Source organism: Gekko japonicus, unplaced genomic scaffold, assembly GCF_001447785.1.
Source record: "Gekko japonicus isolate JY-2015 unplaced genomic scaffold, Gekko_japonicus_V1.1 scaffold437, whole genome shotgun sequence".
In the NCBI taxonomy this organism is placed as follows: Eukaryota; Metazoa; Chordata; class Lepidosauria; order Squamata; family Gekkonidae; genus Gekko; species Gekko japonicus.
The window spans coordinates 887,845-959,933 of NW_015160223.1; the positions used below are offsets into that span (position 1 = coordinate 887,845).

At 42.7% G+C, this 72,089-nt stretch overlaps 1 protein-coding gene across 1 annotated transcript; it reads right to left on the minus strand.

Moving 5' to 3' along the window:
- Window positions 1-9,931: 9,931 nt before the first annotated feature.
- Window positions 9,932-40,017, minus strand: LRIG2 (leucine-rich repeats and immunoglobulin-like domains 2). The gene is made up of 13 exons (XM_015411423.1): window positions 39,996-40,017; window positions 39,508-39,649; window positions 39,140-39,283; window positions 35,487-35,567; window positions 34,789-34,860; window positions 34,604-34,672; window positions 33,862-34,025; window positions 32,135-32,455; window positions 25,308-25,589; window positions 18,045-18,494; window positions 17,181-17,330; window positions 12,782-13,066; window positions 9,932-11,704 (listed from the first exon to the last, which is right to left on the minus strand). The coding sequence occupies exons 1-13, from the start codon at window positions 40,015-40,017 to the stop codon at window positions 11,475-11,477; spliced, it is 2,412 nt and encodes an 803-aa protein (XP_015266909.1). The 3' UTR covers window positions 9,932-11,474.
- Window positions 40,018-72,089: the final 32,072 nt, after the last annotated feature.

Below are 72,089 nucleotides of genomic sequence, written 5' to 3' on the forward strand. Positions count from 1 at the left end.
TTTGTCCCAATTTGCTTCACCTTACACTTATCAACATTAAACTTCATTTGCCACATTGTGAGCCACGCACCCAGTTTGTGGAGGTCCTCTTAAACTTTCATGAGTTAGAACAGCTTCTGATGAAGTGAGTTCTGACTCACAAAAACTTATACTCGAATAAATTTTGTTACTAAAGAGCCACTTGTCTCTTGTTTAATTGTGCTGCTATAGACTAATACAATGTACTCATCAGGAATTAACAATGACAGTGTGTCCCTGTTGATTCTCCTGGACGTCTCACTGGCTTCTGGTACCATTGATCATGGTATCCTTCTGAACTACCTGGCTGGAATAGGCTTGGGAGGCAACTGTGTTGGAAGGATAGGTACCAGCAGCTGGAAATCCAACTGAACCTGAACTCTAGCCCAAAAGCTGGTGCGGAGAGGTCCCCCCCCCCCATAAATCAGAACTGAATCCAAATCTAAAACTTCTTGAGTGCCTTGAAATAGAACCAAATCTCTAAACAGAAAATATAGGGCTCAGAATGGGTTCAGGGTCAAGTCAACACAGAGAGTGTAGGTTCAAGTTCAGTCCTGGTTCAAAGTGGGGGGCTCTCTAACCCAGTTTTGTGCTAGGGTTCAACTTTGTTTTCCCTCCCTATCCAGAAGCTGGTGGTAGAAGATTGCATTATCCCTTTGGCCACTGGTTGATGGGGTTCTACAGAGTTCCAGTTTTTCTCCCATGGTATTGCACATCCACATGAAACTTCTAGGAAAGACCATGACACCCATATGCAGATGATACCCAACTCTAGTCAGCTGCCTTGGGTCTTTTCAAATGATAAGTGGTAGAAGCTCTGAACTGGAAGACTCAGTATGGGGAAATAAACTGAAGTTTAATCCAGATGAGATAGATGTGTTGTAGATTAAAAGTAAAACTAACTCAGGAATAAGTGGTCTGTGGTGGTTAAGGTAGCACTTCCCTTTAAAGAGTAGGATCATGATCTGGGTGGTGCTCCTCGATTCTTCAGTATCTCTCTGGATAAACAGGTGATGGTAACCTAGAATAGTTTTACCAGTTCAGCAGAGGCTGTTCTTGGAAAAAAGCAAACCTGACCATAGATGTACATATGTTGGTAGCACATAGCCTGACTACTGCCATGTGCAAAGCATGAACATAGCAGCACAACTAACAGAGAAACACTGGACTCAAATATGGGATACACATAATAAATTGTCTAAATCTTTGTATGTACAAGAAGCCAACTTAAAGGTCATCTTACGCTGGTATATGACCCCGGCCAAACTAACTCATATGATTCCACAGCTTTCTCCCTATTGTTGGAAAGGATGTAACGAAAAAGCCACTTTTTATCACTGCTGGTGGAAGTGCAAGTACATAAACAATTTTTGGGTTCAAGTAGCAAAAAAAATTAAAACGCTAACGGATTGGGAACCGCCAGTAGAACCAACTTTGATGTTATTAAATCTATGGCCAGATGTGGCTATATCTAACTCTAAGAAAAAGTTAATTAATTTGTTATTTACGGCGGCAAAAATCCTTATAGCCAAGTTTTGGAAGAATAAAAACCCTCCTCCTTTACAAGATTGGCTATTTAAAGTATGGGACATTTTTCTTTTGGAGAATTTTAATACTCTTCACTCTGAAATTCAGAAGGAATGTGAGTTAATGAATCCTTTAAACATATGGTACCCCATTTTAGAAAAAATCAACATTGATAAGTTTGATTGGGAGACAGTTAAAAATGTTAAGTTTCAGTTGATATTATATAACTAAGGTGTACCCAAAGAGTGGGGTTAATTGATATTATAACTATTTTTATATGTTTATAGGGTTAAGATGTGTTCCTGAATTTTATGGATATATATCTTGATGTATGTGGATGTATCCTACTCTTTTGTCCTTTTTGAATGCTGTACAACTTCCTGAAGTTTTAGTTCTATTTGTGTTATATTAAAAATATAATAAAAAAATATTTTTTAAAAAAATGTGCAAAGCATGACATTGCCCTTCATTTGGTGCAACTTGCAGCAGCTAGGATGTTAACTGAAAACTACCATAGCAAACATAGGAGTCCAGTGCTTTACCAACTGCACTGGCATCCAGTTTGTTTTTGGGTACTAATGGTACTAATGAATGGTACTAATTTTAACCACCAGTGTCATAATGGTTTGGCTCAAAATCTCTATTATGTGTTGAGACACTTTGATTTTTTTAAATTATGTTCTTTATGTAAGCATCTATATCCCAGCAAAAATGCTGCAAATGGGTCAAAAGAACTTTGACCATATTCTGCTTCAACCAGGTGAACAGAGTATAATAATGACGGTGTTGAGATACACAGGTCAGGCATTCCTTGCCAAGTCAACAACTGGCCTGCAAGGGCTACATCACAGTCATGGGTCTTGTCGAAATTTTGCTAGGATATTACTATACATATTGAAGTATATTTATGGTCAAAAGGAGAATGTATAAAATAATAGTGTTTTGGGGTATATACCATTGACATTTTAAATCAATTTTCACCTTATATAAATATATACATTGAGATATTTAACCAATTCACACCTTATATAAATATTAATAAGCATAACATTTCATTTGAGCTGTGAAATCATTGTTATAGACCAGTCAAGATGGAATTATAACTGAACAAAGGTTACCTCACATTTTGATAGGGCTGCCAAGTCCCCCCGGGGGGTGGGGAAACCCCCGCCCCTGAGGCCTGTTCCCTGCCGCCGGTGGATCGAGCCCCGGAGGGAACTCCACCCCGGCGTGCGCGTCACCAGGAAGTGACGTTATGATGCCGGGCACGCTGGGGGCGGGGCAACAACCATCTGAGGGGAAATTCTATGGTTTCCCCTCGGATGGTCGTGGCCCCGCCCCCAGCGTGCCTGGCATCATAACGTCACTTCCTGGTGATGTGCGCGCGGCATGCACGCACTCCGGTATCTACTGAGGAGTCCCCCACTGCTGAGGTAAGTTTCACTTGGCAACCCTACATTTTGACAATTCCCCTCGCTTTTCATAGCACTTGTAGGGCCTAGAAACATGTGACTTCCAGTTCCTAGGGGAAGGAACTTTAAGAAAAGGTGTAGAACATTATTGTTTCACAAATAACTCATATAACCTACATTTCATAGTTGTTCTGCCACTATTATCTTTCATACATTTAAAGGTTTTCATGTACAGTTGACTTGCCATCCTGTGTTTTGATCATTCTCATTTCATTCTTTTTATTAGTCATTTTTGCTTGATTGATGGTTTTGACTGGTCAGCTGCCTTGGGTCTTTTCAAATAGAAAGGCATGGTAAAAAAATGTCTCTTGAATAATTAATGAAAGCAGTCCTGCAACAGAAGGCCAGTATTATTATCTTATCTGAGAGAGGGGCCTACTAAGTGAATTTGTTACAGAGGTGAGAATTGAAAGGCAGTGTGTGTGTGTGTGTGTGTGTGTGGGGTCACAGTTGTATCAGCTCCTAAAGATAAAACCCATTTTCACATTTTTCTAAATCACATCAAACAAATACACTCCCCGAGTTCCCTATAGTTCAGTATAACTGAGATCTATTTTGCTAGTGAACTTCAGAAATAACAGCAAAACACAGGGACAACAGCTATCTACTGATAAATGTAGATACTTTTGTTTCAATCTGCTTAAGGTGGCTTTTCTAACAGCAATATCTGATTCATTTGTGTATTTTGTAATGAGAATTAGATCACAATTCAGACATGGAGGAATTTCACATTACCCTTTTTAACCCGTTTTGAAGCTGTTTTTGATCCGTCATGGAGTAAACCGGTATAGGGCTGCCATTTCACACATGGCTTTCCCCATCCGGTAAAGAGCTGGATCTGAAGCAGTTTGCCTTTTCAGACTGCACCGCTTTTTCCCACCTTTTCCCCGCCGTTTTTCGCCTGTGCGGGCGATCTCCGGCTTTTTTTTTAACGTTCGCTTTATAGCATTATAGCGCTATAGCACTATAACAAAACACTCCAGACATTCCAATGGCGTTAATATACTGCTGTTCCGTTATAGCGCTATAACGCTATAAAGCAAACTTTTTAAAAAAAAGCTGGAGATCGCCCGCGCTGGGGGGAAAACGGCGGGGAAAAGCACATCGGAACCGGTAGAGCAAACTGAAGACTACTTGGAAGCGGTTGACAGGTAAAATGCTTCAGCCCCGTTTCCTAAACAGGACAGAAGCATTTGTGTCTGAAATTACAAATATATTCCGGTAGGGAACCGGTTCTAAAACGGTTCTGTCTGAAATGACAGACCAGAAACCGTTTGGGAACCGTTCTCCTCTTCCGGATATCATCTGTCTGAAATTCCTCATGGTGATTGTGTGTTCCAAATGCTGCCTGCCTGAAAAGAGGACCCTTTTTTTAACTGAGAAAGGCTCAGGTGCAGCAGGTGAGCCCTGTGTGGCTCCAGTTTCAAATACACTTTGGGTTTGGTCCCTGTTGGTTTCCACATGGCTAAAGCACATTGAGACTGTCAGGATGCTGCCTGTCTGCCAAAAGCTCTTAGCAAGTGAGGCTGCAGCCAGTTCCTAGTGAAGGGAGGTTGGTGCGACATCTGGCAGCAAAGCAGAAGCCTATGCCCTGCGGGAAAAGTACAGTTCTGGTCCCGGCCATCTGACAATGCGTACTGCTGCAAAACTGTTCCATGGGTGGCCTCCAGACGCAGCTCTGCCAGAGCAGCAGAAAGCAGGGGAAATATTCCCAGATGCTCCTTCTCTTCTTTACAAGCAGCACCAGGCCAAGCGAGTGGCAAACTCACACACAAACCATTGCTCCCTGCAGCTGTGCTGCCCTGCATTTCCATAGCTTGTACAGAAGCCATAACCGGCTACTTTATAAGATAAGAAAGATGGGATTTTACTCTAGGGTTAGGACCAAAAAAGATAGTTCACAGCTGTAGATTAGAACATTAACATAGAGTGTTCATAATGAATTCTAAACCACTGCAGTCCTGCTGTCATGGGGCAGATAACATCTTTTACGTCTGCTGTAGTAAAATACTGAGGACTCACTTGTTCAAAGAACCTCATATCATTTATATCCCACCCATCCTCCAAAAGCATTCAGGGTGGCCTACATGGATTATGGAGGATTATGGGTTATCTGCTGGAAACCGCAAGGAATGTGCCTGGGGAACTCTACACTATCACTGGATGACCTTAAAATATAATTTAAAAATTTAGACAAGTTCTTAGTAAATAAGCAGATTAATTCTATCCTATTGACAGCCTCAGTTCAGAAGGTGGTCTACATGTGTGTACAGCTCAGGAACATCTGATGCTTTGAACCAATGTATGTGAACAGAACATGAAGACCAGGGCTGTAGGGGCTGCACTTGTTAGTCTAAGGTATTTACTGTCTCTGTAGATAAGCGTTCTTACTGTTCTAAACTGAAAAGATCCCAAATATTATCACTCCCTAGACGTAAAGGCACAACCATTTAAAAAAATGAGTGAATGGTGTATCAGCTTGAATTTGATGGAAAGCAATTTGTTGTTCCAGATGGGATACGGAGGCTGGAATGAAGCTGTAGTAAATAAATACTCAGTTATCAAATTCTGAATGCCTGCCACAGTGCATGCATTAGCATAAATCCTCAGAAATGGGATCATTATACTTCAAATTGTGAAGCATCCTCCCAATACTAACCCAGAACTCTTTTTATTTTCCTTTATGAAAATGGTAACCCCAAGTACATCTTTGAAACTTGATATGCTTTCTGCACAGATCTCGTTGCTGGCTATTACTGGAGCCCCACAGCAATGCTGCCTTGTCCATGCCTCCTCACACTCGTCTCAGTAAAACCCCAGGACCTTTCCAATGACTGGGGTGGTGGTGGTAATGATCTCTACTGTTACTAGCGGCAGGGTTTGGATAAAAAAGGTGTCCACAGCTCCACCTTGTCCTTTTCAGGACCCAGGACAGCAGTCTGAGTTGGCTTTGGTGAAGACAAGGCACTAGAGCAGAAAGTTCACCTTTTCCTTGCTTCCCGGAGGTAGAACTGCTGAGGGGTCTGCATGTGCTCAGTAGCAGCAACTTATTCCAGGTAAAAAGCAAAGATGTTTATTTGGGTATAAAAAGGAATGGAGGACAGGTGTGTGTATGTTGGAATAAGTAGCGATCTAATTAGGAAGTCAAAAAGTACTCAAAACCCAAAAAGGCAAAAACGAAAGCTTAAAGTTACTTGGACACATTCCCTAGCTATGTAAAATACCTTGCTGCTAGTCAATGAACACTAGGATCCAGCTCCTCCTTGCACTGCCAGTATGGTTAGCAACAGGAAAAGAACAATTGTTTCAAGTCTCTCTTTACAGATCCAAGAACTGGCATCCACTCACCCATTGGCATAACTCTCAAACTAGTGGGAGGTCTTCCCTTCACCTGGTTAGGTAAGGATTTGGGGACCAGTCTAAAGGTGTGGTAGAAACCATTCACAGGTCATTCTGGTAGCTCACCAGTTATTTGTACAAGCAGACCCATCAGACTTCAGGACATCTGTAACCCTCTTCCCTGGCTGTCATATGTGCATCCCCACGGAATGCTCTTGCCAGATGGCAGCAACACTCTGGGCCAGTTTCATTTTAGATACGGAGGAAATGGGGGATTTAGGGAGGGGTGACAGGTTAGTCATCTCAGATATTTTGCTTCTGTCTTACAGCACAGGTGGTCTCTCCCTTGATATAACTGCTATCGTTTAATATGGAGAAAAAGGGTACCTCAGTATTCAGGAATTAAGGACTATTTTGGGAACTTCAGATTCATTCACCTTGTGAGATGCATCAAGAATTTTAGCTAGGGGCTGCAAGGCGATCATTCTGCAGCAAATGGTGAATAAGCAACGAACTCACACCCATTTTAACAAGTGGTCAAATTTGGTAATCAAGTTTAGTGGACAATGGTTGAAGTCATGCTAAGCTATCAAAATAAACACAAAGCAGACGCTACTTGTGAAGCACCATTCTGCTATACCTGTTTCAGCTGCAAGGCAGTCTGCTTCTTCCCTGCACGCCTGCTCCACTTGAATAGGAAATTCAGCATAGAATATGACCTTCCACGTGACATCTATAGTGGTGGCTGCTTTCTTGATATTGAGAGTTTCACAGCACTGCACAGGACATTACAGCAACTATGTGCTGTAAGCCATTACATTAACAGTCATCCAGTTGGCAGGATCCATACAACAGCATTACAGCAAAGAGAAGCCTTTGCCATAGACTCCAACACTCAAATAAAGAGGTCCTAGATGTAAAGTTGTTTGCCTAGATGCACTTGTTTGCCTATCATGCAGATTATGAAGTCAGATGCTAATGATGGGAAATGACCTTATTTAGAACAGTAACCAGAATTCAGCACTCACTTACACATCTGCAGAAGCACATGTGGACTATTCCTCTCTGCATATGCCAGAACTTCAGATAGATGAGTAAACTACTCTCATCATTCTAATATAAATGCAAGGCTGCAATATCAGTGATCAATACACAAGGGTTCTGTTGTTTTTACCTGGAGGCAGCTCACTGTCAGGCCCAGAAGAGAACAACAGGAAGGATAAGAATCCTTCATGTTCAGTCTCTTTCCAATTACTCAGGCAAACTGAAGGCAGCCACTTAACACTAATCCCAAGGAATTGAAGGAAAGGGTGATAGTGTTATGCATATTCATGGTGGACTTAGCTAATGATAGCTGTATAGCAAGAGAACCTGAGCTACATATCCCCCCCCTCACCTTTAGAAGACTCCCAGTCAATGTATATCACAAAAAACAACAACAAGAAGTTGACTGTGTGTAATTTTATTGACTGGAGGCATATTACAGTAGACCAACATATTAGACATGCTATACAAAATATACATTCTGATAACTGAGAAAATATAAAAACATATAAGGTAAAGACAGCTGCAAGCAAGGAACCATTGATTTGCACTGCCCTAGAAATGTCCAACTACGATTGCTTTGGCATTGTCAAAAAGAGGAACATCTGTGAAATAACTTTCCTTCCTACAAGCTAAGACACAGATCCCTTGGAGAAGAGAGAGTGATGAAGTATATTTCAAAATAAGTGTTCTTGCTCCAATTACAAAGAAAAGTCCTTACAGAACCTTTCGTTTGGGAGGAAGCACTCACCTACTAAACCAAGGTGGCTTTCCAATTAACATCTGAATGCTACATTTCATAGTCCTGAAATTCTTTCCTCTGCAACTCACATGCTCATGATCATGAATGTAACCTCAATCCCACAAACCATCTAAAGAGCCAGCCATATTGACAAATTCATTTCCTTCTCTAAACCTGTGAATTATTTCACAGGATGACCCTCCCAGCTTTACCTGTGAGCCAAAACACCACAACAGGGATTTGGGCTGGCAAATTACTCTTTCCATCTCTGTATTATTCCAGTTTCTAGAGTGAGCATTCCACCACACTTCATGCAATGGGCGCTCTCTGCATCCTGACATAGTTCACTCTAGAACTGCACACAGATTCAGGATAAAACTCTCCCTTTGCATAACAGATTTTACCTGGGTAGCTCTTTGAGGTTTTTTTCTCCACCAAGAACTCATTTACAAGAACAGCTTTATGTTAGGTAGTAGAGAAATGTTTTCACTGTCCTAGAGGCATGCACTGCTGAACATGCAGAATCAGCAACATGAGATTAGCACTGCAGAGCTGCCCTCCCTTGCTGTATGAATTCTAACCACAGAATGGCATTCTTTTCACTTCGATTACAAAATACTGATTCATACCACATTGCTTTCATTCCAAAGATGTTAGGCAGGTCAGTTTTAGTTACTGCCTAACTTCCATCCTCAAAGCACTTAGTATTTCACAACAGACACCTTAAATAGCACACTTCTCCTGCAGCTCCATCACCTTAAGTCAGACATCTGGGGCTGAAATGCCTGTGCTATCTGGATGACAGGTTGGTTCTTCCCTCTCCTCCCCAATACTGCATATTCAGTATTTTTTACATCAGATACAGGCTGTCACATAAAATACAGCAGCAAGCAGCTGGGAGGGAAGGCAGTGAGCAGCAAGAATACATTCAGTGCTTTGAAGCTAGCACCTGACAGAGATGAAGGACGAAACCTAACCCCTCCCTACTCCCTGAAAAGAAGAACTTAGGCTTCTTGTGGACAACAAGGTGGTTTTGCTTTGGAAGTTTCAGATACTCCTGAAGGCCTCTGCTTGAAATGGGGAAGAAACCTGTAAGACTTTCGGCTCCAATATCTAACAGGACTAAGCAGCATGCATGTTGGCGTTTTCCACTGCTCCCCCTTCCCCAAGGCAATGGGAAACCACAAAGAGAGTTTTCATCTGTATAGCTTTGGTACCAGCCTGGCTGCTCAGAGTAACTGGGACGAGTCCGCTGGGAAATTGAGCATTCATAGGTAAACACACACACACACACACACTATTGTTTCCAGCCAGACCTTTCAGCTTCATGTAACAAGACACATACAGCCATAAGAGAACACCCAGCTCTAAAAGGAAACTTGCCACTACAATTAGTCAAGCCTGACTGAGTCAACTGTATGCAAATTCCTCCAAATGACTCTGGGATCACAAGTTTCCTGGCAGGTCCTTCTGTGTCCAAATCATCTTAGTGTAAAATGATATGATTCAGATAATGTTCATACTGGACCGTGTGGAAAAACATCTGCGCTACAAAGAACTCAGGCTGTGGCTAGTTTGCATATACACACATAGATAAGACAGTTTACACACATTTTTCTGGATGATATGGTAAAGGTTCCCTTGCTTGAAAGCCAGTCGAATCCGACTCTAGGGTTGCAGAGCAGTGTTTCAAAGCTGAAGAGCCAGCACTGTCCGAAGACATTTCCGTGGTCATGTGGCCAGCATGACTAAACACCAAGGCGCACGGAACGCTGTTACCTTCCCACCGAAGTGGTACGTATTTATCTACTTGCAATTTCTTGCTTTCAAACTGCTAGGTTGGCAGGAGTTTCTGGATGATAGCAAATGGCTAATATAATTGCCTGTGATGTCATATTTACAGCTTCTGGGATGTCTTCATGCTGCTGTCCAGAACACTGAATTGTCACATCAGCAACATCTTGCCTCTCCTCTTTAACCTGAGATTAGTCTTCCTTCATCTGCTGCAATTTCCCTGCATACTCACTTTGGTTAGGATTTTGTGCCATGGCTGACATTTCTCTTTGGGACACAACAGCATTTTATGAAGTGTGACAAATTCCATTCTGCTGCTGCTGTGCCACCTGGGAGGATCAAGAGATCCTCTGTGGTTAATCTCAGATGTTCAGCCTATCAATCCTTAGGACCATTTCAGGCATACTTACTTGTCCCTTGATTTCTCAGAGCTGCATGTGCAAAACAGACTATATTCAAAAGCGCTGTGTTTGAGGCAACTGCAACTGTCAACCTGTGATGGCTCATACTCACCACACATGTAGATCTTCATTTCAACAAGTAAAGAACATGCCTGTGCGGATCAGCATTAGTCACAATACAAACTGCAGGCTTGAGCCTCAAAGACAGTGCTGTCACCCTGCAACTGGGACATTTAGAAAATGACTTCCTCAGATTGCCAGTGAGCCCTACAGGTAACCTCCTAAGCCACATGTGGCCCCCCAGGTGCCATACACTTAACCATGCTTAGACCCGAAGGGCTGAGGAGTCCTATGCAACCTCCTTTTCCCATTTACAGTTTCTGTCCGTACTCATGAGACTAACCATGTGCAGAGACCCACAAAGAGTACTGAATAGGATATTGTGATAATGGTAATCACCGTATGAAAAACATGATGGTATGGACTGGCCTTCAATCCTGGGAAGCTGAATTCATTCCAGACTCTTGCAGAGTGGCTGGCAGATGCCAGAATGATTGGATATTGTGTAATTTTTGGCATTTTTTTACATTTCAGCCTGACATTTGTGTATGTGGTGTATACAAAATATTTATATTACGCAAACATATTTACATATTATGCAAATGTATTTACAGCTGACGTCCTTTAGCCAGAGAAAGGGTAAATAAAATTTTTGACTATACAAACTGAGGCAAGTTCCTGTTAGTGGTCAGAAGGACCAGAAGGTTCATGCTTATAATTACTCAGGGACGTTGCAAGGGGGCTCTTTAAAATTGGTTTCTTCAGCAGGAAAGAGAACATGAAGCTTTCATGGGACTGTTCCCATGCAACAAAGGTACCTTGCATTAGCAGTTCCTCTGCTAAGAGTAGTATTTGTTCTGTTTCTGTCCAACATTCAGTTTGCCATGACAGCTGAGCCTGATAGAAGAAAGGACTTCTGCTATTACACTCTTTGCTCAGGGCACTAGTCATGGTGCTGGACCGCTCAGACTCTGTTGCAAGCATGGAGCATCTTTGGCCATGAGGCAAATCCTGAGGTAGTGAAGACATTGTCAACTGCTTCGAACTTGCTGCTAAGGCTTCCTGCTTGGATGCCATTTATGTTGTTTCATGATATTCCTGTATGTTCCGAGTTCTGTTAAAATCAAAGTTATGTTCATGTAGCCTGTGGTGAGGTTGGGGGGAAATAACCCGCTCGTGGTCATTCTCTGTGATGCCCTCATTTTGCAGAACTTGAGGCACGTCGTGGGTCTTGGGCTGAGGTGAGTAATGAGGATGTGCCATTCCAACATCTTTATCGATGCCCCATAAAGGCAGCTGAAAAGGATCTGGAAAGAAATTAAGGGAGGTCTGAAGTTACGACAACAGGAATCATACCACGATTCTCCATGCTTTGCAAGATTTTTGGCAGCAGCGTGCATTCTTGCAAAGAGCCTCTGCTGAAGGTATACCTAGTAAAGCAAACTACTACCACATCCAGCATACATGTGAGAACAGTCACTCTATAGATATTACAACAGAGTTCCCCAAAGCTTTTGAGCCTGTGGGCTACTTTGGAATCCTGACACAGTGTGGTGGGCGCAGCCACAAAATGGCTGCCTCAGCTTACCTTCAAGCACCTAGTGAAGGATCCTTATGTTGTGGTACCAGCTACTGCCAAAGCAACATTTTTTAAAATCTGCAATCATGTCTCCAATGGCCCATCGGAAGTCATGCTGGGCAAAAGCATCACCCAGCCCTGCCCACGTTTGAAGAACTCTTGATGGGCACTATGGCACCACGGGGACCACTACATTACAAAAAGCTCCCTGCAGAAAAAAATATTCTGCTCCAGTTTATAGTAGATTTCCAAGTACAACGAAATAGCATGAAGAGCACTCAGTAAGAAGCAAGTGTTATCCAGCTGTTGCTTTTTCCTGCTGGAAAAGGCATGTCTGCTGAAGGAGAAGGGAAAAGGATTTTCATTAAGTCCTTCTGAACCCTATAGCAGTATTTCAGCAGGTGCGGAGGGAAGGGGAAAGCAGGGAAGTCCAGGTTTGCAAGCACAGCTCTGCACACAATTTGGATATGACTCATTGTCTGAGTCTATACAGCTAAATGAAACTGACAGATTTCTGTGAAGATCAAAGGTAACTTTCTCCCAGCTTCTCTCTTTGGCTTTTATGCCGTGATTGGCAAACGAGATATGGATGCTTAGACCCTGAAATCCAGTTTCCGTGGGGACTCGGAACAAAATAAAATGGGCTGTTCTTAATTAGGAAGTTATCAGACCTGCTCAGTGGGCCTTGTGCTAGACGACCCCTCAGAGACTGGACTGCAGTTATCTGTGACATACCATATCCAGAAAAAAACCGAAGCCATTTCAGCATTAAGACATAAGAGCAGTAGAATAGCACAGCACTTACCAGTGTTACAGGGCTGGGAGCAGGGTTTCCTCTCATGCATTCTGTCATGATTGGTAAGAAAGACTGACATGTCTCTGTCGGCTGAGATACTGTCCATAGCAGGGGTGTCATGCTGCGTGCACATTGAGTAAGGCTCTTTGGACATCTGCACCATTAGGCTGGATAGTGTTTGATCAAGTGGGTCTTCATCAGTGATGTATGCATACGGACAATACTCTCTGGTTCTGGAGTAGATGTTGGCATTGTCATAGCAATCTGAACAGATCACCAATGGCCCTGTGCCTCCTATTGAAAGAACAACAGTGGTTACATTAGGATGCTATGATGCAACACACCCGTCACTACAGAAGCCCCTGCCAGTTGCAGGAGTGCAAATATCAGCATTAATATCAGTGGGCTGGAACTGTGCACTTGGAAAACAACTCTGCAGGCACGAAAGAGGACCAGCAACAACGTCCAGAGGAAAAGTTAAGAAATTAGGTAAGTTGGCATTTGTCTGAGCAGCAATGCGAGAGCAGGCCAGGCAGATAAGGACCCTTCTCCCTTAATACTTAACCTCACAACACAGGGCTTGGCTTTTAAAAATGAAAAAAATACAAAGAACAGAAAGCTAAGAAAACAGCCAAAGCATGGAGGGCAGGGGAAATTCAGTATTTTACGAGTGTCACATGTGTAACAGCTTGCCAACTGTGGTTATATCTTCACGCTCTAAGCTTTCTTGAAACTGAAGACACAGAGATGGAGAAGCTTTAGGGATGTGGCAGAAAAGTCTCATCTCTCTACTTACAGGTACTCGGAAGTTACAGGGAAGGACAGTCTCAGGGCAGAAGGGCAACATATCAAAGTGAAAAATTACCCCTTATGACCTCCAAGTGTTCCATGTCCTAGGTCACCTAGACAGGCAGAACTCTGTGATTTAAAGTGTGGATGAGATGGGTGGCACGGGGAGGAGAGGTTTTACATTTGATAAGGATGAGGGACTCGCTAGGTTCTGAGACAAGCTGGGCTTGTCCAAAAGAAATGTGCCAACCTGAATGGCATGGGAACCAAGCTGCTCTCGTATCTCTTTGCTAGAAGTGAGCTAGCATCACAGCAAGTTTCTCACCCCTAAAGACTATTCTTTTGGACTGAATGTACTACACCATCAAAAAGCTGTTTTGGGGCATCTATGAAGCATTTGCTTCTGTTTTCGTTTTTTCCCCTTGGCTGTTAGTGCTGCTCCTTCCCCCTCAGAGAATATGCAGCAGAGCAACTATTTATATCAAAAAGGTAACAGAGCAGCTCTTAAAGGGACTTCTTGGGGACAGCTGACAGGAGCTGGGGAGCATCTGGTTCAGCACGATTCAGGGATGACAGTCTAAATGTTTCCAATTCTCAAAAGTAGGGATGGATAGAACTTGGTAAAGAAACATACAAAAATCAAATGAGTTATTTAAAGAGAGACCAAATAGCCATGGGGAAAACTACATGAAAAGGTCATCTAGCGAAAGATGTAATGTGTAGGTGTTTATTCGCTAATGCCAAGAGCCTCTGAGCTAAAATTGCTGAGGTAACCAGGTCAACTTTTCCCTGTTTTAACATTCTGCATGGGCGGTTTAACTGCCTGCCAGCTCAGTGCGGCAAGAGTGAATGCATCATTCAGCCCTCCTGCCTTGGTAACTGGTCAAAACCTTTCTCTTTCTTCTACCTTTCCAAGTGAAGCTTCATTTCCCTCACTCTGAATGGTGGAAGGAAGAGGAAATGCTTCGCCTTTGCCTGAACAATCACACTGCCAGAGCAATACATCAAAGAGTGTGGTTGGAAGGTACTTTCTCTTCCTGAACAGATGATTTCATACCCTTGAGTACCTCTGGGGGGAAAAAGTGAGGCACCTTTTCAGGGGACATAAAAATGTTCAAGAAACATCTTGGATTTAACACTAGTACAAAGATAAAAGCAGCACAATTAATGAACGAGACAGGGGAGCTTTCAAAAGGCAAGAAGACTTCCTTTAAAAGTGGGTATCTTGCCCCAAAACAGGAGCATAAACTTTAATAAGACGAATGTACATTGGTAAGGTAAGAATATAAGGAGCATATTGGTAAACCCCCCCCCCCCATATTTCTTTACTGCATCTCAAGCAGGAAACCAGTCTGGGAGGTGACTGGATCATGTGTGCCCCACTGGATTTTATTCTCTAAGGTTCCCTTTGTTGTTCAACATAGTAGTTAGGCAGCTGGGAGAAGCTATCCAGGGATTCAAGGTATCATCAATGTGCTGACGACATCCAGTTTTATTTGTCCTTTCTGGCAGATCTGAGAGTTTCAACAGATTCTATTATGTGTCTGAAATCAGTGACAGACTGGAAAAGGAATAAAACTGATGCTCAGTCCACATAAAACGGAGGTTAACCAAATTAATAAAGAAGTCTGTGCTTTTCCTGCTCTAGATTAGGTCAAACACCCTCTCCTTCAGGCTTAGGTATGCAGTTTGGGAAACTGTCCTGGATCTAGTGATGCCTCTGGATATTCAGACAGTGACTGTCAATGCCAGCTGCAGCAAGATTTTTTTGCTACTGTCATACATGCCTTTGTAACTAGACTACTGCAACTGTGCTCTATATGGGGTTGTTCTTGAAGTCAGTCAGAAATTTAATTTGGTCCCAAACATGGCAGCCTGATTATTAGCTGGTGTTACCTTCATAGGACATATTATGCTTAGAGGGGCATAAGCTCCTAGTTACTTCCAGTCCAAATTCAAGGGGTCCTACAAGACTCAGGACTAGAACACCTTAGAAAAGGCATCTTCTCATCATATGAACATGATAAGGAACATATACACTGGTTCCTAGCTCATCTGACAGCCAACTGCTGTCAGAAACGGTGTTGGTATCGAGAGGGAATGGTGCCTTTCAGTTGCAAAATTCCACCACCAGGTCCCGCATGGCTTACTCCCTTTTAGGAAGCAAGTGAAGACCTTTTGTTTCATTACATCTTTAGTTGTGTTTTGTATCTTACACTGATTTATTATTTTAAATGTGAGTGTGTGTGGCATTTATATAGTAGCCACCTGGAAGATCCAGAAAGGGATGGAAGAGGCTTAGACACATTCATGGAGGATGGTACATTCTGGTTCTGCTGGTAAATATCAACTGAAGGGAGAAACCAGGGGAGTTTAGATACATTCATGAGCTGTTTGTGGGCTTTCTGGGAGCACCTGCTGGTCACTGTGGGATATGGAATGTAGGATGAGATGGGCCTGATCCAGCAAGGATCTGTATCTAGCAGAAGGATCATCAAGGAAAGCAGGCACAAGCAGGGGAGTGCAAAAGGTGGCAGTGTCCAGGAAAACAGCCTCTCTCCCCTTACGAAGACAAGTAATATCAACAGCATGAACTGGGAATTAGACTACCCAATTCATGGAATGAAATTTTTAAAGGTTTTGATATGCAAGGCCTGTCTCCTTGTCTAATGTCTAAAGGTGAACCAAGAGATTGGCTCATTTTCTCTCACAATTTGTAATAACTCTAGTAGAAGGAAAGATGACACGACAAGGTTCTCCCTTCCCTTGAACAGGGGCCATCTGCTAGAACAACAGCAGAAAGAACTATTCTGGACTATTAGATTCAGGTGGGTAGCTGTGTTGGTCTGAAGCAACAGAACAGAAAAATTTGAGTCCAGTGGCACTTTTAAGAGCAACATAGTTTAATTCTGTGTATAAGCTTTCGTTTACGTGCACACTTTCCCAGATACGTTCTGGACTGTATTAGTGGTTAAGAAATGCACAGTGCATGCTACATAGGTAGGTTTTATCTTCTCAAAAGGCCAAAGAAAACCTGACTACGGTTGATCCACGATATTGCTGTCATAGTCCACTACTTATTAAGCAGCATGGTCGGAGAGAATCTCTAGCAATTGTACTTGAGTGCTGCTGGAATTAAGATGAGTTGCCTAGATGGGCTGACTTCAGTCTTGCATGTTAGGGTTTTTTTTTGTTTTTTTAAAAAAACAACCCTATAATCTCCATGATTTAGAAAGCAAAAGTGCATACCTGGAGGGGGGGGGGTTTCCACTCAATCTCACTCAATTCCTCTCTTCATTGCAGCCCCTCTCTTGCATGGTTTTTATCCATGCAAGTCCCATGGTCTTTTTTGGGTGGTCAAAGGGGGACCCTTCCTCCTTTCATTTACAGACAAGATCTTTTAAAAGTAGATATAACTAACCTGTGTTCAGAGATTCTAAACATATTCTTGCTTAACAAGTGTCTTACTGGAACAAAGTAAGGTCCATCTATTTCAGAATTCTTTAGAAGATTCCCAGCAACCAGCAAGCATCGAGTGAATCACCAGAAACTGGCCAATGGAGAGACAGTAGAAAACACTCTGGCTATTGCCCCTCTAGCGAAGGGACCCAAGACTTACCCTCTGTGCCTTTGTGTGCATAACCACTCGCATGAGGCATCAGCTGCTGATTGCTTCCTGCCTCAGAATTACTGTAGCCTTCCTGTGGCTCGGACAGAGTCCCCTGGGAGGATAAGTAACTAGGAATATCAGCAGGCAAATTTACCTCCTCTGGAAGAGAAATAAACAACAACCAAACAATAGCAGTATACCATAAACATCACTATGGCAACAAAGCTATTGAGCAAATAGATGTCCATCAAGATGATGATAACAGGGTATATCGCCAAGGGAAGTAATCTTGCAGAACACAAGAAGAGAGAGTTACCCAGTTAGGATAGAAAAACAATTTTTTGCAGTATTCTCTAATGCTGATCTACTGTCATCCTTTACAGCATCAAAAATGACTACAATTTCTCACTCAATTCAACACCCCTTTTGTTCAGCTATAATAAAATATGCATTCTGCAGAATTGTCAACAGCAGCAATCCCCCCTCCCCCACCCACAGGAAAAAAACACTACAGAACACAGATAAAAGCTGTGAGAGACAAGCAGCCGGACCACATCTTACCTATGCTCATTCACTGATCTGCAGTGCTCCCCAGTCACTCCTTTCCTGCACTTTGCTCACTTGGGGGCTTACATGCTAAATGTTTTTACCTACCCCTGCATTTGTACAGAAGTTTTGGCATTTGCATGGCACATTGTAAAATGGAGAAGAGAATCAGATAACAAGAAACTCAAACCAAGCACCACAAAGAACATCTTGACAACAGACTCCCATATCTGTCCTGCTTTGTGCAGAAGAGGATTCTCTTCCCGCCTACCAAATACACCGATGCAAATTAAACAAAGAACAAATCTAAGTCTGAAGGCTTCCCACCTGTGTTGGTTATGCTGTAGTCTTCACTCTTCCTCCTCATATGGTAGATAACTATAACCCAGACCAGAGAGGTGCCCACAACACAGCAAACCACAACAATAATCACAATGCCAACTGTTGTCCAGCCATCATCTTCAATCCCAGTGCCATTCTGGGTAGAGTCACAGTTTGGTGGGGATATGACATGCAGGTAGATGTGACCACGTTCTGTACCGAGTGTATTGGATATGATACAGGTATATTTCCCAGCATCCTCTAAGCCAGCATCTACAATGATGAGCAGCTGGTTGGCAGCAGCAAAGAAATGCCGCTCCGTTACAGTTAGAGGCCCGTCATCTTTGGTCCAGTTTACGCGAGGGGCCGGACTGCCACCAGCAATGCACTGCAACACGGCTGTTTCTCCTCGGGCCACAGTCCTGTCCTCCAGGGGCCTGACAAACGAAGGTGTTTCTGACAGAAAGAGGGGACAACTTTAAAACTGTTTATCCAACAGGCACACAGTGAAGGAACATGACTACTACACACATGCCAACTGTGGTTTTTGAGGACTGACTTAACAGGACATAGATCACGGACAAAAGTGAGGTGCCTGTCTTTTATCCTGTACACCAGGGTCCCAAACATTTTTTGTGCCCGTGGGAACCTGTGGAATTCTGACATGTGGTGGTGGGCACAACTACCAAACAGCAGGCACAGGAGGTGGACCCCCCCACACACACACAAAGGAAGTACACATACCGGGGAGAAGAGGGGTAGTTTAAAAAATACAACTGAAGGGGGGGGGGAAGAGAAAATAAAACTAACACAGCAGTGGCAACTGCACCTGAAACAATATTATTTTAATTCGCACAATCATATATCTAGCGGCCAATCAGAAGCCCTTCTGGGCAAGAGCCTCACATGGCCACACCCCCTTTCTAAAAACACTTGGTGGGCACCAGGAAAGTGGTCGGTGGGCACCATGGCACCCATGGGAACCACAATGGGCACCCCTACAGTATATTGTATGTAACTGGGTGGGGATGTTCAATTCAATTGAACTGGACAAAGCTGAGATGAAGGAACCAAAGCCAGCAGGTACTGGATAAAGGTAGGAGAAAAACAGCTGTACTCAGGAGAGTTCTTTGATTCCTTCAGGCAATGTTTTTCAGGGGGCATTTTGCCAATTCTACAATTTCATTTTTTACTGGCCCCTCGCATTGCCTACAAAAAGTGCTCTAAAGCCCTCCATTGTTCCCCATGTCATTTTTCTGGTCAAAGCCATTATATAAAGCTCCACGTGCATCACTGCCTGATGGGCGATGCAAACAGCAACTTTGTTCTTTCCGCAATAAGCACAATAGTGACAGCAAATAAAACCAGACATTTTTCAAATTATCCAAGACAAAGTGGGTCAGCGGCAGATAATGTTCTAGAAGTATTTGCCATAGGAATATCATAAATTTTTTTTGGGGGGGAAGTATTAGACTAGCTTCTTCCTAGACTGAAGCTTTAAGTTAAAAAGAAAGAAAGCTTGTGATTTGGTCTTTTTTTTTTAATGACACAGTTCATATTTATTGGCATACTTATTAAGGAACATACCCAGAGTGGAACCCTGGATACTCACCGTGAGGGAGCCTTCTGCTCTGAGGTTAGGAGGGCATCTCGGAATGGCTGATTCCCACCAACTGCTCAGGGAGGCAGGACTGAACTCTTCAGCTTCCTGTCTCCCAGGTGGGAGTTGCCTTGGCTCAGTTTGGTTACTTCACAAGCTTATGATCCCAGGAACAGAAAGGAACAGACCAGAGATAGAACAGCAACCAGAAGAGGTGAGTCAGTGTTAGAAGCATAACGGATGATAGCCAGAGAAGACATATGAGCAGGGTTAAAGAAGGATTAGAGCCAGCAGGCAACTTCCTCTGCAACTTGATCACATGGGATTAGTCAAATTTAGGATCCTGGTTTTGTAGACATTCTTTCTGGGTTGTTTTTTGGGGGGTGGAACAGGACAAGATGCCCTCCTAACCTCAGAGCAGAAGGAACCCTCACAGTATCCAAAGTTCCATTTTCATTCTGAGGAGGAGGGCATCTTGGAATGGGACTTCCAGCAGCAAGTGTCCCAGCAACAGGTGGGAATTGATCTTCCACCATATCCTGCAGCACTCTATGCACAAAGGTGGTGTCGGCTGAGGAGAAGGAATTAAGTTTCTAGTGTCTGATGAAGGCTGAAACTGAAGACTGTGTTGCCACCTTGCATATTTCATCCACTGAGGCTTGATGATAAAAGGCTATGGGAGTGGCTGCACTTCTTACTGAGTGGACCATGATCTCTGCTGGAACCAGAATGTTGCTTGCCTGGTAGGCATGGGAGATGCACTGTCGAATGGTGTAGCTGATGGCTTATCTCAACATCATCTCCTCTTATTTGGGGGAGATGAAAAGAGAGTTCATCTTTTCAATGAATTCTGTACATTTGGGGTAGATTCTGATGGTCCTCTGGAGGTGTGAGAAGAACCACTCTCTCTCCTTGGGGTGGCCAGGATGTGGACAGAAGAAACGGAGGTGAATCTCCTGACTCCTGTAAAAAGTTGAGTTCACCTGGGCAATAAAAGTGGGATCCAGCCTGAGCATCACCTTGTCCTTGTGGAAGACACAAAGGCCTTTTCTGGCTGACAGGTCTTCCATTTTTGACACCTTTCTAGCCAAAATCACTGCTGTGAGAAAGAGGGTTTTTTGTCCACAGGCATTTTAGAGGGAGCTCTTCTTAAGAATTCCAAAGAAGGATTAGTGAGAGCTGAAAGAACTACATACAGTCTCCATGAAGGCAATCTGTGGAAGGGTTGATCTGCACAACCTGTTGGAGACAGCAGAAGATATGAGGATGTCTAGTTAAGGGATGCCCGCTACACAGAGTAGGACTGTGGCGATAGCTGCTACCTGGCAACAAAGGGTGAATGTTTGTAGTTTTTGATAAACACCCTCTGGAGGTGGGCCAACCGATGGCCCAGGCCAGGGTCAAGGGGTTTGATGTGTTTGTACTGGCATCACCTTGAGAAGATTCTTTCCCATGTAGTCTTGTAGATGCATCTTGTGGAGACCCTTCTAGAAACTATGATGGTCTTTCAGATCTCTAAGGAGTAGCCAAGGTTCTGGAGTCCATTCCTTTCAAGACCCACATGGTCAGACGGAGCCAGATACGGCTGCCGAACTGGCCCCTGCTGCAATATGTCTGGGCTCACGAAAATTTCCCAGGAGGCCTGAACTGAGAGTTCCAACAAGGGGCCAATCTGGAGCCACAAAGATCCCCTCCATCTCCTCCGGACATTTCTTCCATAGAGCTTGGGATCACTGGGAGAGGCGGAAGGGCACACAGATAGGCCCTTGGGCCACAGAGAGATTAAAGCATTCACTCATTCTGGCTGAGGGAGATGGGATCTGGAGAAAAATCTTGGTACTTGATGACTGGATGCAAACTGATCCACTTCCAGCATTCCAAACTGAGCTGCAATTAATAGGACGATCTCCAATTTGATGGACCATTTGTTTTCCTCGATGATCTGTCTGCTCAGAAGGTCTGCCTGAATGTTCAGGAGTCTCTGGATGTGTTCCGCTAAGTGCTTTCCTGATGGATCCGAGTTCCAAGGCATTGATGTCCATCATCTTTTCCTTTAACATCCATATGTCTTGGGCTGGACGGCCAGGTAGTGACACTGCCTAACTGGAAAGACTCATGGTCTGAAAAGTTGCAGGATGTGGTCCAAGACATAAGATCAGACCCATCTCAGTTACAGGGGTCAGCACACCAGACCATGTCCTGTCTCAGAGACCATTTTAGGTGTGGGGTTACATTGCTCCTCTGCAGGATCTCTATTTGATAGAGCCGGAGGAACCACTGAAGTACTCTGGCAGGTAATCACACCCATGGAACTGTCCCCATGCAGGAGGTTATGAGGCCCTGGAGGTGTGCCAGGGACATCACCTGGGTAGTCTTGGCTTTGACCAGATCTTTTGGCCAAGCTCAAAATCCTGGAGGCCTTGTCTGCTCGGGAGGGGGAGAATACAGCATATTGTGGTGTGTGCCAATGATCATGCCAAGGTGTTGTAGCCCCTGTGACAGGGTAAGACTGCTCTTTTCTAGATGGATTTCTAGGAGCTGATGGTTCTGAGGTGTCCCTGGTCACTAGCTCCTGAGTGGGAGAACAGATCAGGATGTCGTCAAATAGGGAAGGATTTATGTTCCTTGTTGGTGGATCAGGGCCACTAGAGCTATGAGGACCTTGGATAAGACCCAAGGAGCCGATGTTAGGCCAAAGTGAAGAACTGTGAACTGGAGGCAAACTCTATAGCCCATACCTTTGGCATGTGTCTTCTTGGGGTGGGGATTTATCTATCTATAGATAAAGAGGCAGTCTGGGAAAACTGTGAAACTTTATGGCACAGCCAGACTGAACAGCTTGCAGAACCCAGTGGTCTGGTTGAGGTTGAAGCCACTGGGATAGAATTCCTGAAGCCAGTCACCCACAGGAATGTCTCTGGTGTCATGCTTTCCTTGCTTGGCCAGCTGATCAGGCTTGTTGAACCTGTAGGACTGAAGCCGAGATGATCAATTGGCATGGAGTCCTCTTAAAAGGGGCTTCAGGTGCCTGATCACTGGGCACTCCTCTGATCTGGTCTAATCCGGAATAATGTGTGATGGGAACTAAAGGAATGAGTGGGAAAGGATTTCCTATCATCCCTCCACAGACTCTTGGACATGGTCCTCTTATTATTCCTAGTTTCCAATAGGATCTTGTCAAGATAGCCCCAAACAGCTGTCCACCCTGGAGTAGGTAGATTATTATTGTGGGTACTCAATGGGGATCCACTTACCATGCATGAAGCCATGGAGTGCACCTGGCCATAGAGCAGCCACCATGGAGCAGGATGCAAAGGTCACTGTGTGGAGGGAAGTATCCACTAGGTGACTGCCTTGATAATATGACTGGAGTGCCCATTAGAGAAATCTGCAAGAATACTGCAGATAGCATAAGGAGCCAAGGAATAAACTTCCTGTTGGCCCACATTCCCTTTATTGGCCTTTTGAAAAAACTAGGAAAGGAAAAACAACCTCTCTGAGGAAGGAGCCCTGGAAAAAGTTCCTTGTTCCCCCTGGAGCCGGGATTTACTCTCTGAAGGTTCCTTTCCAGGGTCAGGAATTTCGGGGGGGGGGAGGAGGAGAAGATTGGATTTATACCCCACCCTTCACTACCCAAAGGCGTCTCAGAACGTCTTACAAATTCCTTCTTCTTCCCCTCCCCACAACGGACACCCTTTGAGGTAGGTGGGGCTGAGAGAGCCCTGACAGAAACTGCTCTTTTGCAAGAACAGCTGTGCCAGAACTATGGCTTGCCCAAGGTCATCCAGCAGCTGCAAGTGGAGGAGTGGGGAATCAAACCCGGTTCTCTAGATTAGAGTGCACGCCATTAACCACTACACCGAACTGGTGTAGCTTTGGGTAAGAGGGACTGGTAGTCATCTTCACTGAACAGGTGCGTGGGTTGGTCAGCAAGCATGGGCAGCTCCTCCGAGGAAAACTCTCCAACCTCCCTCTTTGGTTTTGACTGTGATGAGGGGCTGCCCATTCTAAGGGGCTACCCTGGACCCTGGCAGAGTGTGGAAGTGGAGGAAGAGGCTTTGCGGACTGCCTTGGAGGGCCACTGAGAGCGAGGGTCCCAATAAGATGAAGGGTGCCCCTCCCTATGCCTAAACCCTTGCTTGTGGGCAGACAAGGGTAACCTTCAGGTTGGAGTGCTTGGGACCCTGGGATGGTGTGGGAGAAGAGTTCTCCCGTGTGCCTTGCAGCTCCTTGCTCATGGCTCTCTTTAAAAGATTACATAACCTCAGCCGAGCAGTGATTGCACCCACCCACTACCTTGGAACGGAGTGAGGGTGGGAGAAAGATAGCACCTTACCCCCTGAAGATATACTCTGGTGGACAAGGAGTCCCTTTGAGTCAGCAGAGGATCCAATGGAGGAGCCTGGCATGCCATCGTAGGCCTCTGGGGGCCGAACTGGAAGCTGAGAGAGCCAGGGGGTATCCAACCGGAGAGCCAGGTGGGGCCATTGTAACCTCCAGGGGTCGAACTGGCAGCCGAGAGAGCTGCAGGGTGTCCAACAAGGGAGCTAGGTGTGCCATCATAGCTTCCAGGGGCCAAACTGGCAGCTGTGAGAGCCAATTGCACCTGAGGAGCCATTTTATAATGGTGCATTACTTAAGCCACTCTGGGCTAGATGCAGCAGGGGAACTCTCTTCACAAGAGACAGAAGGAGGAGAGGGCCTCCCTCATTTTCAGATGTAAATTGATCTCTTTTATGTCCCTCCAGAGCTTCTGAGGCTCACTGCTGGGCCATTCTCTTCCACGTTCTTCCAAGGAAGGAGGGGAAACAGAGAAAAAATTGCAAAGACAAAAGAAGCAGCAGAACCAAGAAGAGGTGTGATACAAAGTGTGAAGAGAAAGAGAGGCTGGAGAGGTTAGGAAACGCTCCCTCAGGTATGAAATTGCTCTAGGAGAAAAGCAAGTAAAAAAAGAGCAAAGAGCTGTGCTCCAAAGCTGTACTCCCTACTGAGGCAGGAAGCAAACTGAGCCAGGGCAACTCCTACCTGGGAGACAGGAAGTTGAAGAGCTTTGTCTGGCCTCCCTGAGCAATTGGTGGGAATCACCCATTCCACCCTCCTCCTCAGTTCATTGTTAAATTAATTCAACAAATTATCCAGGCTGTTCAACTACCCCCCCCCCCATTAATTTATTTATTCATTCACTTTTTTTGCAACCCACCTTTCTTGCTAAGACTCAACGCAGATCACACAATATAAACAATATAATTAGACAGCATAAGACATCCAATAAAGAATGCAGTAAGACTAGGATTGCAAGAGTGAGAAAAACAGTACTGGAAAGGTATCAGACATATAAAGTGAATTTGAGAACAGATCTCAGGCTTCCCCTCATTGTGTGCAGAAGAAAAGACCTAAACAGTGAGATCTTGTAGTTATCTGAATGTGGAATATCCTTAAACCTAGACATTGAAACAACTAAAGAAAAAATGGCATCTAGGGTCATCCCACATTCTGATTTGGTCTTACTTTCTACATAGGTGAACAAAGCTGGGGACAAGGTCCTAGGTCTTGAGGCCTGCTTCTGATTGCACTGCACTTAGAAGAGAGAAAGCAATCTGCAAGCAGGCCATACCAATGGTGAAAGAGCTATTCAAAGCATTTTGTGAAGCCTGTAATAGTCTGGTTACCTAGCACAGTCAAGGTCGCGTTTGCTGATAGACCTCCTGCCACATTTTGGGCCATGCAGCTATAGATCCCCATGTCTTCAATCTTCACATTTGCAATGAAGAAGACATCATCTTCCGGCATCACATGCATGCGCCTCTCACGAGCAGCAGGGAAGTCTGTGCCTCCATCTTTCTGCCAGGAAATCTGAGGTGGGGGGTGGCCTTCTGCAGCACACTCCAATTTAGCCATTGCTCGAGTTCGGATAGTTAGATCCATCGGGGTTTTCACAAAAGAAGGCAGCTCTGGATGAAGAGACACATTAACATTACCAAGTTTTGCAACAATTCTTGCTGTCCGGAATGGGTACACGCTTACTGTTTTAAGGCTATTTCCATGAGGTGTGTTTCTGAAAAAAATCCAGATCTCTGTATGAAGCTACCATGATTCCATCACTTAAAAAAATTACTTCATACAGGCAGACTTGGAAAAAAACCCCACAATCATGTTGCACCAAGCTTGCAAATCCTCTTTGTTGCATGTCCATTTCTTACAATCTGAGGTTATTGGCAGAAATTTAACAGTTCTTTAAATGAGTTTGTCTACTTGGACCATCCCAATCCTTGTGAGCTCTCCTTCTGCCCAGCTAACATTCTTTAATGCTGGTTAGAATGGAGTATGAGAATGAAGACATCTTCCTTCAGGCAAAACATAGGCTAAAACCTGTCCCAGCCTAGACAACCTCACTGGCCAGATGCACTTAGGTTAAGGCATGCCAGTCATGCCAATCTTCTTTATGAGAACCCGGCTGTGATACTTTTAAATTACACAAGGGAATAATTTGGATCCTGCTGTACTTTCAGCAAATGCACAGGAAAATCTTAATTGATACAGCATAGTAAAATGGCTGAATGTTTCTTTGATACAGTCCAATTCCAAATAAGTCTTTGGAAGGGAGTTCTGGCAATGTGAGCAAATGGATTGCAGCTGGTTCAAGCACTCCCATTTCCCAAATGGAAAATATTCTTCTGAAAAATGCTGCTGCTTGACCAGAAACTGATCAGAAGGTACCTCTGAGGACTCTCTCAACCAAAAATATTTACAGAGGGTTTCTGCACTAGCTATCAAAACTGTAGTTTAAAACCTCTCTTTAGAACAGTATATTCAAAAGAGGGAAATACTCTGGGAGTTTTCTCTACTTGGAAGAAGAGAAAGAAGAGTTGGTTTTTATACCCCACTTTTCTCTAACTTAAGGAGGCTCAGAGTGGTTTACAATCTTCCCTTCCTCTCCCCACAACAGGCACCTTGTGCGGTAGGTGGGGCTGAGAGTTCTGAGAGAACTGTGACTGGCCCAAGGTCACCCAGCAGGTTTCACACGCATTAGTGGGGAATCAAACCCAGTTTTCCAGATTAAAGTCTGCCATTCTTTTTTTTTGGTAAACAAATTTTATTTTCTCAGGAATACAACATATAAAACATTTCATTCTATCAATTGTCTACCCCATTCCCAGTTCCTCCCCTCCCTCCAATGGCTTCCCACAATGCTTCCACCCCTGCTCCAAATTACTTCATATCATCAACAATATCAGTTTTTCATCATTACAATCTAAAGATAACATCGTTTGACTTAATATTGATCTAAACATATTAAGTTTTGTTTCACATCCCAGTTCTTTTCCAGATAAATTTTAAAATCATTCCATTCTCCAAAAAACTCATCGTCTTCTTTGTTATTCAGTTTTTTTGTAATCTTATCCATTTGTGCCATGAACAGAACTTTTTGTATCCATTCTTCAACCTCTGGTACCTTTTCTGTCTTCCAAAACTGAGCATAAATCATTCTCGCTGTCACTATCAGGTACCAGAGTAAAGTTTTTTTAGTCGTATTGACTTCTTCCATTTTGAGTCCCAAAAGCAGAATTTCCGGTGCTTTTTTAAAAGAACATTTCAGTATTTTTTGCATTTCATTGTGGACTTTTGTCCAAAAGTCTACAGCTTTCTCACAAGTCCACCACATATGATAAAATGAGCCCTCATGCCTCTTACATTTCCAACATTTGTTTGACATATTTTGATTCATATTTGCAATCTTCTTAGGTGTCATGTACCACCTATACATCATCTTATAACAATTTTCTTTAACATTAGTACATGTCGAGATCTTAATAGAATTTTTCCACAAATATTCCCAGGTTTCCATAGCCACTTCCTTATTCATATTAATAGCCCATTTTAACATTTGTTCTTTAACAGTTTCATCTTCAGTATACCATTTTAACAACACCTTATACATTTTAGAAATATTTTTTCCTCCTCCACTCTCCCATACCTTTTCAATTTCATTTTTTTCCTCTCTAAAACCATAGTTTTTTTTGTCAGATCTAAAAAGATCATAAATCTGCATATATTTCAACCACTCATATTCATATTCAATTTCATTCTGCTTTTTCATTACCCACTCTGTTCCCTCTTTTTTAATTAAATCTCTATATGGCAACCAGTCTCTACCTCGCTGTCTTGAGTAAGATATCAACACTTCTACTGGTACAATCCACAATGGTCTTAAGTCACTCTGGTACTTCTTATATCTTGTCCATACCATATACAAAGCTTTTCTCACCAAGTGAAGTTTAAAAAAACTGTCCATTTTTATCTTGTCATACCATAAATATGCATGCCAGCCAAATCTACAATCATGCCCTTCCAACCCCAACAATCTGTCATTTTCAAGCTTCACCCATTGATCCATCCATGTTAGACAAACCGCTTCATAATATAGTCTAAGATTTGGCATTTGTAGACCTCCTCTTTCTTTGGCATCACAAAGTATTTTCATTTTGATCCTTGGTTTCTTGCCTGCCCAAACAAATTTTGACAACTCTTGTTGCCACTTGGCCAACAAATCCGTTTTATGCAGAATTGGTATTGTTTGGAACAGGAACATCAAACGTGGTAGGACATTCATTTTTATAACTGATATTCTTCCCATCAGTGATAAGTTCATTTTATCCCATTTCTTAAAATCTTGAGTCAGCTTAGTCCATAATTTCTCATAATTATTCTTATATAGGTCTATATTTTTTGCCGTTAATTCAATTCCAAGGTATTTTGTTTTTTTAACTACTTCACATTGTACCAGTTCTTGTAGTTCCACTTGTTTTTGTTTGATCATGTTTTTACATATAAGTTTTGTTTTATTCTTATTTACGTAAAAGCCGGCCAATTCTCCAAACTCCTTTATTTTTTGAAAAAGCAATGTCAATTTTTCTGTTGGGTTTTCCACCATAAACATTACATCGTCTGCAAATGCTCGATATTTGTATTGGTGTCCTTTATGTGTCAAGCCCTTTATTTCTTGATCGTACTGTATTTTTTGTAAAAGTATTTCCAATACCCAGATAAATAATAACGGTGATAACGGACAACCTTGCCTTGTTCCTTTCTGTACTTTGAAGTTATCTGTCAGTTCTTTATTCACATTTATTTTAGCTCTTTGTTCAGAATAGATAGCTTCAATACAATTTCTAAAATGTTGTCCCGCTTCAATCTTTTCCATCATCTGGTGCATAAAATTCCAATTAAGATTGTCAAAAGCTTTTTCTGCATCAACAAACAGAAAAGCTACTTCTTTTTCTGGGTGCTTTTCATAATATTCAATTGCGTCCATTACTATTCTTACATTGTCTCTAATCTGCCTTTTGGGTAAAAAGCCCGCTTGATCTTCAGAAATTACCGTTTGTAAATAGTTTTTCACCCTTTCTGCAATAATTTTTGCAAAGATTTTATAATCGTTGTTCAAAAGAGATATTGGCCTGTAGTTCTTTACATTTGTTGAATCTTGTCCTTCCTTTGGAATCAAAGAAATAATTGCTTCTTTCCATGAGTCCGGCACCTTTTTGTTTTCTCTTATTTCGTTGGTTAAAGCTTCCAGGACCGGGGAAATTTCTTCTTTCATCTTTTTGTAGAATTTCGCTGTAAATCCGTCCGGCCCAGGCGCCTTCCCCAACTTTGTCTCTTCTATTGCCTTCATCACTTCTTCTTTTTGAATTGGACCATTTAATAAATCTTTGTATTCCTTACTTATTTTTGGTAGTGGAATCTCCTTTAAATATGTTTTAATCTTCTCAAGATCAACTCTAGTTGTTTGGAATAGTTTAGCATAATACTTGAAGAAACATCTCTTTATTCCATTAGGATCAACGAACTCTTTTCCATCTTCTATTATTTTGGTTATCATTCTTCTCTCTCTTCTAGCCTTAAGTTGCCAAGCTAAGTATTTTCCCGGTTTGTTCGCCCCTTCAAAAGATTTCTGTTGTAACTTCTTTAAATTCCAATACATTTCCTGATTCCAAGTCTCATTCAGTTGTTCCTTCAGCAACTTTAATTCTTTAATAATTTGCTTTTTTCCAGGCTTCTTTTTTAATTCCTTTTCTTTCTGAGCAATTTTTTCTAACACTTCTGTTTGTTTTTGAAGTTTTTCCTTTTTTTGCTTCACGTTTTGCGAGATGAGAATTCCTCTCATCACCGCTTTATAAGCATCCCATACAATCTGTATCGGTGTTTCTTTATTTAAATTTTGTTGAAAGAATTGTTTCGTTTCTTCCTTTAACATCTCAATTACCGTTTTCTTATCCAACAAGTCTTCATTAATCCTCCACAGAAAGGGTTTTTTCCTTTCTGTGGAACTCCATACCACCGGATTGTGATCTGAATTACATCTTGGCAAAATTTCAGTCTTATGTGTTTTCATTGATAATTCTTCAGACATCCAAATCATATCAATTCTGGAAAAAGAGCAATGTCTATTGGAATAAAAAGTAAAGTCTTTCTGCATCGGGTTCCATTTCCTCCAAACATCTTCTAATTTTTCTTGCTTAACTAATTCAAAAAAATTCTTTGGCAATTTTCCGCTGAATTCGTTGTCCTTTTGTGGTTTTCTGTCTAGACGATCTATTGTCCCATTAAAGTCTCCGGCCATAATAACTTGCTCATAAGTCAATTGTTGTAATTGGTCAGTTATATCCTTAAAAAATTTTTCCTTTGCTCCATTGGGTGCGTACACGTTGATCAACAATGTTTTTTTCTGCTGAATCATTAATTCCACACCCACGTATCTGCCATCTATGTCCTTAAAAATTTCTGTAGGTTGTAACTCCTTCTTCACATATGTCACAACTCCTTTTTTCTTGTTTGAGGCCGCAGAACAAAATTCAATTCCAAATAAAGCATTCTTTAAATATTTTATATCCTGTTTTCTAATATGTGTTTCTTGCAAGCATATCACGTTGCATTTCTGTTTCTGTATCCAATGATTGATTCTTTTCCTCTTGTTTGGTGAATTTAATCCATTAACATTCCATGACAACAATTTGTACTCCATTATGCGTTTTATTTTAAAGTTCTCCAAAGACGTCCGCATTGTCCGCCTTAAATTTATAAAAGTCCATCATCGATCTGATCTGAATCCTCCCACCTTGATACGTAAAGGATAAACCTTGTGGAATCTCCCATCTATATCTGATGCTCAAAGCTCTGAGTTTGTCCGCCAAGGATTTATACCTTTTCCTGTCTTGCAGTATTGTTCTTGGGAGTTCTCTCATCACCATAATTTTGTTTCCCTCTATTACAAAAGGGACGTTGAATTGCTTCTTGAATATCTCCTCTGTTATTGATCTTGTTACAAATTGTACAATTACATCCCTTGGTAAATTCTTCTTTTCTGCAATTCTGGAGTTCACTCTATAAATCAAATCAAAGTCTGAGTCCATTGACCCTTCCTCCTCGCCCAGAAAAGCCGTTATCACTTCCATCATTTTTTCTTTTAAGTTCTCATTCTCTGTTTCCTTAATGCCTCTGAATCTCAGATGAGTCTGCATCCTTCTGAACTCCATCATTGTCTCTGATCTTGTAATTTGTTGAGTCAAAGAATCTTGTTTCTCTTCTATTTTTTGTATCTTCTCCTCTGTCTCTGTAGTCTTGGTTGCATTTGCTTGAACATCCTTCTTAACTCCTTCCATTTCTTGCTTGATTGAAGTTATTTCTGTAGTAACCAATTCCTTCAATGCTCTTCCTGGATGTTTCACACGGACCTCTTTCTTTGTGACACCAGCCTGCTCTTCCCACGCTATTGTTCGTGAGTTTCGATTTTACAGTTGCGCACACGGCTCCATCTTCACCACAGGAATGTTAAACAATAAGCGTTTTTACAGTTTTTAAAGGCTTCAATCAACTTTTTTCTCTCCGGAATCGGATTTCTGGGATTTACTATTCATTTTCCGCTCAACCGCTTAATTCAAATTGACTCCAAACTCAGTTCAGGTAAGCGGCACGTTTTTGTTATCTAGCACGTTCAAAACGGGTTTCGCATTGTTTCTTTTAACTCACAGTTGTTGTCCTTCTTCAAAGAGGTCGGCTGACGAAGAATTTATGCCGGTAATCCGGCTTGATCGGCCACTATAGAGTTGCTTGGCACTTGCCTTCTTCGTGGGAGGAGGTCAAAGCCCAATTCAGCTTCTTCCGAAGCTGGATTACGCCAACCTCACACTCCCTCTAGGGCGCTGCTGCCTGCTTGTCCCCCCCCCTCGCTGGGGAGTGATGCGTTGGGCTGTGTATTGCCCAAACTGTCAAAAGTGGCCGTCGCTCGCTTCGCACGATCGCGAAACGCTTCAGTCCTCCATCTTAGCCAGACCGGAAGCCCCTAAAGTCTGCCATTCTTAACCACTACACCAGGCTGGCTCTCCAGATGAGCATACACTGCAAGGTTTTGTACGAACTAATTTTCAATCTTTCATTTTTTTTTCCTGCAGGGAAAGAAACAAAAACAAACAAACAAACAAAAATCACTGCATACCATTGACAGTCAGCTTGGCCTTGTTGGAATAATTGGAACCAAAGTGGTTGGAGATGATACACTGGTATTGTCCTTCATCAGTGAAGTTCACATTGAAAACATGCAGGACAGTAGTGTACTCCAGAACTTCGCCCTCTTGTTGCTGGTACCGGGCGAAATTCTGTATCTCTGCATCATACAGAATTTCATTGTCCTTCCTCCAGGTGGTGGATATGGGTGAATCACTGCTGCTCACTGCCTTGCAAGTCAGGGTAACATTGGTGCCTCTAAGTGCAATGGTACTCTCAGGATGCACTCTGATCTGTGGTTTGGGAAAGTCATCTGTGAAAAAGAGATCAAGATTACAAGTGGCTCACTCCTTTAGCATGTGATGCAATACTGTCTGAGGCAAGTTGTAATGCTGCTCAGTTGAGTTCAACTTGTTCGCACTGCTAGTTCCTCAAACTGCTATCTCTGCTTTCACACCAGAACTGACTATGTGGGCACGAAGCTGTGAAGCAGGGTTGAATCAATGTTAGAACATAAACAACAGCAAAAAATATGTTCTAAGGGGATGATGGGACTTTGGCAGGGGTCCTTTTATCTCATCTCTGTGAAATATGCTAAAGAACAAATTCACTGGGGCACAACTGTGCAAAGTTCTCTACAGCTTGAAGCTTTAGCCCCAATTCAGACGAAGGGTAGATAATCCTACATAGCTTCTTCTTTCTTCCCAGTGGTTGGAAAACTTACTATATGAATAACAATCTTCAATAATTTGAAGATAAAACCCTCTTGATGCTGGAGTTGCTCAATTCTACCCACTTAAAGACATGTAATGTCCTCAAAAATTCTTAAGCTACCAGGAAATATCAAAGTAAACCTCTGCAGCAATTGCATGACTTAACTCAGTAGTTACAAATAAAAATGAAAGCACTACAAACTAGAGGCCGAGGCTACAGCTATACATGAATGAAGTTCACAGAGGGGGATTTACAGTAAGCTAGGGTTAGGTAACCTTTTTGGACTGAGTGCCAAAAGATCTGCAGATTCCGCCTGTGAAGACTGGGGTGGAAGAAAGGACTGAAGACCGAGAAACTTCAACAAAGTCTCTGGTTTAAAATCACTGAGGCCGCGCCAAACAGGACCATTCAAGGTTCTGCCTCATCCAAGATGAGGGCATTGTACAAGGAAAGTAATTTCCAACACATGTGGGCAAACAGCAAGACACTGGACAATTCAGTTTTTCAGACAGTGCTGGTTCTCCACACAAGAAACAGAGGGAACCCCTAAGGCAGCCCCACTGAGACTTAACTTGCTCCCAATGTGTCTGGACAATAAAACCCTCTTCTCTCCCCCTGCCCTTTTTTGTTTGCCAGAACACCAACCTCTGACACCTTCCCACTTATTACAGAGTGACTACTGTGGCCCCAATGAAAACAGTTTCCATGGTCCTAGTAAAATCCTTACCGGCAATGTCACTGTATTAACTTGAAAGGACATTCCAAGTTAATCCATGGAATCTTATTATATATGAATGGGCAGCATGAATATTTCTTACAGCAAAAAGAATGTACCCATGTGCTACACCACACTGCTAGGCATCATAAGACATAGAAGAAAAGTCCAATCAATTCAACATACAGCTAGCAAATCAATCGAATTCCACCACCCCTTTCAGACTTCTTCACATAATCATTTTCAAAATGGGGATCCATCACACTTTAAATGCCACTAAAAGCACAAACCACAAACTAAGTTTTCAGGGTCCACGTTGAGAATGTTCTGTCCAGCTAACCATGCTGGGTGAGCACAGGCCACACTGACCGCATCCTGGAAATGGTGCTGGGTCAGCCATGGGACCAGCCACTTCAGCTGGCAGTCACACAGTAAGCGGCTGGTGTTCAATACCCTGAGAACATAAAAGCAAAAGGAAAAGTAGTTGCCTGAACAGCGTATCCCATTCACAGTCACCAAAATCCCCACTCCTGTCACTGTAGAAATAATAGATGTAGCTTGAACAACCAACTGGTCCTTTAGATGGAGGCAGGGGGGACCTACCCTAGACTGCTAGAAATCACAACCAGATTTAACATAGTTTATAGTACCAATGAGAACCAGAGGTTTAGCAGCATTTTTGGGGACAAAAGCCTCAATTATAAAATCATTAATTATGTAAATATGCCAAAAAATGAAACTGAGGTACAAAATCTTTATACTGATTATTAGTATTTTTCGAGTTGAACATTTGAGACAAGTGAAATGTTTCATAGCATCTTGGACTCCACTAGTGGCCAGCTACTTTGCAACTTAGCAGAAAGATTGGGAAAGCACATGAGGCCCTTCCTACCCACATACCTCACCCAAATGCACTGAACACCAGACTGATCTTTGATTTATTGCTAGCCACTTTAAGTATTATCAAATAGAAATGAATAGTAAAAATATAAACAAACATTGGGACAATAATAAATAAGACTATGTACTTACAGCTGTTTAAGAAGAGGCTGGTCAAAGGCATGTTCTTGAATAGACATTATTGCATTGTTGTTCAAATCTCTGCAAGTTAAACAAGAGTTATGCATTCGTGAGAGTTCATTTGAGAATCAGGACATTTCTGTATTTTTTAAAAGAAAAACATTACTGATAGAGAAAAGGATGCAAGAAATACTTACAGATATTCAAGAGCCTGAAGACCAGCGAATGCTTTTTTTGTAATGGTCTTAATCTGGTTTCCTTGCAGAATCCTAAAACACAGTCCAAAGTAAGCCTTAACACTGAAACAAGTCACAAAAGTTCACAAGCAAAATAGGCAGCATGGTGAATAATTGTTCAAGTAGCTTTTCTAGGGGGACAAATCATCATGCTTCCCTTGGTCAAGTCTCCATCTTCCATCCCACTCTCTTTACATAAAAGGAGCATGGAGAAAGAGTAGTGCATGCACAACTACCAGTTAAAGACCAGAAAAGACAATATGTGAGGATACGACCAACACAGAAGCCCTTCTTCTTTAATCCCTTCTTATCACATCTGATTAAGGGACATTTCCCCTATAAACTGAGAGACAGAATCCTTTAGAGCAGTGTCTAAAAAAAGCAGTTAAACCATTCCTGACAGCCTTACTTCATTAGGTAAGAAAAAGTCTGATTTTGTACATTATTTAAAGAACAACTGTAAGAGATCCATTACCAAAATGTGCAAGTCTTAGCCTGAACATTGCTTGATGAAAGGATGATGTGAAACGTTATTAAAACTGCTTTCAATTCAGACTGTCACATCAATTTTCAAAGATCTTCCTATCAACACACATACACTGTGTGGACTTTATTTCTCTTCTAGTAGACATACCAATCCTATTGCTTGTAAGGCTTACAATTTATTGAGGCTGTCAAGTCCTACAAATGCTTCATTTGAGTCTTCTATGGCCCAGGAGATCTCATTATTTCGCAGATCTCTAAAACATAAAGCAAAAAATTACAATGAGCAGGCCTGAGAACTTAAAAAAAAAATTCAAAACCCTCCAGCACCATATAACTTCCTCCCCCTTTGCAGGATTTAACATTTTTATACGGCGTTTTGAAATTCAAAGTCTCACAGTTGCAAAATACATGTTCAGTGCAGAAACTCTGCTATTTTACCCAATTAGAAAGCTGAGTGCTACTTCATGGGTTCCAGCCAGCATATGAAACCTAACAAAAATTGTTTCCATATGACAGTGCTCCCCACAGGGATATAACCTTTAGGCACAGTCAGGATACGTTCTGGCCAAGTTACGTAGGAGGCTGTCAGGTGAAAGCAGTTTTGGTGTGTGTTCACACACGCTTTTAAAATATGAAGTGGACCTAAAGTACACACAGAAAGCTAGTGGAATTAAACTGGTCAAAGGAAGCTAGAGACATCCTAGGGAGCCTGAACCCACATAGCACTCTTTCCTTCTTGGCTACGTAGCACTGGTCAGTCTAGTGAACAAATGACAACATGGGACAGCCTCCTAAACTGACTTACGGAAGTGAGTTAATGTTGTTAGCACATTGCTTAATTTTCTTGAGTTGCAAGCCTGGAATAATGCCAGCATATTAAGAGATTATGTGTAGGTTGGGTGAAGAATTGCTGGGCATGAAAGAGTAGTTTTTCAGAGTGAAGTGTGGGTGGTTCTGCTCACAAATCCTGTTATGTGCTGATGGGATTTGTGTTTGACCTCTGCGTTACACTTCAGCCCCTAGTATACAAGAGAACAAAGCTGATAACTAAATTCAGCAAGGTCTTGATTCAGGAGGAGGAAGATACTTCATTAAGGTATAATAGATTTAGCAGTGCATTTCCTTTACACAACAGGTCATGAATTTATCAGAACAACAATTCTCGCTTGCTTTTTATAGCTGAGCGAGCACAGAAATTTAAAGCTTAGCCAGCATTTTATCACTAAGAGTGAGCATATAAAACAATCAATAGAACATTTTAAAATGCAGGAGAGTAGCACTTTGACACTATCCATAGGCAATAGATCTTACATCCCCAAAGTAAAGAACAACACACCACACTATTAAACAACAACTCCCATTTGTTGCATTAATGTTGTAAAAACAAATGTGAGTTTGGCTTAGAAAGAGCTGCGGTGCTAGAGGCATGAACAAATGACAACGTGGGACAATATGATCACACTAAGTACAGAGACATCAGTGGAGCTCAAAGCCTTGCCCAGTGGCTAGTTCATGAAAGGCTACAGATAGTTCAGTAAGTCCTCCATTGTTTAAAGGTTATGGCTTAATGTTCAAGCCCCACTGAACTACAGGGAAAAGTTAAGAGACTATGGCATCACTACGATGTAGTAGAAACCAAATCTCCCATGTCTATATTTGTACATATCATTTTAAAAGATTTACCTCTATGGCACGTCTCTGCCTGAAACTAGGCCCCTGAGGTAGCTTATGTTGCAGAGCCACAAAAATATAAAACATTCCATAAAATGACCACCTGTTTGGACTTTGAAAATATCATATCCCTGTATTATTTTGCACTAACAGAGTAAGGACCATTAACTCCAAAAACCTAAGGTAGAACCTTATTATATAGACCTCTAGAGATTGCTCTTTGTGCTTGGATGGATACGAATGCTTAAAAACATATTCCCTTTTACCCCAAAGTCTGGGAAACAATAAGCAATCCTAAACTAAGAAGCATGCCCCTGAACTACCCCACACCAGTTAAGATCCCAAAGGCCACTAATTTACTGTTCCTTTTTTTGTGGTACTTTATACTGAGAAGTTTAGCATTAAACAATTCATTAAAGGTTTACGCTGTTAACAACGGCTTACGTAGGTTTCTATGAAGACAATGACTATTGGGACATGTTCTAAATGAAACAGATTAAGTTTACAAATGCTAAGATAACTTAAAAAACAGGTCTGCAAAGAAAATAGAAGAATGCTACAATAACAGTTTGGTTCACTCCAAATTTTATAGACATGACCTTCCTGGGTCTCGCTTGAGTGTAATGTATAAAATTATTATTTGGAATTATTATTCAAATTTAACTTTTGCCTTTAAATCTGCTACTTCTCTTGTTCTCATTGATTACAGAAAACAAGCAGTTGTATGATTGCTTGTACTCATGTAATTTCAAGACTGTCATAATTTCTACCAGCCATCTCATCTTTGTAGAACACGCTCTTTTTTTCAAAGTGTCCAGCAATTTCAAACTCAAAAACTTTTCTCATTTCCATAATACTTCCGCAAGCCCCCAGCTTATCAAACTGCTGAAAGCCTGACCGGGGTATTAGGATTGTTGAGGCTACCGAATGTGTTCCTAACATAGTAAATGAAAGTTCACTATACACGTCATATTAATAGGTCATTTAGCCATCACTCTGTTTCCAACAAAGCCTTTGCTGTTTAGCCTTTCAAGTGCAGACTCAAAGCTACAACACAATATCCAATCCACTACACATAATGGAGTGACCTGAAACGGACTAGGCCAGGGGTCCCCAATGTGGTGCCTTGGGTTACGATGGGGCCCACTGACACCTTTTCCGGCACACACCAAGTGTTTCTAGAAAGTAGGTGGAGCTATGTGGGGCTCCTGCCCACCAGAGCTTCTGACTGGCCACCAGATATCTGACCAGCTGTGCAGAGCAAAACATCATTTCAGCTGCTACCAGTGTGTTGATTTTATTGTCTCTCACTCAGATTTCCCAATCTATTTTTTGAATTACCCCTCTTCTCCCCCACACTTTGGCTTCCCGTGTGTCCTCCACTTGCTCTGGCAGCCATTTTCTGGCTGTTTCCACCTACTGTGGCAAACATTTTGTAACTGTGTCTACCACCCTGTGTCAAAATTTGAAAGTTGCCCACAGGTGCAAAAAGATTGGGGATCCCTGGAATAGGCTGGAAGTAGAATTTACAATTGCCCCTGTTTTTCCAGTGTTACTATTTTCTTACAGATACAAAATGTACAAAGCTATGTCCTGCCTTGAGAACCACCTATTACAGGTCTCATGAGAGTAAGCTATTTCAGGCAAAGTATTGATGGTAAAGTTACAGAAAGGTGAACACAGAAATGCAGGTAATTGAGTTCCTGCTCAATGACAGCGCAGGCATTGACAAATTGACAACACAGACCTATGTATCACATAGCAATTTAAACTCCAATTGCTCTGATACTAAGAAAGAAAAAGTTGTATTTTCGTAACAGCCATACACTACTGTTTAAGTACTGGGGAACTCAAAAGATGACCTTCTCAATAGAAAAAGTGTTGATCTTGTACAAGAAAAAAACAACAACCGTGCATCTGAAGCTCTACAGAACTGGGTACTTGGAAAATAATAGTAATTTCTCAGAAAAACAGCCTGGCTACTTGTTACACAGAGCTAGTATCTCATGCTTGTACTATTTTAAATAAGTGGTGATGACAAGATAGAGGCCCTTTCTAACATCACAAGAATATGGCTGCTTTCTATTGAGAGACTGAATTAATAATTATACTAAGTTAAATTTTTCATTTTTCCCACTAAATTATGCGAACTTACAAAGTTTGCAGATTTGAAAGTCCCTTAAAGACACCATCTGCGATGTGACTGACTCTGTTGTCACTCAAGTTTAACCTCTCCAATAAATTTAGTCCGACGAAAGCAGATTCATCCAGGCGTGTCAGCTGGTTGTAAGAGAGATCTCTGAAATGAAACATATAAAATCCAGTGAGATCAGAATGTGGAAATGTGAGGGCACCAGAAAAATCAATTTCACCCTAAACGCAGAAAACAAAATGTATTTGAGATATTAAATGTGTAATATTCCCTAACTAGGATTCAGGAAAACCATTCTTGCCACTAATTTTACTTCATTATGAAAAAACCCAGTCATGTGGGGGGGGGGAGGAGAGAAGTCTAGCACTCACAGTTCAGAAAGCCTTTGGCAGAACTCCCATGCATCTGGACTTATCTTGTTAATGGCATTCTGGCTGACATAGAGCTGTTGTAATGTTCTCAAACCATACAGCCAACCCTTGTTTACTTCAGTCAGGTTATTGTGCTCCAGATCTCTGGAGAAAGAAAAGGAAATGTTTTATATGATGCTTCCAGTGAACACTACATTTTATAGCACCTTCTTGATGAGGAACACAAAGCAATTTTACAAATATGAAGACCTTTAACTGAAATGCGACATATCTCACAGATGACAGAAGAATAAAATAGGTAACTTGAAGAGCAACAGACTTGGGGAAGCTGACCTAATGAGGCATAAGCAAAAGTATTCAGCGATTCTGTTCATTCTATGCTTTAGAGAACCCAAATCTCCATTTGATGAAGTGTTAAACATAAATTACAGTCTCCAGCAAAACAAAAAGTGAAAATGGTCCAATATAATTAAGTCCTAGACACTTACGATCAAATTCCACCTCAGCCATTGTTAAAGCTATACATATCTTTCTGTACTGTTTCTGTAAATTGGAAATACTAGCAACCAACTTCACAACACAGTTTGGCGCATGAATAAGGAAAGGACAGTAAGGCGCCAGCATGGTAGTCTATTCTACTCTTTATGTATGTATTATCTAGCTCTTACTAGATTGTCTTCGACTTATGCTAGGCTTGCCAAGCCCCCACCGGGAGCGGGGGAACCCCCGCCGAAACAGCCCCCAATCCGCCGGCGGGGATAGGGCTGCCGGGGGGAACCCCACCCCCGAAACGGCCGAATCAGGCCCACGCCCCCAGCATGATGACGCCACCCGGAAGTGACGTCATCATGTCAGGGGCATCACCGGGTGACGCTCTAGCAGTCGTCCCAAAAACTCTATGGTTTCCCTTGCTCAAAAGCCAGTCGAATCTGACTCTGGGGGCAGTGCTCATCTCTGTTTCCAAGCCGAAGAGCCTGCGCTATCCGAAGAATTCTCTGTGGTCATGTGGCTGGCATGACTAAACGCCAAGTCGCATGGTACATTGCCACCTTCCCACCAAAATGGTACCTATTTATTATCTACTTGCAATTTCTTGCTTTCGAACTTCTAGGTTGGCAGGAGCTGGGGCCAGAGATGGGAGCTCACTCCACCATATGGCACTAGGATCTCAAACTGCCAAACTTTAGACCTTCTGGTCTGCAACTCAATGTCTTAACCTCAGAGCCACCACGACCCTAAGAAATGCTAGTACCAACAGCTAAAACAGTGACATTATATTCTAAGACAGGAACCAGTAGAAGGGGATCAACAGAGGTCTTTAGTTGTGTTCCGTTTCACTTGCATTTTATTGGTGGCTTCCTATATAATGTGAAGACAAGAGCTTCAATGAAGCTACAAGGAACCATAATTATCTCTCCTTATATATAATTTTCATTTGGGGTGGCAAGACTCGATGTGCGACAAAATCAGTCGGGTGCGTGATCTGCCACTCAGAACGGCTGCCAATCCCCTCGCTGCGTTGGGTGGCTGTGTGGCCTGAGTCCCACCCACACAGCAGCTGTCGTGCCCTCACTCTACACAGAGCTGCTGAAGACGATGGACCCTCCGCCGGCAGGACTCTTGGGGCGACGAGGCAGACCACGGTGCCGCCACACCAGTTGTCCGCGGCCGCGACATAAGGTAGGGAGCCAGCAGGGCTGTGAGTCGAGGATAGCGCTGGCTAGCCTCTCACCCTCGGTGTCCTGTCAGGCAACGGCCAGGCCCAACGATCTGCCAGCCACATGGTGACCAGGCTGAGGCTGACCATGCCACCCTCGCGCCGGTCAAAATCCCCTGCAAACGGCTGCAGCTGCCGGGGCGCGCTGCGAGCCACTGAGTGCTGGCGCGATTCACTGCAAGGCGCCTAAGGAGGACGTCCACACCGAGATCTTGCTAGCCCACCTCGCAGGCCCGCCTTTGCGCCCCCCGCCTTTGGAAGCCGCCTGGTGGGGGGCCTCTCCTTTGGAGCTGCGCCGCCCGCCGCCGCCTCCTCTTCAACCCCCCCCCAGCCTTCTGAGCACACTGTGGTGGCCGGCTGCCTGCCGTGGGGCCTTTCCTTCCAAGACGTGCCGCCAGCCCGTCTTCGCCCCCTTGCCTTCGGAAGCCACTGTGAGGGCTGGTTCGCGTGGGTCCTGTCCTTCCAAGGTGCGCCACCCGCCCCCGACACGTCTCGCCCCCCCAGCCTTTCAGATGGCTATCTGCCTCAACTTTCCTTTGGGTTGGGGGGAAGGCAGGGAGGCTTCTCATCGCTCTCCCTCCTGCCCCATCCGCCTCTCACTTTCGCCTGAGCCATGAAGGATCCGCTCCTGTCGGCAGTGCCCATCAACCCCAACAATTCCCCCACTAAGCTGTGGCGCCTGGTCCCCGCTGAAAAGGGCTTCTAATCAACCAGCCCCTCTTTGAGACTGAGCTCCTGGGGGCAGGTGGAGGAGGAGAAGGCAGTGATGCAGGGATGATGGCATCTCTGCTCCCTCCTCGCTGCCTGCCCCTGTGGCGCCGGCGCCCTCCTTGCTGGAGGAGGGGGAGGAGGAGGAAGCGTGCTCTGGCCATTGGGGCCAGACTCACCTCCTCCACCGGCAGGGCACAGAAAGGCGCCTTCACACAGAGAGACACACGCCGGACCCCTTTTATTACTCTTTAAGATGCTACTGCACTCTTGCTCTTTCCTACCATTTCAGTCAGAGAAAAGGTTTTCAGGCGAAACAGAAAGAGACTGCGGCCTTCAAGGGGGATGTACTAAAAGGAAGGACATGATTGCTCATTGGAAACGATGGGAGAGACTTGAAGGCCCATTGGAAATAATGGGAGCCAGGAATGACAACTTGGGCTCCATTGAAATACATTACAACTCAAGAAGAGTTGCAAAGAAAATGCGAAATAGATCTTCCATTAAGGTCTCTGATCCCAAATACAACCCCCCCCCATCCAGAAGATTCTAGTCAGGTGAGGTGGTGTGAAATATATTAGAGGCTTGAGGTCTTTCCTCACAGAACTACAATAGGCGACTATTAAACCAGTCGGAGACTGTAATGTAGATACACCCTGCTTAATGGGAAAATTTCATTCATCTTGAACGACACCAACTCCATTTCACTCAATGGTAGTTTAAGCTGCAGCACACAAGCAGTGCAATTACCCTGTTGAACAGAAACTATGTTCTAGAACCAATGGTCTCTATGCCATTCAAGATAATTCCTGACTCTAAGTAAACAGAGTGATCTGCTTTGAGTGATGGTCAATACTAATCCAACTGGACAGCCCTAATATGAGGGGACAAGCCATAGATTATTAAGCCAGATTCTATGAGCTTCTGCTTCAGTTTAATAGTTTAAAGGAATGGAATGTAAATTTATAAGGAGTCTGTGAAAGTGAGGAGGGAGAGAGAAATGCAGCAAGGTCTCTTGTGATGAACTAACTTACATGATAAGATTGCTTGAAATAAGCAGTTTTTGAAAAATCCTTGTAAAACCATAGAGTTTCCAGAGATTGCTAGAGAGGATTGACAACACCTGGGTTTTCTCAGAAATGACATAATGCCATTTGTCATTTTTTTAAAATCTCAGAACAGTGGCAGGAAATGAACGTTGGAGTGGGAGATTCCCTTCCCCCATTAGGGGGATGGTGAACCTAAATTCCGCACATGTCCTTACTAAGGCTGTGGTCACACACACTAAATAATCCACTTTCAATCCACTTACAATGCACTTTCCAACTGGTCACCAGTGCACTGAAAGTGGGTTGAAAGTGGAATATTTAATGTGCGTGACCACAGCCTCTGTCTTTGCAGCCTGAAGCACAGAAAAAGCACTCAGAATAGACAAGGCTGCTTCCCTCTAGGATTACCTAAGCCTCACTTTTTGCTAGGAGCCTGACTGGTTCATTTCCTTCACATTGACACTTTGTGACTATTCAGTCCTTGTCAGTCTTCTAAACCCAGACCTCACCCTAGTGGGGGGGGGGTGTTCTCTTACCAGATCCCAGGTAGCCACTTGCCCAAGGACTTCCTGTCCCTTGCTCCCAAACATTCCTGCAGTTCTCACATTCTGCCAACAGAGGGCAGAATACTTCTGGAGTTTTAGGCCCATTCTACATCTAGCATTTGCTCTGTTGTTTTACCAAACCCACAATAGAACAGAAAAAGATGTGACTCAAAACCACCTTCAAATACCCCAGAGCCAACGCCACACTCACTGCAGAGTCACCCCTGAACAGCCATAAACACTCAGTGCAGAGTCACCCCTGAACAGCCATAAAACAGGCATAAATCTATGCAGACAGTACCATAAAACTGAGAGATCAAAGGAAATGAAACTGGCATGCAGTGTGGAGGCTATAACAAAATCCAACAATCAAAGAAAGTGAAAGTGGCATGCAACATAGAAGGGAATTTCTGTTCCACCGTGAGTTTAGTAAAATAGCGAAGCTAATACTAGATGCTGAATGGACCTTAGTAGTCTTTAACTTTATCTTCACTATCACAACAGTCTTGAAAGGACTGTGAGAAAATGGCCCTGCAGTTCATTCAATAAAAAGGAAAATAATGTAATTGTTTCCTTCCTTTTGTGGCTGTTTATCAGGACGCAACTCCTCAAAAGCAAACTCAGTGCAGCAGTCAGGAGAACTGAACAATGGAGAAGAACTGGCTTATTTTCATCCCGAAGGAGACAGTGGCCAATTTCACATTACCTTTTTAAACTGCATAATTTCCATTATTGGCCCATCATGGAGTAAACCGGTACAGGGACGGCTGTTTCACACAGCATTTCCTTTCCATCTCTGAAGCGGTGTGTCATTTTAAACTGCACTACTTTCTTTTCCCGCTATTTCCCCTCGCACACACAATCTTTCTGAGACTTTTTTTTTTAAACGTTCTATTGGGAACGCTATAATGCTGAAGCAGGACCACAAATCAACACCATAGCAACCCCATTGAGATGCCTGGACTCCATTTAGATACACTGACATTTGCTACTGCTGTGACCTGTAAACAAGGAACTCACTGGATACAGAGTTCAAGCACCGGGGGTGGGGGGGAGTTTTGAAACCCAGGACGCTTTCCTTCCTTCCTTAACTCCCACAAACCGTGGAGTGTGTGTGCTTGTGTGTGTGCCTGAGTCTACTTTTCCTCTAAACCAAACTTCTTAAAAATTGACCAAACATCTGTCTCACAACTCACTAATGCCCCTGATCTCCTGCTTAAACATGCTGTCCAATCAGGTACTTGATTCCAGGTGACAGCAGTAGTGAATGTTAATGTATCCAATTTGCCCTATCTGGGCAAAATAATAGAGAGGGCCATGGCAATCCAGCTACAGAGCTTCTTGGATGATGCTTCCATCCTAGATCCCTTCCAGTCCGGTTTTCACCCAGGCCATGGGATGAAGACATCCCTCATGGATGATCTCTGGAGGCATCTGGATTGAGGTGGTTCAGCGGTGCTGTTGTTGTTAGACCTGTTGGCTGTGTTAGACATTGTTGACCATCAGTTACTGGTCCACCGCCTCACCGATGCAGGAATTTAGGGGCTTGCCTTTCAATGGCTTGTCTCCTTTCTCCATGGTTGGGGACAGAGGGTGGCGTTAGGGAACAGTTCTCCCAGTGGTACCCACTAGAGTGGGGAGTGCCTCAAGAGGCAGTGCTTTCCTCAATGTTATTTAACATCTACATGCATCCCCTTGCCCAGATTGCCCAGAATTATGGTGTCTGTATGCTGTTGACACCCAGCTATGTCTGATGTTGGGTAGTCAGTCTGGCTCCAGACCAGAAGATCTGGACTGGGCATTACAAGCCGTGGCTGGTTGGCTTAGACTGAGCCGACTGAAACGGAATCCGACAAAGACAGAGGTCCTGTGCTTGAGTTGGGGTGGTCCGGGGGTAGGGATCCCACTCCCGACCTTCGATGGGGTACCATTGGTGCCAGGGCCAGAGTTTAGGAGTTTGGGAGTGCTCCTGGATGCCTCCTTAACAATGGAGGTCCTGGTAGCAGCCACTGCCAAGTCGGCCTTTTACCATCTTCGGCTGATTAGGCAGTTGGTTCCCTTCCTTGAATGCAATGACTTAGCAACAGTGATCCATGCGATGGTCACCTCAAGATTAGACTACTGTAAAGCTCTCTAAATGGGGCTGCCCTTGTCGCAGATCTGGAAGCTGCAGCTAGTGCAAAATGCAGCGGCTAGGCTTCTGATGGGCCTCCCCTTGAGGGAGCACATCCAGCCAGCCCTGAAAGCATTGCACTGGCTGCCGATAGCATACCGGGCCCTGCAGAACCTTTTACAGTTCTGCGGGGCCTGCAAGATGGAGCTCTTCCACCAGGCTTTCATTTAGAAGCCGTCACCGTCACTACTTACCATCACTAGTAAACGATCACTAGTAACAATTGTAGAGCCTGGTTCCTGGTGAATTATCAGCAGCCTGTGTGCGCCAAGTAAGATCAATGCTGGAAATGAAAACCATATGGTATGCACTCACGCAGCAATGCCATTGTTATATTGGAATAACATCGCTAGCACTTTAATATTTAATATTGTATTTTTTTAATTAATTGTTTTAATGGTTTTGGTGATTTGATTATTTTAATCTGTATTTTATTTTCTGTAAGCCCCCCTGAGCCTGCTCTGGAAGGGTAGGGCGGGATATAAATTAGAATAAAAATAAAATAAATAAATATCTAAATAGACTCCAGGCATCTCAATGGGGTTGCTATGGCACTGATTTGTGGTCACGCTTCAGCACCATAGCATTCTCAATACAACATAAAAAAAGAGGACGATTGCGTGTGGGAAGAAAAGGGGCACAAAAAATCCTGTCATTGCAGGAAGCACTATGGGGCATTTTATACAGCACCTCATAGTGCTTCAGAAGTGGTAGGAAGGAGATCCGGTTCCGGTTTTGACGAGAGCGGTTGAGTGGGAAGCTTGCTCTGTGCTCAACTTTACCTAATGTTGATTTAGAAGCGGTTTTACAACGCCACAAGAGCCTCCCGAAGAGAGTACTCTTGGCAGGGGAAGCAGGCAGTGGGAGGTTAGGGTGGCGACCCACTTCCCATGGTTTTTGAGCCACAAATTCCCGAAGCACGCAACATTAGGAGCCCCGACGGGAGACGACGTCGAGCCAAAGACAAAACCAACAGAACCAAGAAGAGTCAGAAATTATAATATCCGAAGCTAAGTATAATTAGTTTCTTTTTTTTCCCTTAAAAAACAGTTCAAGGGTGGTGTGGGAACAAGCCCGAGTGGGGAAGAAGAACCCAGGTGGTGCCAATTAAGCGACGGTTAATACTCCTTACAGAGCGGCTAGCTATATATAACAAACAAAGAGAGGAGTCAATAACAAATGCAAAGGGGTTTAGGAATAAAGTAAAAAACGGCTACTAACTAGAATAAATAGGCGTACCGCTGATTTATTTTGTTCATTCCTTCTTGCTGTAGCTGTAGCTTTAAAAAAGAAGTGGAGAGGCGCAGACGTGATCGGAGGAAATAGCCGCGGCGCCACGAGAGAGGGGCGGAGGGAGCTGGAGGAGATAATCGCATAGCCAGAGACGTCAAAGGAGCGACTCGGAAGAAGTTGAGAGGGGCGGAGGGAGCTAGAGGAGGAGAACCAGGGACGCGGAGCTCACCAACGCAGAGGGGCGGGGTCTGTCGGAGCTTCGTTAACACGCAACAGAGGAGACTACGTGGCCACGTCGTCGAAGGAAGGGAGGAGGAACGAAGCCAGGAGAGGCGTTTGGCAAGCGGAAGAAGTAGATTTAAAGGGACAGAGCTTAATTAAAAATATAAATACAGAAGTAAAATCTAGACTGTGCATAAAAGTGACTGGAACTTAAAAATAGTCAAATATTGTTGGACATTGCTATAACATTCATAAAACTTAAGAAATATATAAATTAAGTTGGTCATTGTTATAAAAATTGAGTTGGGCATTGTTATAAAAATTGAGAATTTAACACAAAATAAGTTGGAACACAACCTTATTAGTCTTTATTTAATAATACTTCTTGGTCCAATAAAAGAAAAATACTAACTGTTATATATGGCAACAGGGTCGGGATTGCCCAGAAAAGGTTCTAGTGCATCCCCAAGCCAAGTAGGTGGGCTAAGTCAATTAAAACCCACAAAGTCTGTGGGGAATTTGAGTATTAAGGATTTAAAAATCCTCATGCAGGAAACCATGCAAAATATGATGGACACCTCATTCCCAGGGTTAATGAAGAAGGAAATAGAGCCCTTGAAAGAGAAAATGGAAGAAATAACAGTACAAATTACAAAAGAGACAGATGAAATTAAAAAACAAATTGCAGAAAATAGGCAGGAAATCAGTAAAATAGTAAAAGATGGTGAAAAAACACGAGAAAAAGTTCAGGAGTTAGATACGGAAATCCAAGAAATAAAAATAAGAGAAAATAAAATGGAAGACTCACTAATAGCACTAGAGATGGAGAAAGCACAATTGATGCTAAGGTGTCAAAACATCCCAGAAGCTATAGGGAATAACTTGAAAGAAGAACTAGCAACACATATAGCGGAACAATTGGAAATAGCCACAAAGGAGGAAATAGAATCAGAAATGGAATCTATATATAGAAGAAACTCCAGTTATGCGAGGAAACATAAAGTACCCAGGGAAGTCCATATAAAATTTTATAAGCGAGATATTAAAGAAAAAATCATCAAAGCATCATACGAGAAAAAACTTACAATACAAGGTGCAGAAATAAAAGTCTTAAGAGAAATTCCATGGAGGGTACGAGAAAGGAGACAATGTTATTATATTCTGACAGATCTTTTGAGAGCGAATCAGATCAGCTTCAAATGGTTGGTACCAGAAGGAATTCTTTTTGAATACAAGGGAAGGAGACAAAGATTGGACTCTATTTTCAAAGTAGAGCATTTCCTAGAGAGAAACGGAGAAGATCTGGGCTGGCAGAAGGATGAAGATGAAGAAGAAGAAGAAGAAGAAGAAGAAGAGGAAAAGGAATCAAGTACTGAAGACCTTAGAAAGGAAAGAGAAGCTGAGAAAGAGAAAAAAGAGACTACCAAAAGGGAGAAAAAAAGTCAAGGTGCAGCTGCATCACGTGTATTAACGAGATTCCAATATAGAAAGAGGACAAACCAAGGCAAAGGAAAAAATGGATCATACTAAAAAGTTCAAGCTAATATCTATTAATGTTAACGGGCTCAATAGCCCCCAGAAACGGAAAAAAACTTTTCACCAAATTACAAAGTTGCGAGTAGACGTGGTATGTCTACAAGAGACACACATAAAAAAAACTGATGTGAAGTACTTGAACTGTAAAAAACTAGGAACCTCTTTCATTGCTGCAAATGATAAAAAAAAGAATGGGACGGTAATCTTTGTAAAAGATCGCTTAAATCCTGAATTAGTACACTCCTCGGCAGATGGAAGACTGGTGGCAATCAAGATTACTCGTAATGGATCAGACACTTTGATTATAAATATATATGCACCCAATCAAAATCAGGAACACTTTTTTAAAACTTTGAACCCAATACTTGAAAGCAGGAACTATAAAAATATATGCATTATAGGAGATTTTAATGCGGTGTACAATCCAGAGATGGATAGGAAGAGACAGGGCCAAACTTCAAAAACCGGAATGAAACTTCCAAAACTCTTTTTACAGACGGCTGAAGAATACAACTTATTAGACGCATGGAGAACGCGTAATATACAGGAACAAGACTTTACATTCTATTCAAATAGACACAATTCCTGGTCGCGGATAGATATGGCCTGGATTAACCTAACAATGCTAAGTGAAATGACAGAAGCAGAAATTTTGCCCAGGACGTTTGCGGATCACAACCCGATATTATTTTCCTTTAAAGAGACCAGGAAAAGGAATAGATGGAGTGTGAATACCAACTTATTTAGAGATAAAGGATTTGTGGAAAAGACGAGAATAGAAATACAAGAGTTCTTTAAAAGGAATATCCAACCTGAAACACCAATTAATATCGTTTGGGACGCCTTCAAAGCATTCATAAGAGGTTGGTTTATAAACCAAGAGGCATGGAAGATAAAGGAAAGGAAAACCGCTTATGAACATATTAGTAAAAAAATTAAAACACAAGAAAAGGAAGCGATGAAAAGCGGTAAGAAAGAAGAAGCCCAAACTAAAATCAAACTGTTAACTCATAAAATGAACCTCCTATTATCGCAAGAGCTTGCAAGAAAGATGGAATTTGCAAAATTATATTACTTCGAAAATGCTAATAAATCTTCAAGGTGGTTATCCTATAGACTTAGAAAAGAAAGAGAAAAGAGATCAATAACCTCACTTAAAGATGATAAGGGTGTTGAAAAGTTTAAATCAGATGAAATGAAAAAAATTGTGGAAAACTTCTTTCAAAAGCTATACCAACAAAGTAACGAAGACAATGTACAAATTAACGAGTACTTGGGAAAAAACAATAAGCAGAAATTTAATGATGACCAAAAACATATGTTAAGTGACCCAGTTTCAATATCAGAAGTAATAGAGGCAATTAAAAACCAAAAGAACAAAAAAGCACCAGGTCCGGATGGAATACCAACAGAATTTTTTAAAGTCTTCGAAGACCAGATAATAGACCCACTGAAGAAGGTGATACAAAATATAGGGGAAAAAGGAACAATGCCTACATCAAGAAATAGTGCAACAATAACCCTAATACCTAAGCCTAATGTAGAAAAGAACCTAATTAAGAACTATAGACCTATATCGCTATTGAATACAGATTATAAGATCTTTGCGAATATTTTAGCAAATAGACTGAAAAGAGTGTTAAGACAAGTAATTCATAGCGATCAAGCAGGATTTTTACCAAAGAGATTGATGAGGAATAATATTAGAACCATTATCAACACATTGGAATATTTTGATAAACATCCAGGAAAACAACTAGCATTAATGTTTCTAGATGCAGAAAAAGCCTTTGACAACGTATCCTGGGCATTCCTAATACGAAAGCTAGAAATATCTGGTTGTGGCTTGAGGTTCGACATAGATGGTACTGGCCACCAGAGCGACTAACTAAATGTTACGCGAGTTGCCCCAACACTTGCTGGAAATGTAGAGCAAATGTAGGAACTTTCTATCATATGTGGTGGAGCTGTGTGGAGGTACAGAAATATTGGAAAAAAGTACAAAAACTAATAGAAAAAATTGCCAATGTAAAGCTTGACTTATTGCCCGAGACCTACCTGCTTAACATTATGCCAGAAATGCTTAAATATAATGAAAAATATGTAATTATATATGTTGTCACAGCTGCCAGAATATTATGGGCTAAATATTGGAAAATGAATAACACACCTAAAATTGAAGAGTTAAACTATAAAATGATGGAAATAGCAGAAATAGAAAAATTGAATGTGATATTACAGGGAAAAAAGGATGAGACTTTTGTTGAAAGATGGAAAGGACTATATAAATGGTTAGATTCTGAAAACTGACTCAAACTTATGTACTATGTAAGAACATAAAAATGTTTTTGTATTCTTTTTTTCGTTGTTTGGAAAATGTAAAATAAAATCTTTAAAAAAAAGAAAGAAGAAGAAGTGGTAGGAAGGATTGAAGATTGGAAGAAAGAAGTTTGAGTCAACATCAGGCACCCTTCTCGAATGGGACAGAAGCGTGTTTGTCTGAATAGGTAAATATATTCCATTAGGAACCAGTTACTAAAATGGGTCTGTCTGAAATGACAGAAAAAAAGCCATTAGAAACCAGTTCCTAAAATGGAATATATAGGCTGTCTGAAATCAGCCAGTATTAAAGAGAAATAATTCAGTTCGGGAATTTCTCTAAATTAAGTTCTAGAATTTCTCTTGTGTGTCAGTGACTGTTGAACATTCTGGATCCAGAGTAGAGCATGTGCACTCTCTTAGAACTTCAGGGGAGTTGTAGTTTATTTTCTCCACACACACACACACACCACATCAGTAAAAATATGGGGTTTTTTTTACAATTTTTAACTGTAAAAAATAATGAAGAGATGCCTTGAGCACTACCAACTGAGTGATATGTGCACTTTAATAACCTGACCTGACTACAGCCCTTGAGGAACATTGATAGAATTCCCTACTGTGTAGGTGCAAAAATGGTCAAACAAAACATATCTACTAAGGTGACCCTGCTCTGTATTCAAGTTGAACAGGTGATTCAATTTGGGGCTTGACTCAGACGTAGGGTGCAGGGGTCAAGCATGGTATGTTTGCCAGGAAAGTTATCAGCAAGACTACTTATAGCAAACCCAACACTCCTGTGACCAAATACTGCAACAGAAGTTCAGTTCTGTCAAAGCTTTCTTTCAATGTATCTTATCTGCTATTATTGATCATTGAAAACACCATGATAAAATTTTGAGGAGCTACAGGTTTCTCTAGAAAATAATTTTAAAAGCACTGATTTAACCTGTGAGTAAATGGCTTGTCCAAGATCACACCTGGCAGATTTAAATCAAAGTCTCCTAGATACAAACTGTAAATTCCAGCACTTATTTTTAAAATCAGCTACATTTGAAATATAACAATGTTTTTACTCTTGCACAGTCAGAAGCATCAGTCAGTAGCATTCATCATGTTTGCACACACTTATCATGTTTGCACACACTACTGAACCAAAAGCTGTCTGGGAATGCAAAATTATTTATTATCTGAACTGGAACATTCATTGAATTATCTGAAGAAGTGAGCAGTGACTCACAAAAGCTCAGACCCTGCCACATATTTTGTTAGTATTTAAGGTGCTACTGGACTCTTGTTCTATTCACTGAATATGCTCACCTTTGGAAGTTATACTTTTGAAGTTTGGTGTAGTAGTTAGGAGTGTGGAACTCTAATCTGGAAGAACGAAGTTTGATTTCCCACTCCTCCACATGCAGCTGCTGGTGTGACCGTGGGTCAGTCACAGTTTTCTCAGAGCTGTTCTGGAAAGAGAAGTTCTTGAGAGAGCTCTCTCAGCCCCACCTACCTCACAGGGTGTCTGTTACGGGGAGGGGGAGGGAAGGAGATTGTAAACCGCTCTGAGAAGCCTTCAGGTAGTGAAGGGCAGAGTATAAATCCAATCTCTTCTTCTTCTCCTCCTATCAGCAAAAGGGATATATGCAGAATATTTGAAATATATAGCTTTCCCCCAACCCCAGCTCATTTCGACTGAGATAACCAAAGGCTTTTTATAAGTAATTTGTTCCTGTATTTGGTGTGTTGGGCAAATAGTGGGCATGGACAGCCGGCAGAAAGCAGTGAATGAATATTTGCTATACAATTAAGAACAAATCTGAGCACTTGATAGAAAGTGAAACTTTCCCTGAGTGCTCAAGGCTACTGCTTGCAATTTTCAGTCTAATTGCTGTTTAAGTAGAGTAGTGTTCATACAACCCTAAATGGAAGTATGGTGGGGCTGTGGAAATGACTAAGTTACAAAGGCGAAAAAAACAAAAGCAAAAGGAGTTAGAGGAAGCATCTTCCAAAACCTACAAACAGCAGCATGAAAGGAAAAGAACTTCCTTCCTGCCCAGTTTTTGGCTAGTCTATGACTGAATTTTAGCACTTGTGATAATAACTATTATGAACTGAGATCGAGGCAGCTTCTTGAACAAGTGATTTCATTTTATTCAGCTCATAACAACACAAGACAAAACTACATAGAACAAGGCTGACTTATATAGGATTTGAATGGCCATAACCACACCCAACGAACAGATAACAATCAATAGGAACAACGGGATTGGAACCAATGAGAGTGGTTCCCGCTAAATGCAACGGCTTCTCTGATAGGCTCTTTAGAACAGTCCAAGTAATGCTCTGTAATATAGAACTGTGCATAAGCTTACTCACGTAAAAGAACAACAGTGTAACTTCTCAGGAGGTATTCTTTTACAGATATTACTATTAATGTGAATAAATGACTGTTATAAGCAAGATCTCTGACAAGTTTGTTCTGGATGCATCACAGTCCCCCACAAAGGCATGAAAGTAACAGAGAAAAGAAAGGCTAGGAAACTGTGACTATGCACAGTCAATTAGGTATTACGAATTTCGGTTCTTACTGCTGGGAGCCAAGACAAGTAACTTCTGTCAAAAATATGCATTTGTCTAATTATTTAAAAGGCCTTAAGTTGTGCTTTATAGCAGACCCTGCTGAAGACAAGATAAGCGTATGACAGGCGTATTGTAACCATTATGTAGCATATTGTAGAAATCGTGACAGGCCATAACTCTTGAAGAACTCCCATTGCATATTAATGCAGAATTCAGTTGAAGGGGCTGATGAAGTTAAACATTTTGACAGAATGAATCTGAACTCCACAAGAGGGAAAGAAAACACCATTTTCAAAGCTTCTCTGTTCCCCGAAGCAGTAAGAACATTTGATTATGGCACTATTTGTTTCTCCCAACAGGGTTTGGAAGCTTGAGTGAGGGACTTTAACAATGAAATCAGTATACCGAAATTATTGTTGATGTCAAAAATTCTGGCATTTTTGATACAACTAGTTTTAGCACTCTTTAGAAATGAATGGAATGGATTAAATGGACATGTTTGGCATACTGGCCAAGTTATTTGTTTTATTTATTTATTTAATCTCAGAGTTCGAAGGACTCTAATGGAAGGATTTCCATGAACAGAAAGAAGAGGCCATTTTTTTCTGATTCTCCCCTACTACTACAGAGCACTGCCTCCCCCAAGCTGTCCCCTTGCCCCCAGTTTGGGGCAAGGGTACCTGAAGTACAGTCTCCTTCCATGCTATCCAGCCTACCAGTTATGATCTGTCTTTCAAGCCCTGCTTTCTGTGCCCCCACCTTCAGAGATGAGGTAGGTGGCAACTAGAGATGACATATTCTGTGGTGGCACCTTGCTGCTGGAATGCTTGGGGCTCACCTGGCACCTGCTTTATTTCTTTTAGGCACCAGGCCAAAACACTTATTTTAATCCATGCTTTTAAGGGGGAGGGCATTGTAATTGTCTATTTCTGTTTTATGGATAGTTTTGCCATTATACCCAATAGCTTTTTTAATGGCTTGTTTGTATATTGTTATGCTGCTTAAAGCAGGACTCTGAAGAGGCAGGATAGAAATATACTAAATAAACAAATAGTAACTTGGAGAGAACCCAGAAATGCTATCCTGAAATACCCTGGAGTGAGTGGCATAACATTTATCATCACCATCATCATCATATTCAAATTCTCTCAACCTTATCACCTGATCTAATGCCAAGGTCACATACACACAAAAGCATCTCAACTGTTTTTGTCCAATGTATTTACCACATATTCCTTATAATGGATTATCTCCAAATTTTAACTAGCATTTAGAAGAAGAGAAGCAACGTGAATGTCTAGCCTTTGTCTTTATAATTTAATAATTTGGGTTTGTTTGCATTTTGTTCTGTTTTGTCGTTTGGGGTACAATAATATACAAAGATATGGTAACTTTAGGATGCGAAATAAACAAGGTCTGTTTTTTTTAAAGGATCCTTAAAATGTACATATAATTACACTTTTAAACTTTTTTTGTTTCATCAGTTTTACATGGTGGATCCTATATGTATGATTTTTTTTCAGTAGTGATCGTGAAGAAAATAATTTTATTTCTACAGTTATGTGTTGGTTGCATGAGTGTAAGACATAGCCCTCCTATAGCATCTGGCAAAGAACAGCATATTTTCATGCCAGGTATTATACAGCAGTTAAATGGGATACATTAAATAAGTGTGGAGCCAATATTGCATCATTTAGCTTGACAATCAAACAGGCTACATTCCAACATCACAACAAGTCTGATCAGGTACAAATACAGTGCTCATATGTGTCCCTCACTCCTACCCACTCTTCTGTCCTTTAGTGACGTGATTAAATACTTCTCAAACTGATCAAGTCCCAAATTACCATGAGGTCTGAACACAGTCATCTCAGTGAATTAGAATGCCACACAAAATGAGATTCTAAACTGGAATTAAACCAAGTTTTAGAATGCCAGTTTGCATGGAGTAAACCAGCGTTCACAAGGCCACCTGCATTCAAACAGCTTGATAGCACTGGGAAGTGTTCAGTCAAGCTCCACATCCTAGAGAAGGAAAAAGGTGTGAGAGCATGTGCAACCACAGCAGCAAATGGTGCTTATGCCCAATCACAGTTTTATCTCAGCTTGCTGTGGTATCTGAATATAGCCACAGACACTTTGGGTAGCTGTATGCTCTTTGTCTCCTGACTGGCTCTATCGGCTTCAGTGCTAGTACAAACAGGCCATTGGTGCCAGTGAATCAAAGTAAAGCCAACATATGCTTTGGCAAAGAATACCTTGAGGAACAGGAGCAGGGGAACACAGCATAGATGATGCTAAATTGCCATGGCAGCTTCTCTCTTGGGTTCTAATGACCAATATTCACACTGTCTGGTTCACTCTTTCTAAAAAGTAAACAAAAATTATTCCATCTCCATTAACTTACTATGCATACACACACACACACACACACAAAAGCTCATACACTGAATAAAACTTTGTTGGTCTTAAAGGCACCACTGGAATTAAACGTTGTTCTATGCATGCTAAAGTTCACCACTGGACCAGTTATATTTTCCCCTATGATTTTGTAGAATCCCATTTCCTCACTCTGAGAGCTCCTACCACATGCCATAACTAAGCCATTGCTTTATGGGAGGGAAAGCAATATAGATTTCTATTAAGATACAGCTATATATAGTCACTATGCCCCTTATTTTCCCAATTTGCTGCAGCACAGTGTGTTTAATATAACAGCGAGATCATATCACTGGAAATCTTCTTGTCATAGTAGAATGGCATTGACATCTTTGTAGCCTTTGCATAACATGAATGAGTTCTGGCAAGGATATTGACCTTTGTATTATTTGATCAGAAATTAATTGCACCTAAGCTCTCGTTGCAAAATACAGAAAGGTAAATGTTAATTTGACATGCAAATCATACAAGTTCACTTCCTAAAATTGAAATAAATAAATAAATAATCTGGGCAGGAAAAACAGTACAATGCTTTAGGGTGACATGCTTATCCAGGGAAACATAAAATTCTTTTTTTAAAAAAAATTCTAATTTGAGAACTCCGAAATATTACCAATGATCACTTTAGTAAAAAAAAACAATGCTTCTTTGAACTAAAATTTAAAAACCACAAAAACAAATATGCAATATCTAAAAGTCCAAGATTTTAGATAAACATAGGCGAGTATGTCAACCACCATTCATGTGAGATGTCTGGTCCTTCATCCCAAAAACAAAAGATATAGACACCAAATGTGGGCTAAGGTAAGGTTTAATAAAGGTAAAGGTAAAGGTTTCCCTTGCTCGAAAGCTAGTCAAATCCGACTCTAGGGGGTGGTGCTCATCTCCATTTCCAAGCCAAAGAGCTAGCGCTGTCTGTAGATGTTTCCATGGTCATGTGGCCAGTATGACTAGATGCCAAGGCACACGGAACGCTGTTACCTTCCCACCAAAGTGGCGCCTATTTATCTACTTGCAATTTCCTGCTTTTGAACAGCTAGGTTGGCAGGAGCTGGGGCCAGAGACAGGAGCTCACTCTGTCACGTGGCACTAGGGACTCAAATGGCCAAACTACAGACCTTCTGGTCTGCAGCTCATCGTCTTAACCTCTGAGCCACTGTGGCTCCTAAGGTTTAATAATTTGTATTAATTCGTTATTAGTTTTTGACCAGCACCTAAAGAGTTCCCTACCCATACACCTGGATCAGACAATCTGAAGAGTTTGATTACCTTTCACTGTTGTGAGACACCTCAGGGTGATTGCTGATTACTAACGTACCCAGTATGTAGCACTGGGGCCTTACCAGTTTACGCTGGCCAAGTCTATCTATTTCTAAGCCTCCATTTTTTATTACAGTATGGAGCAGGTTGAAAAAAAGGACCTTCTCAAAGCCCGTTATGAACCTTATGAACACTTATGAACCTGCCCAACCACTTTGGAGGCCCTGCTTTGGGTGCCCTGCTTTCTGAGGCTGGGTGGGTGGCAACTTGGGAGACAGACTTCTCGGTCATGGCACCAAAGCTCTGGAACTCTCCCCCCAGGGAGATTCATCTGCCCCCTTCTGTCACCATCTTCCTCCAGCAAGTGATGACTTCTTTGTTTCGTTTTAGTGATCCCTTCTCCCTAAACAATGTTTTAATTGCATTTTTATTACTTGTGCATATTTTAACTGTTTTAATTGTTTTAATGATGTGTGTTGGGTGTGTGATTTTAATTGCTTTAAAATGTGTTTTTTATTATGCAAGAGTTAAAATGCTACTCACCTCGATGGCCCTTATGAGGGCAGAATGATGGGATACAAATTTTGTAAATGAATGAAAAAAATAAAAGTTAGAGAAGGCCCCTCACAATTCCTGCTCAGCTCTGAAGTGACAGGCTATTCCATATTGCAAAACTGGGAGGCAGGGTGAGGCAGCTCTGCCAGGAAAGCGGGCTCAAGGTTTATATATCCATCACATATGCCCAATGATTGGTTGGGCACCCAATCACTGTCTGTGGGAAGTGACCAAATAATGGCTCTTTCAGGGAGGGAACTGGCCTTTGCTTTATCACAGTATGCATTACTAAAACGATCTCAGCTATTAAGGTAAAGAATCGTGAGCAGAGTAGAACATGCTTTAGAAATGGGGTTAAGCCATGATTCACACAATGGCTGTCACATGGAAGCCATTTAAACAAGTACCTGTGTATCACCCAGAGGTCATTTCAGGGGGGAACGTGGGGGATCGCAGTTCCCCCGGGTGCGGTACGGGGGCGGGGCACATGATGAAGCCCCGCCCCCTGCTTCCGGCCGCCCTGCTTCCGGCTGCCCCGCTTCCAGCCCTCATTCAGCCAGGAGGAGGCAGGAGAAGAGGGAGGGTAAGTTGCTTCCTCCCTGCCTCTCCCCACCCCTGCCTGCCTGGGGCCAGGGAGGGCCTTCGCGGGACTTCCTTGCACTCCCGCCGGCCTTGCAGGTCCACCGCCGGGCCCCTCATGGGGCTCAGCAGTGGAGCTGCAAGGTGATGTCAGGGGGTGTGGCATATGCTAATGAGTTATGCTAATGAGTTCCCCTAGCTCCTTTTCTACGAAACGACCCCTGGTATCACCTGTTGTTTACAATGAGCTTTCATGTGCTGCGGTTGACTGTGTGGACTGGCCACCGATAGTTTTTCACCTTATCAGCCATCACTATCAGAAACATTTTGCTACAGTTTAAAGGAAAAATACATAAATAATGGTAGCCAAAACATCTTTTTGCTTCTGCTTTCTGCAGCTGGAACATGTGATTATTCTCTTGCCATTTTCTATTTCCTTGGACCATACACAATTTTCAACATTACTTTTGCATCAATATATCAGCATTTTATGTATATTATACATGCAGGACATTTATACATATAAATATCACATAAATGGTATTTAACTAAAGTATACAAATAAATCTGTGAAAACAGCGGTGGAAAACAGAGAACAAAAACCATTAACTAAATGATAAAGTATTTTAAAAAGTAACTAAAATATGATCTTATTCCTTGAATGAAATTCAAAATGATGTCTATATGTCGCATATATTAATAGGACCTTAATTAAATTTTGTTTGTAGACAATAACTAGTCCATGGGGCCAGAAGGACCTTCAGGTCCTTCACTGTATGCACAAAGGAACTGATTTCAATTTGGTGTAGTGGTTAAGTGTGTGGACTCTAATATGGGAGAACTGGATTTGATTCCCCACTCCTCCACTTGCAGCTGCTGGATGACCTTGGGCAACCCATAGTTCTGACAAAAGCTGTCCTTGAAAGGGCAGTTCTTGAAAGAGTTCTTTCAGCCCCATATACCTCACAGGGTGTCTGTTGTGGGGAGGGGAAGGGAAAGGAGTTTGTAAGCCGCTCTGAGACTCCAAGTGAAGGGCGAGGTATAAATCCAATCTCTTCTTCTCTTCTTCTTCTTTCTTCTTCTTCATTTCATGGTTGGATCTAGACATCTTTTCCACTGAGGCTCACTTAATTTCCCTCCTTACTACTGCCTTTGTCCTATACACCTTTTGTCCATGAGGTTTTCATGATCCTCCAAATAAGTTTTCTGGTTTTCAAAGGGACCCATTCCTCCTTCTTTCATAAATGGAAAAATATGGTTTGATCCAGCCCTCACTGTACATTGAACAGATAGCTTACTCCAATCAATTTTAATTCTCAACACATACAAATATCTTCCAGAGTCTAATGGTCTGCATTAAACATTTTCTCATTAAAAACCATTGCTTTTTATTTGCTTCCCAAGAGAAAAAGGTAAGTACCTAAGTATTTGGTTTTGCTTGAATTATCAAGTAACCTTAGAAAAGTCATGTATTCAGAGCTGGTACTTCTGGAGTGGCAAGCCATCTTCTTCATACACTACCCATGAAAGAAAGCTTTGTGACTCTTGTGGTCCCCATTGCATTCAAAGGAAGAGAATGGATGAGCTCCTCTATACGTAAAGCTCTGAATATTCCAGATACACTGAGCCCTTAAACATAGATATTACCTGTGACTAGATCTCCACAATATGTGATGAGCCTTTACACAATTTCAGGGTTTCAGCTTCAGTGTCTGCCTTGGAACTTAGCCTAGTGAGCTACCATAGACTGTTTGTGGCTAGGTCTCAGAATCCTGTAGGAGCTCAGTGATTAGTAAGCAGTAAGATGCTTTGGCCAGGTGTTATGTTTTAGGGCTGGAACATTCCACGACTGTCTACCAGAAACTGGCTGAGCGTGGAGATCCAGAACAATAGCTCACCAGGACTCTGGAGGTGACCAATGAGGAAGTAATATTATGTAAATAGCCTATCATTGGGAGTGGGGTGTGTTTGGGTGTGGTTGCTGCATGCTATTTAAACAGGGCTGTTGCCCTGGGGTTTTAGTCTTGTTCCTGAAATCGCTTAATAAAGTACAGCTGTTTCACTGCAATGCGTCTTGAACCCAGTGTTTAACACCAGGTCTGGTAGAAAGATAAGGCCTCAGCATCTGCCCTTGTCTAGTTAATAGAACAGCATTTCTTGCATGGCGCATACATCCTTCAGCATATAAAGATCTCAGCTCTGCTCACTGACCAGGTATTCTAAGCTTCTAGATGTCACTATAGCCAGTTCTTCTGGCCTGACTCTGTCTCTGTTAGGATGAACTCGGTGTAATGTTTGGTCACTGACCAGGTATTCTAAGCTTCTAGATGTCAATATAGCCAGTTCTTCTGGTCTGACTCTGACTCTAACTGTTAGGATGAACTCGGTCTAATGTTTGCTCATTAGATGGACTAAAAATGCTTAGGAAGATAAAAAATGTATCCCTGATTAGCAATCTCCAAAACTCATTATTTTTGTGCCAGTATTTACACTGATATTAGTGGTGTTGTCCTAGATGCTGTGTTTTTCCTTCCATCCCACACAGGAGGGAACATCTCTTATGGTGTTTGCTATAATACAGTTGGGTATCATCTAAAAACAAATAACATTTTTGCCTGATGGAAGAGGAAATCAGGCAGTCGAGAGAGGAAAAGCACCACTTGCCATGAATTTTGGGATGTAAGTGTGGGACAAGGACAGCATCCATGCAGTTGTAAACAGCATTAGAAATGATAGTGGTATTAGTTTATAGTCACTGAGGCTCACTAAACTTTAAATTATTTATGGAGATCTTCAAATCATGCATTAGTTATTGATTTTAAACCTCACTGAGTTAAACATATAAAACTGATTTGCAACTGCTGCAAATTTTCTAGAGTCCCTTTATTCCCTAAGAATACTTTGCAGTAAACAGTAGATGCCTACACAGTCATCATGGTTTAGGCAGCAAAAAGTGCTAATAAGTAATAATCAAGAGAGTGCACTGTGGATCAGTATTCATATTACTGGGTAATAAATAATACAGTGATGTTTTCTGACATTCAGTGTTTCTGGCTGTCAGAAATGAAAAGAATGACGAGTCCAATTAAAAACCATTTATTCTAGATTACTCTGCTCAGCGTAAGTAGCAATGTATCAAAAGTAATTGTGCTGTGGATCCCCATCTAATTCCACTATCTTTGCCTAGGCTGTTGGGAAAACTATGCTATTTCATGCTGCCTGAAAAAGATTCTGAATGGTGAGCATAGTTTGAACATTTGGTTTGAAGAAGACTACTGATTGAAAGCATGGCATCCTGAATTCCTTGTCTTTCATCCGAAATACTTTTGGGGAATGAAAACATACATAAGAAAACCCAGAAAAAATATTTTACCTTAACTCTTCATTAGGCTGTATCTGCACATTGTTGGATATTGTGCTATTGTTGCACTATAGCAATATTTTCCAACTGTATTTTCCTGCAAGGACAGAACAATCCAGTTATAAATAATTGTTATGGCGGAACAGTGCAAATTTAGTGACACACACATGCAGTTCTAGATGCAATCTCAAAGGAAGATATATCTAGGCTCCGATCACACCACTGAGGAACTGCGGGCAGGAAGCAAGGCTGTTTGCCTCAGGGTGAACTGACGCGTGTTTGCATGATCAGACTTCTGCCTGCCTGCCCTGCAGTTCTGCATACTACTTACCTTTCCCCGGTGGTTTTTTACGCCACTCCTGCGGTGCAACGAGACACCCCGCCAACGACTCTGGGACGCCAGACAGATGTGTCTGATTGCGTCCCTTTAATCCGCGGGGGAATCGTTTGCCTGCCGCAGCTTCCGCTCCATATGATCGCAGCCCTAGACTAGCAACTAGTCATAGTTGACTAGCAGTGTAATGCAGTGCAGAGCTACTCCAGTTTTAAGTCAATTGAAATCAATTGCCTTAGACTGGAGTAACTTTGTATAGGGTTGTACTGGAGATACGGCAACAAAAAGAACCTGGGCACGGACCGGAAAAAATGGAGGTTTGTGAGTTTCACAAACCACAAACTTCCATGGACTTTCCTGGTTTATGAACCAGTTCATGGTTCGTGAGATCCATGATGTGGCACAACCTGGAAGTGGGCTCAAAAGGCATTTAAATACTGGGGGGGGGTTGACATAAGTGAGCTCAGGAAACATTTAAATGCTTCCTGAGCTCACGTGTTGCGCTGCAGCAGTGGCGCAATTCAGAAGTGGTCTCAGAAGGCATTTAAATGCCTCCTGAGCTAACTCATCGCATGCCACAGGGCCACATGGTTTCAAAGGATCCCTGGGTGCCAACATGTCTGGCCCATGTATCACTCCAATGGATCAAATGGACCAACTAAAAAAAAGGGTGATCTGTGGGTAGTCCATCAAAATTGTGAATGCATGGATTCGGCAAATGGACCATGAACCAGCTCCTGGTCCGTGATGAAATTAGGTCCTTGGACCAGTCTGTACCCATCCCTTGTAGGCACACTACTGTGGCTCACTGTACCATCAAAAAGGGGGGTATGGATGAGTTCCAAATGCGGGAGAGTTCTAATCAACAATGGCTTGGACAAAACATTATGGAATCAAGCACAAGGTGACACCTTCTAAAAGGAAATCACTAATGGCAATATTTGGCCATTGACAGTGCTATCAGTGGGCTTAGATTTAAGTAACTCTGAACAGGATTGCATAGGATTTCTTGTGTGTGTAAACTATTACTCATTCTAGCCATCAGAAGGAGAGCAGGAAACAACTTTCCATCATGACTGGATCCAGATCTAGCTGAGTCTCCTCTGTCCAGCTTCCATACTACTCTTGTACCCTGTAGAGACAAGATGGGTGGAACGATGTGGTAGTTTTCCACAGCACCATTGCTCCTCCTTAAGTTCATATTTATTTTATGAGAAACCTTGAGCACTGTTAGATAGTGGGGATTTCTGTTATAATTATGATCACTAAAATAATAAACAGGGTGCGGTTTTATATGTATAGACAATCAGCCCAACTGAAGAAGTAGGATACCTTCAGCACTTGGAAAGCTACAATAGTGGTATGGGAAACAACAATTTAAGCCTATCAAGCCACTTGTTTGTACTTGTTTGTACAGGTTATTAGAGTTCTGTGGACTCTGTATGCAAAAGGAACATGGCATGGCCCCACCCAACATGTCTAATTGATAAAAAGGAATTCATAGACTGATTCAAACTTGTAAGTTCTGTAGTGGCTGCCATAACCAATATTCCATGGTCATATTGAAGTAGCTGCATGACAGCAGTTGTAAAAGCGGTTTATAACATGGCAGACCAGCTAAAATATGTACCAACATATGGAACGAGAAAGAAATCCACAGAGATGAAAGCTTAGGGAAATCATACACTATTTTTCTGCTATACTTTTTATTAGGCATTCATATGCACAAGCTAGGCCTTACAATCAATCAACTTTGTGGAAGTCTTGAATTTCACAAGGCTGAAATACAAAGCAGCCCTGACTTTTCAAAGTCAATGCAGAACAAAAGGCTTCAGATGTGCATCCTCATGCTCTAGAAGAACATTTTGGAAGATATATGAAGTCAGCCTTGTCCCTTCCAGGAAATTATTTTGCTGTTATAGGCACAGCAGTTGAACACTTAGAAAATGTTCATTATAGGAAAAAAAGGGAGAACTTAACTGGAGTTTTTAATATGCAGCATCTCCTTTTAGCTCCTTTTTATGGGTATGTGGAATTTAATGACTAATTTCACTAAACAGGCTAACTATTCGAGCATGCAAATTCAGACATATCCCGCATAGGACTGCTTTGATCACAAGGAGAATAACAAAGACATATCATCTGATTCTCACCAGTTACTACACTGTTTGGTGCCTTTCCCTCTATGTTGTTCAACATCTTTGTCTTTTTGATATGGCTTGGGGGCCATAACATCGCCATACCGAGGAGAAGCTTGGTGAGCTGTGGAGCCGCGGAGACGCGGAGCTAGTTTGCTGTTGTGGGCCTGTATTAGCTTGCATGGGCGGACCCTGCACGGGCGGAACTTCACAAGGACTGGAGGAGGAGTGCCTGAGGAACGGAGGAGGACTTGGGGAACAGAGGTGCGAGTCGCCAGGCTCCTGGGCGCTCCACCTGCCGGGGGCATGGAGCCTCCTCCCCCCCTTTTTTCCTCCGGAGACTGACTTTTCTCGCTGGGCGTGGAGCCTCCTCCCCTCTTTCCTCCGGAGACTGACTTTTTTCGCTGGGCGTGGTGGGAGCTCGCCCAGGGCACGGAGCGTGCCGTTCCTCTGGAGAGAGACTGGGTCTTGCTGCGTCCTGGACGCGGTGGGAGCACGACGGGGCGCAGAGTGTTATGTCCCTCCAGTGAAGCCGGGGCTCGTTTTTGCGGAGGCCAGCCGCGCTGTGCTGGGCTGTGTGCAAGAGGCAAGAGGCTGGGCTGTGTGCAAGAGGCAAGATGTGGCGACTAGCGAGGTGGAGGCGGCGTTGGGAGGGGCCAGCCGGCGGGTCTGACGTGGGCCGACTGGCGGTGAGAGAGCCGGGATCGTGCCCCCCCTTCACCATCTTCTTGCCCCCTCCCCCCTCCACTGGTAAGATCTGTGGAGGCTGGGGTGTCGGAGAGTTGGTGGATCGGTCGTGGGTCGACTGGCGGTGAGAGAGCCGGGAATATGATCTGTGGCCGGGATTTTCTGCCCACGAGGAATACCAAGCTGGCAGTGATATATGGAGCAGGGCCAACTTATGAACTGATATCGGTTGCCCAAACACCACTGCGACATAGTGGGCTTGAAGGGCGAAGAGCAAACCAAGGCACGCCGGGGTCTCCTGGCGGCCACGATGGAGAACTGTTTGCTGGAGCCCTCGAATGCCAGGAGTGCGGAATTACTAACAACGCGAAGATTGCTGGACCTACTGTTGTATTGTATGAGTGTATATGTGAGTGCATGAGTGTATGTGGTTGTTAGTGAATGACTGCTGGGGTTTTAATTAGCTGCGGGAGTAGTACCCCAAAATTGGATTATTAGGAAACTGTTTATCTTACAAAGCACTGAATTGTTTTATATTGCAGGGACTGGATTAATTAGTGCTTAGCGTTATTAATTGGCGGCCTGAAGCTTCGCGGAGCCTGCCAGTTTTCAATGTTGGAGCAACGAATTCCAGTGCTCTTGGGGAGAGGGAAGTATGGCGGTGGGTCACGGCAGAGTGCAAAGGGAAGGACGCGGAGAAACAGAGCGGCTCGGCGCCCTTCCAGCCTGCGACCCATCCCAAGGGTGACTGGCAGTGGGACCAGGATTGGAAACCCCCCTCCGGCATTGATGCTATGTAACGCCAGGTCGATTAACAACAAGGTTGAAGTCCTTTGGGACTTCATACAGGAACAGCAAGTGGACCTGGCGTGCATGACCGAGACCTGGGTGCGGGAGGGCGAGACGGTTGCGCTCGCCCAACTTGCCCCACCGGGGTTCTCGGTCCTCCATCAATCTCAGACTAGGGGGCGGGGGGGAGGAGTGGCGTTCTTCATTTGGGAGGCTTACTCCTTCAGGGCGCTCCCGCAGGTAGAGATTGCGGGCATTGAATGTGTCGGCATGCTGCTGGAGGCTGAGGAGAGTTTGGCTATCTGGCTGGTGTACCGTCCACCTAACGCTCCGGTCGATAGCCTGCCATCCCTGCTGGAGGCCGTATCAGGCTGGGCGCTGGAGCACCCTAGACTGCTTGTCCTGGGTGACTTCAACGTCCATGCCGAGGACGCGACCTCCAGCCGGGCTATGGACCTACTGTCGTCCATGGCGGCACTGGGACACTCCCAGTTCATCTCGGCCCCCACGCATCGGGCTGGGCACATGCTCGATCTGATCTTTGCCGCGGGAGTTTTGGTGGACCGGATCACTGCTTCGGCAGTGCCATGGTCGGACCACCATGTCCTGAGGGCCCGTCTGAACATCCCACCCCGACCCTGTTTAGGTGGTGAGCTGATTCTGGCTCGCCCGCGGAGCCAAATGGACCCTATGCGGCTCCAGATGGCTCTGCGGGATCCTAGGTCCCCTGGCGGTTCGTTAGATGAGCTGGTGGAGGATTGGAACTGCCGACTCTCCTCAGCCATTGACGTGATCGCTCCCAGGCGCCCTCTCCGCACTCGTGATAGGCGAGCGCCCTAGTATACCCAGGAGTTGCGCTCGCTGAAACGAGAACTGAGAAGGCTAGAGAGACGGTGGCGTCGTGCTTGCGACGAAGTGTCAAGAACATCCTATAGGATGTTTATGAGATCCTATGGGATGGCAGTCAGGGCCGCTAAGAGAGATTTTTTTTATATATAATAGTTTTTATTTATTTCACACAAATCACACCAGACAACAAAACAACCTACAAACAGAACACACAAACAACACTAAGACCTGAAAGGTGAAAATAAATAACTTGATACCTTTACCCTAACTAATATCATCATTTGTTTATAGCTCCTTATCTATATCTTTTCCCCATACACTTGTTCAACAACCTGAAAATTAATCAAAAATTCTCTCTATCTGCACTTCCCCAGCATCTAGAGTTCTATTAATTTCATAGAAATTCCTCCTGTTCATCTACGTTTAACCACTTATTTCTAACATTCAATTATAGAACAGGTTTATTATTTTTTAATCTTCAGCTATGTTTCTCCAACCACCTTGCTTCCTAAATAATAATCAATAGTATTGCAGCTAACTAAATCCCATCTTTCTTTGGAACTTGCTTTTTTTTGGCAGCGTATTTCCCCCATTTCTAGCTTTCTCCTGAATACCATCAGTTGACTATTACATCAATTCTTTACCCTTGTACAGCCAATCCTTTTGTCATTACACACAACTATCTTGCTCAGACATAATCCTTTACATAACAAAATCTAATAAAACCTAAGAATATCCATAAACAGATATCCCCCAAACCCCTTGTTTTTTCTTCCTCTCTCTATTTCTTCTTCCTCTCTTTCTACTTCTTTGAGATGTCTGAAGTTCTTAAATTCCATTGGTCTTAGGGACCATCTCCTCCAAGTCTCTTCCCAACAGTATATCTTCTTTCTTCTATTACTTGGACAAGACTTTTTCGATTTCTTAAGTTCATTTTTCCTCTTCTCTTGGCTTTTTAAGTTGCATTCTTTTCTCTGTTGTTCCTTCTGCGTGTTTTTTGACGTTCTAAGTCTTCCGGTTTGACAGCGCTGCGGGACGGTCGGGTTTTGGTCGAGCTCCAAACCGACCGGCTCCCCCACATCTTCTGGGGCTCGCCGCTTTGTGGTTGAGCCCCGCTTCCATTCCTGGAGGGAGAGGAAGCGTAGGGGGCTTGCTGCCCCCCCCCCACTGACAGCGAATCGCGGGGGGGGTAGCTGGCTGCCTCGAAGCAGAGATGCGGTCGGAGGAACGCGGCAACGCGTTCAATAGCAGCAGCCAACCGTTTTAAGGGGGTTTTTTTTGTTCTTTTTTGGTTATGCACGATGCCTTAACAAGAAGAAGCTATTTGGGTGCACACCCTGGCGAGAAACAAGGAGCACGAGAGAAACACCCCCTTAGGAACTACCCTCAACTATTACTGCAAGCGGCGGTGGAAAGGGAGAGGAAAAAGGGAAGCAATGAAGACGGGGTAAGAACAATTGCATAGTGGACTAAAAAAGTTATAAAGTTGGTTAAGAAATCCGGATGACTTTGAAAGAAAAAGAGAAAGGAACTTTTAAGAACTAACTCTGAAATTGCACTAAGTTGAATGAGAAAATGGCGGCGGAGATGAAAACGGAGGCAGGGAGGGAGTCTGAGATAATCTTACAAATTATGGACTTTGATATGGATCAATTTAAATCCTCACTGGTAGAATCAATAAAGCAATCTATTGAGAAATCAGTTGCAGCAACAGTAACAACAGCATTTAAAAACTTGTTTGAAAGACAACAAACCCCACAGGGGGAGGTGGGAAAGAAGGAGGGAACGGAAGGACTTTCACCCACCTCAAAACAGTTTGAGACAGATCAGGAAAAGGACGCCCTAGTTACTCATGCTTTGCAAGCAGAGGACATACCACAGGATTATAATTTTTTGGTGAGGAGTCAGCCAAAGAAAAGAAAATGCTCAAAACTTAAAACACAAAAGAAAAGACGATGTATATGGAACGGGCAAAGAAGGAAGGAGGCAAAGGCAAAAAGAATAAGAAGGAACTGTAAATGTTATATAAGGACAAAGAATATTGCAGAAGAGGCGAGAGCTCAAGGCCAGGACTTAAAGCCACATCAGCGCCGAGATTTAAAGACACAGGAACGTTAAAGACTTAGGGCCGCTAAGAGAGATTTCTTTTTTTTTAAAATATTTTCTTTATTCATTTTTCCACCAAATCTAATAACAATAACCATTGTTACTCATATTTACATCAACTTGTGCAGAGTTCTTCCCATCATATCATTAGTATTGCCTTCATGGGTAATCAAATGTTCATGATCAGGTGCCATAGAATTCCTTGAAAAGACTCAGAAACAAAAACAGGGGAAATAGTCCGTTTACATCATATGGCTCTGAGTTAAAAAAAATTGTAAAGTGTATACATATTTCATAAAATGGCTCAGGATTTATATGACTAACTACAAAGATGTGGTTTCTGGCTGTGTAAAAGCAAGCTCAAAATGATTTTCCAAAAATTGCCGGGTCTAGTATTCAAGGTCATTGATCATGCTTTGGCTTCACTCACTTTCTGGGACCTGCTGCCACTGCAAACAGCCTATTGTATCTAAATGGTAATTTAAAACAAATTTGAAAAATGCTGCATTGTTTCAAGTACACAATAAATAGAATATAGAGAATGGAACCATTTGGGGACCTAATTAAACTTAAGGCTTATTCACCATCTTTTGTGTTTGGCTTTTTCCTTTCATCTTAATTTGAAACAGCATGTGGTGACCAGTTATATGGATGTATTTGGCCTAAACCCAGAAGCCAGAATAGGAGTGGCTGTACACCAAAATGATTAATGTGCTCCTAGGTGTAACTGAAGTACACAAAGAAGTGTATGAAAATGTGTACTAACCTGCCATGCCTGCAAATTAAACCAAGGAAGGACTATTCAGATGATGGGGGAAGAGGCTTTTGAAAACTGCATTGATTATTTGCCATTCCTATTTAACTATTAACTTGCTTGCTATAGTTTCCAAAAACTTCAAAGTTGTGTGTGTCAGATAAAATTCAACCATCAAAAAAGTCACCTATGGTAAAACCATTATACGAAATATTTAAGTAACAATATATTTTTTTTTAAAAAAAAACATTAGTTTAAGTATTCAGACTAAAGCAAGTGAAAAATCTTAGTCAGCCACTCAGATTAAAAGCGATATAATTTTAAATCCTGGACTACAGAAGGGCTTTCATTCCTTTATTTATTTATTTAATTCAAATCAATTCCATTTATATCCTACCCTCCCCGCCAAGGCAGGCTCAGGGTGGCTTACATTAAGAGATAAAATACATTAAAACACAAAATATAAGCATCATAAAAAATCATACAATAACAAAATAAAGTGCTAGTGGTGGTATAATATTATGTAGAAATCCCAGTAGGCCACGGTGGGATGGTCACAAAAGAGTATAGCTAGCCATTTATAGAGGCTGTCGCAGGCTGCTGGTGGTAGTATAGGGGGCCTTACCACAGTTTGGTTGTTGGAAGTGGCTCCTCATCAAAGGCCTGGTGGAAGAGCTCCATTTTGCAGGCCCAGCAGAACTATAAGAGATACCACAGGGCCCTGATGTCTTCCAGGAGCGCATTCCACCAGTATGGAGCCACTACTGAAAAGGCCCTGGCCCTGGTGGAGGCCAGCCTGGCATATTTGGGTCCAGGGAGGGCCAAACCATTTTGAGACCCTGACTGCAGTGCTCTCTGGGGAACATGTGGGGAAAGCCTAAGTAGGTCCCCAGCTAAGTAGGTCTCAGACTGCTTAAGGCTTTAAAGGTTAAAACCAGCACCTTGAAGTGAATTTGGTATGCTATTGACAGCCAGTGCAATGCCTTCAGAGCAGGCTGGATATGTTCCCACAAAGGGAGACCCATCAGCAGCCTGACTGCAGCCTTTTGCATCAGCTGCATCGTCTGGATTTTCAACAAGGGCAGCCCCATGTAGACAGCATCACAGTAGTCCAATCTCGAGGTGACCATTGTGTGGATCACTGTTGCCAGATCACTGCATTTGAAGAAGGGAACCAACTGCCTAACCAGCCGAAGATGTTAAAAGGCTGCCTTAGCAGTGGCTGCTAACTGGGCCTCCATTGCTATGGAGGCATCCAGGAGCACACCCAACCTCCAAACCTTTGGTGCTGGCACCAGCAGTGCCCCATTGAAGGTCAGTAGTGAGATCCCTAACCCCAGCCTGCTCCAACTCAGGCACAGGACCTCTGTCTTTGTTGGATTCAATTTCAATCAGCTCAGTCTAACCCAACCAGCAACAGCTTGTAATGCCAGGTCCAGATCTTCCAGTCTAGAATCAGACTGACCTTCCAACAACAGATATAGTTGGGTGTCATCTGCATATTGGTGACATTCCAGCCCCTGCCTCCAGGCAATCTGGGCAAGGGGACACATATAGATGTTAAATAACATTGGGGAAAGCACTCTGCAAATCAGTGGGTGCCTTCAGGACAGCTGATCCCCAAGAGCCACCCTTTGTCCCTGACCTTGGAGAAAGGAGACGAGCCATTGCAAGGCAAGCCCCTGAATTCCAGAGTTGGCGAGGCAGTAGATCAGTAACTAATGGTCAACCGTGTCAAGTGCTGCCAACAAGTCCAACAGCAACAGCACTGCCAGTCCACACCAATCCAGATGTCTCCGGAAGTCATCTATGAGGGCAACCAGTGCCGTCTCCATCCCATGGCCTGGGCAAAAGCTGGACTGTAAGGAATCTAACATGGAAGTGTAATCCATAAAGCTCTGCAACAGGCTGATAGTTTTCCAATTCAACCAGGTGTAGAGATTTTTTTAGGAGTGCTCTGGGGAACAGTTCCTCCCTAATCTCCCTAAGGGCACCTCGAAACCCCTCATGGCCAGCTTTAATTAGCTATGAAGGGCATGGATCAAGGCTACATGTGGTTGGATGTACAGTTGAGAGCAATCTGTCAACTTCCTCTAGACTGAATGGACTGAAATAATACAAAACCGGACTAGAAGACAAGCATGGAGCCTCAAGTTCACTCACTGTCTCAATTGTGGCAGGGAGATCATGGCAGAGCGACAAGACCTTGTCTGTGAAATAGCTCACAAAAGCCTTACAGCCAATGTCCAATTCCCTAATGTTTGGTCTGCCCTGTTGCAGGACTGTCAAAGACCGAATAGTTAGAAATAATTGGGCTGGGCGTGAGCTCGCAGACACAATTGTGGCTGCATAAAACTCTCTCTTTGCGGCTTTGATTGCCATCTCATAGGATCTCATAAATGACCTACAGGAAGTTTTTGTAGCTTCACTGCGAGAGCACCACCACTGTCTCTCTAGCCATCTTAGCCTTTGCTTCATCAGCTGCAGCTCCTGAATAAACCAAGGAACTAGCCTATAGCAATGGTGCAGAGGGCATTAGGGAGTGATCTCATCAATGGCTGCAGAGAGTCGGCTGTGCCAATCCTCTATAAGCTCATCCAATGAGCCACCCAGAGGCATCAGATCCGTCAGAGCCATCTGAAGCAGCATAGG

Bases quoted from the DNA above. Each gene is read 5' to 3' on its own strand.
- LRIG2 (XM_015411423.1), bottom strand. From the start codon at position 40,017: ATGGCTGAGGTGGAATTTGATC. The intron at 35,568-39,139 runs GTAAGTTCGCAT...TTTATGTTTTAG, and splicing joins CTTTCAAATCTGCAAACTTT to AGATCTGCGAAATAATGAGA. The intron at 25,590-32,134 runs GTATGCAGTGAT...CTCTTCATCCAG, and splicing joins GGCCAAGCTGACTGTCAATG to AGCTGCCTTCTTTTGTGAAA.